The sequence below is a fragment of the Polypterus senegalus genome, chromosome 1, assembly GCF_016835505.1.
Source record: "Polypterus senegalus isolate Bchr_013 chromosome 1, ASM1683550v1, whole genome shotgun sequence".
NCBI lineage: Eukaryota > Metazoa > Chordata > Cladistia > Polypteriformes > Polypteridae > Polypterus > Polypterus senegalus.
Window position 1 is genome coordinate 129713285 of NC_053154.1, and position 72089 is coordinate 129785373.

General features: G+C 37.5%; 1 protein-coding gene across 3 annotated transcripts; it reads left to right on the plus strand.

The window, feature by feature from the left end:
* Positions 1-9905: 9905 nt before the first annotated feature.
* On the plus strand, positions 9906-45295 carry LOC120531947 (immunoglobulin superfamily member 10-like). Of its 3 annotated transcripts, none has more exons than XM_039757834.1 (7): positions 9906-10663; positions 15253-15505; positions 15996-16125; positions 21859-22249; positions 25919-30655; positions 31734-32628; positions 43164-45295. In XM_039757834.1, the coding sequence occupies exons 2-7, from the start codon at positions 15303-15305 to the stop codon at positions 45070-45072; spliced, it is 8265 nt and encodes a 2754-aa protein (XP_039613768.1). In that variant the 5' UTR covers positions 9906-10663; positions 15253-15302; the 3' UTR covers positions 45073-45295. The 3 variants fall into 3 exon arrangements, with proteins under 3 accessions (XP_039613768.1, XP_039613778.1, XP_039613788.1); XM_039757844.1 differs by having other exon boundaries at positions 9906-10516; XM_039757854.1 differs by lacking the exon at positions 9906-10663 and having other exon boundaries at positions 10836-15505.
* Positions 45296-72089: the final 26794 nt, after the last annotated feature.

Sequence of the window (72089 nt, forward strand, 5' to 3'; positions counted from 1 at the left end):
TCGTAATGCAGCTTGCAGAGAACCACTGGCAAGATGAGACTGTTCAATGAAAACTTGACATTTATTAAACAGAACATGATCTTTCCAAAGTAAAAACATTCACTGAAAAGAGATTATTGCTATCAAATTATTATACATTTGCATCAGTTCACCATTACACTTTGGAATGGAGATCTTAACAAACTCTACTTTGTCTGTACAATATTGATAAAGCACCAATGGCACCACTGGTTACTTATAAAGCATATGTTAGTCACTTACTGCTTAACAACAGCTTTCAGCTGAAAACAATACACAACTAACAAGATGTCCAGTACCAGTCCCTTAAAGCCCCATTCTATTATACTGTATATGTTACTCATTTTATAAAAAGTATAACTCAGATTGCTTGATGATTCAAGCTAATTATAATCCTCCAACATTTCCAAATAAATATCCCACCATCCATTGTCCTAATCACCTTAACCAGGGCAGGGTCGAGGAACAGCCAGAGCTGACCCCCAGCAATCACTGGGCACAAAGCAGGAACAACACCTGCACAGGGCATCCACTGCAAGGTAAACACACACACTCTAATGCAAATTTAGCATTGCCAATGAACCAAACCTGCATGTATTTGGACTGTGGAAGGAAACTAGAAAACCCCAAGGAAGCCTGCATGAACACAGAGAGCAAACTAGATGTGGGGAACATTCAGAACACAAATCCCTGGGTCCATACCATAGGGCGGCAGTACGATCACCGGGGCACCATACATCCCGAAATAAGTATAATATATAAATTTAGTTCTAAGTTGTGTTAATTTGATGGCAATGGCTTTGAACTGCCTATGGGGTTCGAAGAGATGTACACAATCTTAGTGATTTGGTGGCTTTAAAGTAGTAAAAGCATTATCTGTACTTACCATTTCCATGCATCAGTTCTTCAAGTCTGCATAGACAGAGACTGTACTGGCAATAGGAATAAGATGGCAGCTCACCTTTCCATAATAATTAACCAATGCTTTATATGTAACACCATTCATATAGATTATTGTCAAAATAACGGATGGGATAAATTCTCTAATCAGATTGGAAAATGGGATATTTTTTGACACCATCTGAATATTACCTTTGTTGTAAAGTTTGTGGTTAGGCCTTGTTTGCCAGCTAGGTCACTCATACGGTGGATTTTGCATGCTCTACCTATGTTAATGTGATAATGTGGCTTTTCTGTACTTTTTAATGTATTCCCAAAGTCCTAAAAATGTGTGATTTAGGTTGATTAGCCAAAAATGGAGAAGTACAGTATGGGAGTGTGAGTGAGTGTGTGGACTGACATCTCACCCATGCATGCATTTCAATTCCATTCTATGAGACAAGGCAGAAAAGAAGTGAGAAGACACTGTCAGCTCTGGAGTACTCTTAATCTGATGGCTGTAGGAAAAAAGATTTATTGTGTTTTTTTAGATAGATACATAGATAGATAATGATTGCAATGATCAAACTATGAAATTGTTTTCACATTGTAAAAAAAAGAATTTTAACATTACAATAAGTTTTTCAATCTATTTTCTTTATAATAGTAGTCCAAAGTGTGGTGCCTATCAGGCTTACTTCAGGCGCAAGGCAGAAATCAACCTAGACAGGAAGCCAGTCTGTCATAGGGCATACACACACAGCCATTCTAAAGCCCACTTATGCTGGGGGAAAGTACAATTCACTCTTAATTCTCGGATATTCAAGGGAAGTGCAGCACATATAGAAATTTGAACATGAATTAGCAGCATTATTAATTACTATGGCATCTTATATTTTTTTTATACCGTAAGTGGTGCTTGCATTATCTATCTATCTATCTATCTATCTATCTATCTATCTATCTATCTATCTATCTATGATTTAAATTTCTATAAAAAGCCAACTACCCTCAATTTAAACATGCACTGCCATCCAAAAGAATTTTGCTGCATTAGAAACTGGCAAAAATAAAATCTAATTTATGTGCAAAACCCTCTCCAACAGCCCATTTTAAAGCCTCTTTGATTTACAGCATGGGGCTCAAGTTTTGTTTATTTTCTTTTCCTGTCATTCTGCACAATATATTACAGACTGTCTTGAGAGGGAATTTCAGACATATTCACTAATGTCAACAGGTAAGCCAAATTGATCTGTGCTGCCACTCCTCACCAAAACGTTTTATGTACTGTAGTAAAAGCACATCACATGCTTGGGTGAGCTGTTATCTCAACAAAATAAAGAATTAGAATAAGAATTCTAGTTTATAAATGCTTATGTTAATTTTACTTGGCTAAGCAGCTCCAGACTGTATCTCCATCTTGCACAAAAGCTTTTCAAGCATAGAATAGTGCTGGGCGATATTTTCCAGAAAGTGGTGCGTTGCACATGGTTTAATTTACCTTCCAATGTGGATTTAATTAAACAAATAATACCATGGAGAGAGGCTGTTAGCCAGACAGAACCACCCTCATCTATGACTTATGCTAAGGTAAGTAGTGCAGAATGATCAAGTCATACTATGCTGTATGAAGAAAATTTAGTTTTGGAAGATTTATTAAACTTGTTAGACAGCATTGAATTGACTGACAACAAATATTAATAAAGAGGATAGCAAATGTGAAAGCCTACTGAGGCAACAGGAGCTACAATGGGTAATAATAGGGAATGACAGATGTAGAAGGTCACTCACTTTATTAGCCATGAGAAAAAGCCTAGAGAAACCTACTGACTGATTGTCCCTGGACAATGGGGCCTGTCAAAAGAGCAGAAAAGAAAAATGTTTTAGTTGTAATTAGTGGGTTTAATTTAAATTTAAATTAAAATTGGTATTAAAACAAAATGTTACCTTACATTAAAATTGAATGCACCCTGACAATACACAAACATGCACTAGAAAAAAAAAGAAAAACTTAAAAATGTGATTTATTTTTGGTAAAACTGACCTAAAATGTGGCTTTGACTCTCATATATTTGGGTTGAATAAAGTGAAATGGCTTGATTATTGCTGCGTCGACAGCAACATTTTATTACAATTAGTGACTTTCGTTTGATGCCATTTAAAATGTGTACTGTATATGGTTTAGATTAAACTTATGAGTAATTGTGCAGTAACAAGTGTTTGGTATTAATATTAAAATATTTAATTCTACCTGCATTTTGAAGATTCTTTGATCTCATGTCTAATGCTAGCCCAACAACACCCCCATAAACACTTCAAAATAATTGGCAGAGAATAGAATATGAGGGTGACTCAAAACATAAAGACAATTTAAAAATTAAGTGATAACTACACCAGATGGAAACTGAAGCAATACAAAACGTTCGTTCGTTTGGGTAGTGCTCTGTCGTTAGTTTTCTTGACGCCAACGTCAAATGAACATGGACACTCTGCTGCAAGATTAGACTATTATTGAACAACGTGCCATATTGAGATTTCTTTTGGCAGACAAGCTAAAACCATCTGGAATTCATTAAAGTACATTAGATTGTGCAGCTCAGTAATCTTTCCAAATGTGTAGCAACAGCAAACAACGGAATCCGTCGGTCTTCTTTAAATAAAGCATTCACCAAGTCGTTGTGGGCTTGTGCGATGGTCGACCAGATCGCTCTTCATTGGATACACTTGTTCTTCATGCTTTAAATCTATCTACACATTCCTACACTTTTGTTTCAGCCATGCTGTGTTCACTTTTGTACCAAGCCAAAATATGTTGGTGAATTTCAGTAGGTTTCTCTCCCTTTGCCCAAAGAAATCTCAATACAGTGTGTTGTTCAACAATGGTGCAATCCTGAGCGTCCATATTCATTTCACCTTGTCTTCAGCTAGACTAACAGCAGAGTGCTGTGCTGTGCATGTTCAAACTACACTTAAGCCATTGTGAAAATGTTGCAACAGATAAAAAGCACTTAGCTTAACTTTTAGTATTGATTGACTTTCTTTAAAGGAACAGTAGCAAAATAGCTGCATCTTTATCATCAAGTAAGAGTCTCTCACAGAGAAGGATCATGGGCAAGTTTCTTATGAGAGGCTCACCTTCTGTTTCTCCACTTGTGTCCACATCGCTTGGTTCAGAGAAAAGGTCCAAAGGCTGAATGGTTTGATGTTTTCAACAAGACAATGCAGACATCACATACAGCACATCACTGCATTTAGTAACATCCCTCTTTTATCATTTTATTCAAGTTCTAGGGGGTTCGCCCCCTGCTCGCTTTGCTTGCCAACCCATGGCCTGCACTATGTGCCACCTTCTTTGCATCTCTGCCGATGTCGTTGTGAAGAGGGAGGCTGAATGCACCCCAAGGAGATGCGGTTGTTTCTCCGAAACCCCCTCTTAAATGGTGATACATTGGGAAACAAATACAGTTTTTGTTATTTACCTCCTCTTTGCTCGATCAGCTGATGGGTTGCTGCTGCCGTGCCGCGTGATCTGCATCTCGTGCGGCGCTTCAAACATTTAAAAGCCTATACAGCAGCTGTCCTACTCTTTGACTTTTATTTCCGGCCCAGGGTGTGGTTAAATCTCTTGGCACAAAATCTCATCTTGCGGGATATGAGTGCTTGATATTTTTTTGTTTATAATTTAAAAACTGAATAAGAATCTGAAATCAGAAAGTTTAATAAATTCTGAAAAGAATGATACCAAACATATACATGTATGTTTTAAAATAAGCACGATTTAAAGTGTGACAAAAAAGGGACATAAAAACATCACATAAAATCGTTGCACAAAATCGTTGCACTTTTAGGCTTAGGATTTTATATAGAGAGATTAGATTAATTACAGCATTTGCCAATAAGTGATCCGAGTTCATATGCACTCCTCTTTCCCACAGTTTTTCTTGGTACCCAGAATAGTCTGGTAATTTGTACCATCAACTATAATATTGCTTTCTGTTTTCTCTTTGGGTGTGTAAACTTTAAAAGGAACATTGTTCTACAACCCATATAGTGTCTCATATTCTTAGTACTACTTAAAATACTTTTATTGATATGCATAAACAGCACATTTATTTACAGTATAAGGAGATAAACAGAAGTGATGTAAAATAGGGTATGTGAGATAGTCAATCACAACTAGGGGGGGTCAGAAAGCTGCATAAGATGCAGACACATTTGTAATGGGATTTAGGCTGTCATGTGTGAAATACTACATTGATGGGGACTGATTAGAACAGAATACAAGGTGAAGAATGCAAGAGGTCCACTGTGTTTAACATACCTGTCTGTTTCCTCCTCATATTGGAAACTAATAGCCCAGATTCAGAAAAGTAATTTACCTGAAACTCGGCTCTCTATTTCTCCTCTTCCTGCCTGCAATGCCTGAATTTAGAAAGATTGGATCAGAAACAACTTGACTAAAAATAAGACTGCTGATGGCGACACCGGTGTTCTCAGACACTATATTTTCCCACCTTCCACCTCCCTTGCCATTTTAAGAAATAAACGATTTACCGGCTGGTATCCCATCTCTTCCAAGCTGATGTTGCTGTATTTTCATTACAGTGCATTCATCCCTTCTGGAATTCTCTGGTTTTTAAAAACGCCTTTAACTCACAAATATGCAAACTCTAAATTGTCCACATTTTTTGTGTGCCCTTCAGCACCATGGATTCTCATTTGTTACTTTTGCTCTGCTTGCTGCTGCTAGTCAGATGTTCTCCCCACTAGAGTATCCTGTTACAAATGCTACTGTGCATTTACAGTATGCCGTCCATAATTAAAACAAATTGGCCCGAGGACAGTGTTAAGTTAGCTTAATTTGTAAAATAAATTAAGCTGTCCATAATTAGAACAAATTGACCTGAGGACACTATTACCTGAGCTTAATTTGGAAAATAAAATTTTAGAAGGTTTATAAAAAAGATGATTGTTGTTAGCTGAAGATCTCTATTTACTGTTTGATAAACTTTACAAGAGGCCAACCCCAAAATTGTTCCCACTTCATATTATTTTTTTAATCCCAGTCTCTAGGGCATTTGCTTTGAATGATTACTTTTGAGATTTTTTTTAATAAATCTGGATTAAAGAGTGTGTTTGTAACTGTACAAATCCATACTGTAATGGCCTGCCTCAGGTCTACTATTACTCAGCTTGCTGTGTCTTAATATGTTTCATAAGAGCAGATGAAAACCTCGGACCCGTGAGCCAAATACCAATGGATCTGCATTAAGTGCTTTTATTTAGTTGAGCATGGTGGGGGGCAGGAGAACGCTTAGATTGATTAGATGGTACAAAGTGGGGGGTGGGAAAGGATCAGGGGTGGGGATGGAAGCTGAAGGCAAAATCTCCAATGGAGAGAGTGAATAAGTGATGAAATCTGTATTTTAATATAAGCGCTGCATTTCTTTTCTTTTTTTCCTCTTTTTTTCTTTTAATCATATTCACATGCAGCCTAGTAAGACTTTGGGAATAACCTAAGATTTGCATGCCTCTGCCTATGTGTTTGTGGGATTTCTCCTAGGATTCCAGTATTCTTCTGCAGGATGAAGAGACAGCTGAAGAAACAGCTGAAGAAACATGTCCTAAGGTACATGTTAGCGTGCACCCGCCCTGAAGAAAGGTAGAAGAAACTGAATGGCAGCTAGACTGTCATTCTTTGACTAGAAAAAGCCAACCTCACATACTGTAGGCTGTCCTACTGAAGCTACAATGCAATACTAACACATAATAATGTGTCCCCTTTACTGTACATGCTTTTAGCAAAAACAACAATAAATTGTTTCATGTATGGGATTTCATGTATGCGCCATCGCTAGGCATGTGACTTTCTTTACTTGTTTTGTGCCAGTATTAATGGAAGCGTTTAGGTACAGTAGACAGGTAGTGGTCAATTCTTAGATCCCAAGCTCAGTGTTCTGGAAATTCTTTAATCCAACTTTGGCTTCAGCTTTTTACTTTAAATCTTATGTTTAAGTTTTTAACCACCCCTCATTTACTGTCCTCAAACAGAAAGTAGGACAAGTGAACTAGATGCAAAATATTTGAGAAATACAGAGCTACAATTATTGTTTCTTTTATTTTTTGTATTGCCTTCATTATTTTCAACTATTTTAGACATTTGGCATTCTATTTTCATTTTTGTTGTTTTCCTGAAACACCATTTTTTTTTTTTTTTTGGCACGTGGCATTGCTGTTTTACAATTTATTAACACCAGTTGCCATTCCATGATGGCCAGAAGTCGCACCAAATTACATCAGCATGCTAGCATTGTGTCACATTTGGTGTCCAAGTTTCAAGTTAAATATGAAACCAATTTTGTGACTAGCTACTGCTGGAGGATTGTGGGATTGTTACATTATTGAATTTTATTTCTTTTGGAGGCTGTCTCGTGTGGCTTGAATGCAATGCAGTTTGCTGCAGTTGTTATAGGGTCTGGCACCAAGGTTTGTCACCTGCAGGCAATTGTATTGGTGGGTTTAAATAGCCGTCCCCCATCCGAGCTGTGGATAACACCTTTGCTAAACCTATCACGATACTTTTTTGTTTTTTAATTTAATCTCTTTGGTTGTAGAGAAAAGCCAAGCAAAATGACACCTTTTATTGGCTAACTAAAAAGATTTCAATATGCAAGCTTTCGAGGCAACTCAGGCCCCTTCTTCAGGCAAGTCCTTCTGACCTCGAATTTCATCTTGCTCTTTGACTTTGTTGTTTTGACACTTCGTGATCTCCCATTTTGAACCTTTTCCATTTCATGTCTCTCTCTTGATTTGTCCTATAAGAATATTGTTGAATTACCAACACAACAGAGATTTATTAATTTTTGTTTTAATTCCAATTAAGACTTTTGATTAGCGTTTTGGACTCAGTTTCTCTTGTCTTTTCGGCTTCAGCCCCCAGCTTGTTTTTTGACTTTGAGTATTGTTTTTTAAAATACCTGTCTTCAACAATCTGGGAGTACAGAGAGTGCCTGTTCGTCACTGCAGGTGCAAAAAAAAAAGAATCCTACAAGGCAACCACAGACCCAGTTGATTTAGAGGGTGCCAGGAACACATCAGGGTACATCTCCAAAGTACATCAGAAATGATCGTCCTTTTTCTTCAGAACTACCCTCTGGTCTTGGACGTTAACACACCATCTTGATCACCCCCTTTTCCTACATTGCCCTTATTCATTCCCTCTTATCCAACACACACTTCTTCTTTGTTTCTACCCCTCTTGTACCTCACAGTTTTTTCTTTGTTTTACTTTATTTGTAGCTGTCAAATCTGTTTGTTCATTGTATTTATTTTTTAAAAAGATACAGCTGGCTACTTTGTGTTCTCACTACAGAAATGGACAGCTCCTTGGCAGATGACATTTGGGCTAACATAACCAAAACTGTTAATCAGAATTAGATCTCCAACTCGTCCAGGTTGGCAGTTTACTATTCTGTGACACATTTTAAAACAGAAATAAATAGAAAAATAAATATGATTTATATAGCTTATTTTATATCACACTTTACAGACCAGACACGACTGTAATTCAAAGCAGCATAACATAATAATATGAAACACAATTAAAACACACAGGATCATTTGCAGGGGAATACTACAATATTGAAAAGAGCCTGTAACTATAGCAGGATTAGGTGAAAGAAAGAAAGAAAGAAAGAAAGAAAGAAAGAAAGAAAGAAAGAAAGAAAGAAAGAAAGAAAGAAAGAGAAATGACCTGCATGTACACAAGAGCAGTTTAGGTGTGATGGACATCATAGTACAGTCAGCATTGGTATGACACATCCGAGATTTGGGTCTGTTGTTCCACATCACACAAACATAATTGGTGTTTCATGTAAAATAGTTCTCAATCACCTGATTAAACTCAGATTGTACCACTTTTAAAATAAATTTGGATTTTTTGTTTTAAATAACTGACTACAAAAACCTTCATCTTCATTCACTTGTGTAGTAACATTTGACTTTGCGTACTTCAAGAATCGCAGCCATAAAATCAAATGTGGTCCACAAACACAGTAAAACAGAAACACAAATCGCTGTGCCACCATGTAGCCCAGTCTCCATCCATCCATTCTCCACTTATACTGTAATTACTGTATTTTTAACAGCCACATCTTAGTTTCAGTGCTGCTACCGCTTATCTTGAGATGCCATGTGTTTCAATAATTTATGATTTTGTTTACTTTATAATTAATGACATTGTTAACTGTGAAAGATGCCAGATAAATAAAGCCTGAGCGTGAATTAAAAGACTGCTTCATTTACAATCTTTTACTGAAAACATGAAGTCATTGAGCCCTAGAATGAGACTGACAGGTTTTCTGTTATCAGAGAGAGCAAAACTTTAACCATATGTTATGTTTTCTTTTTGCATTTCTTCTGGTATTCATATTTCCTCTGCCTTAATTGTTCATAGATGCTATGCAGAAGGAGAGGACTATGTGGGTGCACGATTGCTTTTATGTAGGTAGACCATAACAAACCTCTTTATTTGGTCTCAGTAATAAGTTGTTGAGAGCACCAACATATGGCGACCTGTAAAGCATACTGTATTTGTCTCTTGATGCTATATTACAAGATCTTAACAAAGGCAATGTGAAATACAGTAATAAGTGACTCCTGGATATATTATAACAAGACCCTAAAGTTCTTAAGTTTGAAGTGTAACTCAAATGATAAAATAGTCCGTGCAAAAATTGTTTTTCTATCCCACTCAGGTAAACAGGCAGTCGGTAAGGTGCTGAGGCTAAAGCGCTTAAACCAGAATTAAATGTTTTGCCACCCTGCGCACGTCACTTAGCCGCTTGTCCTTCAATTGGTAAAAATGCGTGTAAACGAATTAAGTTTGAGCGAGTTTAGTATAAACCTTTATATTAAAGCGTTAGCCGGTTAAAAACCTGGCAGGGCGTGTTTCTCCCAGGATTTGGTGGGAAGGCATTTCTTTAAGTTCTGTTGTGCGTCCGGGAGTTGAACGCGCACTCCGTTTTGCACTCTGATGGGGGATACCGCGCATGTGTGCGTGTGAAAAAGATCGGAACAACGCAAAGCAGAACCGTGAGAACAAGTACTGTTAGCACAGTGTGCAGATGGATGTGTAATTGACAAAAGATGAACATTAGAGGAGTATATTATAGTAAATACACAGCATATTCAGGCACACACGCACGCATGCAGAATCAGTTTACTAGAATCATCACATCTCATTAAGGATCACATTGCTGATGCTGAGAGACGAGAAAAATGATCAGAGATGCTATGAAGTCGGCGGGTCAACTTGTAAGAACTTCAGGCAGATAATAATGAATTGGAGGCGACATAAAGCAGGAGTGGGTGGGAACTAAGTGCCAGTAAAGTCTGGATCACATCTTTAAGCGTTTTACTGCTGGTTGCACTTGAAATGAGAAGCCTGGACTAACGCAGAGGAGCGTTTTTATTTCGCCAAGCAGCTCCGTGAGGATCCTTTTTTGGGAACAACCGGACTGGAATGATGCTGCGATTGTTAGCCACTCATCTTCGACTGTGAATGTCGCCTCTTTAGCGATCTGTTCCCTGTCGTCTGTCCAATTGTTCTTGCTGGACGGTAGGAGATTTATATCTTTCCATTATAAGAGGGCACTTTATCGGTAAGCCTGGAGAAAAACGGTGGCTTATTTGCATGCCCAAAGAAGGTCTAAGAACAACATTGGGTCGCCTGTGTTAGGCACAACGGACTGAGTGTGAAAGTGCGGTGAGTGATATCCGAATTGGCAGTAATGCGGGCGAGCATCTGAACCTGTTGATTTGCGCTTTTAACGATTTAGATAGATAGATAGATAGATAGATAGATAGATAGATAGATAGATAGATAGATAGATAGATAGATAGATAGATAGATAGATAGATGTTTCAATTAATCGTTTTAACGTGAAAGTATTTTTTCAAGCTATTTCTTTATAATAGCAGTCTGGTGTGTGGTGACGGGGTGTAGGAGCCTATCCCGCGCACTTCAGGAGTAAGGCAGTAATCAGCATTAGACGGGATGTCAAAGCTGCCACAGGGAACTCTAAAGCCCACTCTTGTGCTGCGGGGAGTAAAATTCACTCTTAATACAGAGATATTGAAGGAAACTGAACTACAAAGGGAAAACCTACAAGGATAGGGAGCACATGTGGAAAAAAACTCGGAAACAATAGTAAAGATTCGAATGCGAAACAGAAACATTATTTAGTATTGCAGCACCTTATATTTCTTGTTCTATCTATCTATCTATCTATCTATCTATCTATCTATCTATCTATCTATCTATCTATCTATCTATCTACACATGTATTATTCTGACAAAATTAGCATTCTCCAAATTCAAATGCGGGGCTAAAATTGCCACTATCATAACTATAATTGTTTGGCTACGTGTCCAAGGATACATTTTAGAGAGTATTTGTCAATACAGAGTTTGTTAGTAAATACCATTTGTTGATCATTTCAAAAAAGAGTATTTGACACCATTCAAAATAATAAACACAGTACTGGAATGGTAGTTAGCATATCAACCAAAGGATTTCTAATTGGAAAGGTATTGTGTTTCATGTAGACTTTACCTTGAGCAGGTGTGCATCTAGAAAGAAAGAGTGTTTTACTTTATATATAACAACAGAGTTCGAAATAAAAGCTTGAGTGGACATTTTAGTATGAAAGGTAACACCACGACCATTTATTTAATTATGGATCACGGATATCTGGAGGGGACTGCAGACACCAAAGTGGAATCACGGTAATCAGCCCTGGAAAGGGAGCCAGTCGCAAACACACTCACACTTGGCCTCTTCAGTCTTACCATTTAACCTGACATCAGGTAGTTAGACACACGTTATCATTCCACAGTGGCTGTGGCTGATGATAAGGGGGGTGTATAAGAGGTGTGCCCAGAAGCGCAACACAGAGTGGGTGGAGTTACACAAGTAAAGACACGCCCATTTGTCAGGCAATGTCTAAGAAAAGCTACACAGTAAATACATATAATTTGTATATATATATATGGAATACAAGTTAAGTGACTTATTTATAGTTTCATAGTGGGCGGTGAGACTATTAGTAACATGAGAAACCCAGTAGTCTAGGGTCCTAGCCTCTACACTATCCTGCATACAAAACATAACAACTGGATGCTGTCATTTTGATTGACATATTCTTGACAAATGAGCAGACTCCACAAAGCAGTTCCAAACTGATTTCCATAAATGGACCCAAATGATATAAATCTATTAAAAACAATTGAACTATAGCCAGTTGACAGTGTTGGAGAGGAAAACAAACACTCCAGTCAGCAGCATCCCTGGAGAAAATAAACCTCCAGAGGGTTCATGGTCAGGTGTAACAGACAAAATCAAAAAGAAAATTAGGTACAACCAGAGTCCTGGAGACCTCTGGGGTATAAGTCTGTGCTAGGCTATCTAATGTGACAACAGAATCTTTTCAATATTTCCAAATAAGGGTATCATAGCAAAATGGCTATGATGCATAACAAACACAATATATAAAAACTCAAAAATCTACAGTAATAAATCCAGTAAATCACAGAAAAATTGTATCCTGTTTGGGGAGATTCCTTCATTGCGCCCAGTACGTCACAGGCTGTAGAATCTGCCTCCTGAATTATTTTAAATAGGTGTGAAAATAGATGACTGACTGTAGTGTGGTTCTGTGTGTGGTATGAAGTTAAACAGTGCACTAGTGGACAGTCACATTCTTTTAATTACTTTAGATCCATTAATTATTACTTATTTGCTACTAAAATAAATAAATTAACTTCAAATTAATCTGCGCTGCAAAAGTAAAGTGGCCCATTGGTTAGCAGTGTTTTGGGTTCATATCCTTGCCAGATATACTGACTGTATGGAATTTGCATGTTCTACTTGTTCCTGTGTGGGTTTTCTCCAGAAACACTGCTTTTCTTCCCAAATCTGAAACAAACGCAGATCAAGTGAACTGGAAACTTTAAATTGTTCAATTACATAAGTGAGCCTCTATGTGCTGTGCAATGGACAGGCATCTAGAGAGACACCGTGACTCATTTACACCGAGAGATGGATTAGAGCAATTTCCCAACTCTGAGATGAATTAAACGGGTTCAGCAATGGGTAGATGGACCACTGCTAGATAAGAAGTCCCTTTCATTTCAATTTCCAAAGGATATCTGTATTTTGTTTAATTTGTAGTGCCACTTTGCTTGTGTTGAGGCAGGCTCTAATGTTTGAAATAGAAAAAGGTGAGAATTGATGAATTACTCCATATAGAAATATACAAAACTGAACCCATTTGTTGAATGAGATCAATATAAACCTAATATAGATTAATTTGTTATTACTGTTTTGTGAAATGTAGTGAATAATAATTTGAGTTACCAAACATCAACTTATACACAATACTGTGAGTATTGCTGTTCTTGTTTTGGCAGTGACTGGATACAATTATTTTCATGAGACATATTATTTTTGCTCTGATCCTTTCTAATGAAATGTGTAATATGTAAGATTAGGTTGATTTGGTTTGAATAGTATATGCATATGTAGCATTCAGTTACATATGATGCCAGCAATCTGGCCTTGATAACTTACATTTCATTGACTAATATAAGATTCTCAAGCCCACCTTATCCAATTCAGGGTTGTGGGAGCAGGAGCATTTCTCAGTGACACTGGGTGCAGTTCAGGAACTGACCCAAGATAAGAAGTGAAGTCCAAAAAGCCAAGTTTAATGTTATAGCATGACTTCCTCACTTTTTTTGGCATATATGCTTTTAAAAATATTATTCTACTTTAAATTATTTCCTTTAATATGCACCAGTGCCTGCTTATGTCAACACAGTAAGTATGGCAGCTCTCTACTGTAAACTACTGTTGAATAGTGCTGACCATTAGTGGCAAAGACTGCTTATTTAGTAGTTCTGCAGTCATATGCTACTACTCATCCATTTTCAATCACACCTAAACCACTAAAGGGTCATAAGGGTTGTTCTTGCAGCATCCAAAACCACTAAGGCTAATAGTCCTGGACAACTTTATAGACAGTACATCACTGGGCACACATATACACCCACACACCTATTCAGACCAGGCCATCTTAGAGTTGGAAATTAGCCTAAAATGCAAATTTTTGAAGTGTAGGTGGAAGTTGAATAACCTCAGAAAAATATACATGGAACACCTCAACTCCATACAAATAACGACTAGGTTGGTAATCTAATCAGGACTGTAGGTTTCAAAGTAGAGTATGACTCTGTAAATACAGGATGGCACAGGGAATTGGGAAATTTTTTAATTGACATTCAATACACGAATAAACACATTACAAAATACATCTAATGATGAAATGTATTGGACAGGATATGTAATTAATGATAGTAATCAATATTCATTCAACATTCATTTCACGTTTTGAAGAAAACATCATGAAGGTGTTGTCCATTTCTCCGTACACATCCTGACAGCCTGTTCTGCATTGCTCAACATAACATGTCAAGAGGAATGTCAGTGATTTCCTCTTCAATCCTCCTTTTTAGTTCAGCAATGGTTGCAGGACGTGTGCAGTACACTTGGATTTTGAAATGTCCCCACAGAAAAAAATTGCAAACAGTGAAATGTGGAGATCTCGGAGGCCAGGGAATGAAATAACGTGCCTTCCAAACAATCGTCCAATAGCCGTTGGGCAGTATGAGAAGTGGCTCCACTTGGGAACTTCTTTTTTAAGGCTGAAACTTTCTACCAAGTTACATAAGCATGTTGTAATCACACGAGCAGACAGGACAGAATCACAACATCCTAACTGGTAAAGATGCCAAAATTCCCTTAGCGCCACAGTCAGGCTGTCACCATTCTTAAAAAAGGCTTTCACAGCAAACGCTTGTTGCGCACCACTTCACTACTCCTTTATAGCTAATGGCAAGGGGGTCTAAATAAGGTCACATTGGTCCCAAACAACTGCTGACGCCCCAGAGTTGCCAACACCTAGTTCCAAAATTTCCTGTTTACCTGCACCACCCTGTATTACAACGAATGCAGATTGTTATGGCTTCTTTGATCAAATGTAACTGTAATTAATCACTAGTCAAGTATTTTACACATTATACCTGGTGGTCCTTCTTAAATCTCTTTGTAGCTTCTCCCTTTTCTAAGGGTCATTTGTACTATCCTGTGTGGTCACATTTACATAGGTCACATATGGTATCCTGTGAGAAATTTCCTCCATTTCTAAGGGTCAGTTGCACTGCTGCTCTCATTTCAGTGGGTCATTTTTGCTAATGTTTGAGTTGTTTTCCATTTTTTGTCATTGTACTGTCAGAACCGCAATATGAATTCCTTGTGATGGCTATCTGAAAAGCTTACAGCAAGATGAAAGCGATTGGCCGAGCAGCTCTGTTCTTACACTGGAGGTTCCTGGCACTCCTGTGTTTGTACCTGAAGGACATCCCAATAAGCAGTGCTTGCCCCAAATCCTGTGCCTGCTATGCAGAGAAGGAAGTTCACTGTACTTTCAGGTACTTTACCTCTGTGCCTCAAGGGATTCAGCCAACTGTGGAGAGGATTAATTTAGGGTAGGTGTTCTTTTTTTTTGTAAGGCGTGAATGTTAATGTTAACCATTAATGTGCTACTTGCTGTTCACTAGTTGAAATTATCCTTTGAAGTTTTGCACTCATGCTGAGGTTCTCTGTAACAAACTGAAAAACAGTTTTACATACTTGGTGTTAGTGTCTTCTACCAACTCATCCTTTGCTCATTAAGAGATAATTAAAATAAGCCTGTCTCCTGCCTAATAAGCTCAAATACCATCTGGGAAAGAAGAAGGCTGGAACACTGGGGCTGTTTTTTTAGTCTCTCAGGTAATAGTTTCAACACACACAGTGCAAAGAATGAAAATGATTTCATTTTGGAAACAAGAGGTGAAGTAATGAGTACAAAGAGGAAATGTGATACAGATTTTATAAGACCTTCAGAAAAGTAATAAATATGAGGAATGGTTTACAGTCATTATTAACTGATGTGTTAATGTCTAGTGGCTAATCAGTATGAATGCTTTCTTCTAGGTATAACAGTTTAAGTAAAATTAAAGAAAATGAGTTTTCTGGATTACGTTACCTGGAATTGTTAATGTTGCACAGCAATGCAATTGAAACGATTGAGGACAAGGCGTTCAGCGATTTGCAGTCTTTACAGGTGGGCCATCTAAAATTACCCAATTACTGCAATTCAGATATCCCTACCTCTGAGTCTGGAGTGTTAACATGCAAAAAGTCTTATCATTTATTCTTAACTTTTTGTGTTTAAATATTATTGTTAATAACTTAATTTACACATTCAATAAAGAGAATTTTAATCTACATTAGTCATTTATGCCTCCACTCAGATCCTAACTTTGTCAGCAATGGGAACGTTTTCCCTCAGTAGGCTATTTCTGTGCAGGATGGCTACTCATTGTTAATTCAGATTGCTGGGTTGCATGACAAGGTTGCACTATGAATTCAAATAGAATAATTAAATCATTCAAATATTCTTTGTAAGAGTAAGTGTTGAGCCATTTTATGAGAATCATTCTGGCAACTTCCTAATGAATAACTTATAAGTGACAATACAAGAACTGGATAAATGTTACCAGTCTTTATGAGTAAATGGTGCAGCCCATAAGACATTAGGAATAGGGACTCTCCAGGCCATAGTTTAGTGATACCTGTTTTGTTTTGAACAAATCTGTGTCATGCTAAAATGAAATGTACTTTGTATATATACTACATCTTCAAAGAGCTATAATGATAGGTGCTAAAATGTAGCTACTTCCTGAATATGGTGCCATCAGCAGACTCTGTCCAGGGAAGTTAGGAAGTCGAATGTGACTTGGGGGTAGGAATTCTAAACAGGAAAATAACTTTCCAGATGAGTTATCTTCACCCATGATTTATGGTCCTGCAGCCTGCTTCAACTTTAAATACATGCTAGTCTTCCAAAGAAGTGTCTCCTAATGCTGGTGTGGTGCTACCAGTCCTCCCGCTTCAGGATTTCTCTTAAAATCATTACTCTAATAAGGGCTTATATTTGTTGTTCATATTAGATTAGATTAAATCAGATAAACTTTATTAATCCCAATGGGAAATTCAGATGCATACAGCAGCAGAAACACAAAAAACAAGGATGCTGACTCACAGGAAATATAATATAGCCAATCAATCAATTGTTACATAAGTAAATAAAAATAAACAAATGCATATTGAGCAGATATTTCAAAATTAGCTCCACAAGTGAATCAGGATGAACAACTGAATTGCCGGATAGCAATTGGCAAAAACGACCTCCAGAGGCACGTCTTAGTGAGTCTGTGACTAAAAGTGCTCCAAGACAGTGCTTCCTATAGGGGATGGAGGGGATTATTCATGATAGTATCCAATTTTGCCACCATCCTGTTTTCCACAACAGCTTCCAGTGTGTCCAGGGTTTGAGATGTGATGGAACATTTAAATAAGTAAATAACTAAAAATATAAATAAAAGTGTAGACAAATATTGTGAATCTTACAGACTGTTATTTTATTATTGATTTATTGACAGTAGCTCTGACATCATCAGTTTTTTGGTGCTCCAGGACAGTCATTCACTTTAACCAATCAGCTTTAAAGTGAATGTTTGACATCATAAAGAGAGAGCAGTGAACACGAAGGAGCAGGATTTCACTTGCTTTAGTAATGTTTTACAATGTTCTACTTACTTTTGGAATTTCAGTGATGTCAGATTTTATTCCACCAAGTTTGGAGGATTTAGCATATGTAACTGTGAAGAACAAAGATTGGAGCCTTTATAATGGAAGGGCAAGGCATGGCTTCTCATGCAGTTCTTACTTTATGATGTGAGAGGCTGACTGTAAAGCTGATTGGTTGAAAATAAATAACTGCCCTGGAACTATCATTTTGATGTTAAACTAGAATCATTATTTTTTTTTTTAACTTCCAGAAAGATGTTCACAGTTTTCAAGAACTGTTTACAACACCTGCCTTCTAATTTATTGGCAATATACACATTAATTCAGCTGAATGGTAACAAAGAGGTTGCTGTTAGTGTTTCTAACATACAACATTTTGTATTTTATATGTTTTGTGTACACTATTGTGTGACCCGACATTTGCGCGATAGACAGATGAGCGCCGACAAAATAGTGCCGATTAAAACGCAGCGTCAAAATCACGCCGACAAAATCGCGAAAGTTTCATTAAATATGAATTACTAGTTTAAAGCATATATAATAACAATTATTTTAGAAGTCAATATTATGAGACACGGCACGCAGATAGTCCTTAAGATCACGCCCTGCATATGTAGGAAGAATTGCTGCAAGACGTCTTGATAGTTGAGCGTATTTAGACTTGCTGGCTGCCTGACTGCTGGTAATTCCGCTTTGTATACAACGCGTTATGCCACCCCTCGACTGAGTTATTTGTTCACGGCATGCCATAAGCAGTTATAACAGTTATAACCTAGCACATAATGTGTACATAATGCGCACGTACGCGTCCCACTCTCTTGGCCTCTCTCGCGATTTTGTCATGGCAATTTTGTCAGCGCGCATTTGTCAAAAACCAGTTAGAGGGTTTGTCGGCGCTCATTTTTCCATCGCGGTTTTGTCGGGGCTCATATGTCTATCGCGCTTTTGTCGGTGAACCCACTATTGAATGTACAATTTTGAATGCTGCTTGAAATCATTTTCTTAGTGAGCATAATGCATTTAAATTAGTACAAATAATTTAAAACAAGGATTTGCTCAGCACTGCTGCCTCATGGATCCAGCATTCTCAATCTGACGCCCACTCTGTGTCATTGTCTGTTTGGACGTTTGCACTTTCTCTCCAGGTCTGTGTAGGTTTTCTTTCCACCTACCAAAAGTATATGCCTTATGTTAATGAAAATTCTAAATTAGCCTTGTGTGAATATGTATGTTGACCTTACAATGGACTGCTGCCTTATTGTATGCCAATTGCTGCCTGGAGAGGCTCCATCTGCAGGCAACCCTAAACTGGAATCCATCCATCATGCTTAAGACTATTCTGTTATATTAAAATGAAATTTGAAATACTTGTAAGGAACAAATAGAATATTTTCTATTGAAGTGCATGCACAGCAGGAGATTATATTTTAAGTGTTTACAAAAGAAAAAAAAGACATTGCATTTATATAGCACCTTTCAAGACACTCAAAGTCCTTTATATAAGGAGGGGGGAGCCACTTTCACCACCACCAATGTGCAACAAGCACCTGGTTGATACAAATGCATAAATTTAGTGCCAGTATGCTCACTACACATTAGTTATTCAGCTGTAAAGAGATGAGATGAAGGACAATGAGGGACAGAGGATGATTAGGGTGCAGGAATAACCGGGCCATAGTGGACAATTTAGCCAGGATATTGGGGTACACGCTTCTTTTTACAAAAGATGTCTAGGGATCTTTTATGACCAAACAGAGTCAGAACTTGTTAACATTTCATTCAGAGGATGCACAGTATGTTAGTAAAATAAGAAATGTAAGCACCTTGAGCATAGGGCAGGCACTATATAAACAAAATATATTATTATTATTAATCTTCTTCTTCTTCTTTCAGCTGCTCCCATTAGGGGTCACCACAGAGGATCATCTTCTTCCATATCTTTCTGTCCTCTGCATCTTGTTCTGTTACATCCATCACCTGCATGTCCTCTCTCACCACATCCATAAACCTTCGCTTAGACCTTCCTCTTTTCCTCTTCCCTGGCAGCTCTATCCTTAGCATCCTTCTCCCAATATACCCAGCATCTCTCCTCTGCACATTATCCAAACTAACACAATCTCGCCTCTCTGACTTTGTCTCTCACCCGTCCAACTTGATCTGACCCTCTAATGTACTCATTTCTAATCGTATCCATCCTTGTCACACCCAACGCAAATCTTAACATCTTTAACTCTGCCACCTCCAGCTCTGTCTCCTGCTTTCTGGTCAGTGTCACAGTCTCCAACCCATATAACATAGCCAGTCTCACTACCGTCCTGTAGACCTTCCCTTTCACTCTTGCTGATAACCGTCTGTCACAAATTACTCCTGACACTCTTCTCCACCCATTCCACCCTGCCTGCACTCTGTTTTTCACCTCTTTTCCACAATCCCCATTACTCTGTACTGTTGATCCCAAGTATTTAAACTCATCCACCTTTGCCAACTCTACTCCCTGCATCCTCACCATTCCACTGACCTCCCTCTCATTTACACACATGTATTCTGTCTTGTTCCTACTGACCTTCATTCCTTTACTCTCTAGAGCATATCTCCACCATTCCAGGGTCTCCTCAACCTGCTCCCTACTCTTGCTACAGATCACAATGTCATCAGCAAACATCATAATCAACGGGGACTCCTGCCTAATCTCGTCTGTCAACCTGTCCATCACCATTGCAAATAAGAAAGGGCTCAGAGCTGATCCTTGATGTAATCCCACCTCCATCTTGAATGCATCCATCACTCCTACCGCAGACCTCACCACTGTCACACTTCCCTCGTACATATCCTGTACAACTCTTACATACTTCTCTGCCACTCCCAACTTCCTCATACAATACCACAGCTCCTCTCGAGGCACCCTGTCAAAGACGCAATGCAACTCCTTCTGGCCTTCTCTAAACTTCTCTATCAACATCCTCAGGGCAAACATTGAATCTGTGGTGCTCTTTCATGGCATGAAACCATACTGCTGCTCACTAATCATCACCTCACTTCTTAATCTAGCTTCCACTACTCTTTCCCATAATTAATAATAATAATATTAATAATATATTTTATATTCTAATCATTAGGGAACCAGATCATTTATCAAAATACACTTTATATTGAAGTATTAATAAAGAAATGTTCATTTAATAATATTTCCAAATCCATTTATTCAAATATGGATTGATGGGGAGCTTCTTCTGGTTGTATTTTACATTCAGGCTGGCTAAAGACTGAAATATTTCCATTGCAGGAAACACTATATACACATTCTTACAAAGTTAAAGAAATAAACAGATTAACTAACATGCACATCTTTGAGAATTGGGAGTTAATCAGGAGTATCCAAAGACTGACAGTTCAAACAAAACGAGAATGGCTCAATGTGTGAGTAGTTTTATGTGTTGGTAAAGTAGCAGCACTAACCAATGCACCACCATACCATATAAAGGAACATAAAATGTGTCTATTACATTTTTTTTCCAGAAGCAGTTTAAATTTAAAGTGCAAACCCCACTGACTTAAACCAAGGACTGTGCATTACTGATGTCTGTAAAACATGATGAATTTTACATTAAAACCAGAATCACAGGAGCATTGAGCACAAGGCACATTATCGTTCTATTATAGGGCAGACGATTGTTGAAGTTATGCCAGATAAAATTAAAAGTGACAACCGCCAAAAAGTTTAAAATAGTGTAGTTCATATCATTGTGCACTCTTTGTCACTCTCCATGGCTTTATCAGAAAGGAATTATTAGTCAAACATAAACCTTACCTTGAAACCCCAGGATTGTTCGTTTTCCAATTGGCAATTTCCAAATAAAACTGACAGTAAAAAGGTATTGTGTATTTTAAATACCTTTAACATATTATAGAAACCTCAAACCACCCTCACATATGTTAGCAAAATTTAGCATCTATATCTTAGTGAGATGGGAGGTTGCCCAGAGAAAACCCGCTTAGGTACTGAGACATGGTGCATATGGCCCACTGGCAGTGACTGGAGCACTGGTTTTTCAAGAACACTGAAAACAAATATTGACACTTTTAATATTCTGAAATAATATGTGAAAAAATCCCCTGATGTAATAACCAGGTAATGAATCTTCATTTTGAAGTGTCCACAAATTGAAAATTATTCTAATGAACCTTTTTTTCTTTAATATTTTAGGTGTTGAAGATGAGCTACAACAAAGTGCGAGAACTTAATAAGAACACATTTTATGGTCTTAAAAACATAGTCCGTCTTCACATGGATCACAACAAAATTGAATTCATTAACCCTGAAACATTTTATGGATTAATGGAGCTAAAGCTTGTTCATTTAGAAGGAAACATGATTCAGCAGCTTCATCCAGATACATTCGTTACTATGCGTTACATGCAGAATTTTAAAGCATCATCCATTAAAAATATTTACCTTTCTGACAATAATTTGAGAGACTTACCTTCAGAAATCTTTGCTCCCACTTCTCAGCTGGAAAGCATCTATCTTCATGGAAATCCTTGGTCTTGTGATTGTACAATGGAATGGTTTGTGAAATGGATTGCAGAAAATGAAGGTAAGAGAATCTTGTAATAACTGAAATATTTTCATATTGTACATCTGAAGCTATCATGTTTTGGTTGAATTGAAGCATGTTAAAAGGTTGGTTGGTCCCCTGGTGTGCTTCCATACTGTATCACATAATAAAAGACACATATTCTTCATACATACTTTCCCAGCATGGATCAATAGTCATGGGGCTGAATAATATCGCAGGTCTATATTGGTCATCAGTGGTATGTTCAGCTCCCTCCCAGCTTCCAGAAAAAAATGGTTTAAAATCCCAGCCTAGTAACTGTTTGTGTTCACATGTTCTTTACTTGTATACATTTTTCCAAATATTCCAGTTTTGATTCCAGACCTAAAGATGCTCAAGCAAGGTTAACTGGAAAACCTAAACTAGCCCTGTATGAATACATGAGTGTTCTCCATGATGGAGTGGTGCCCCGCCAGAGATGGTTTCTGATGGCCATGACTATAAAGTTTAACTGTTGCTTGAGTGGTTGCTACCACTTGCAACATGCAGAGCTTCATACCCTTTGGATACACTGCAAACCTTTGATAGCTTGACTTTGGAATTTTGCAGTTTTGCTTCTGTCTTTTTGAGTTTTGTTTTTTTTTCATTGGTCCTCACTAGTTTTCTTGTAAATGAACCATCTGCTTCATTCTTGCCAATAATTTTTTTGATCTTATTCTTTCTAAAATAATTGTCACGTTCAGGTTGTCTGTCAGTCTTTTACTAACAAGTTTCATCTGGACTCATTCTGTACTATTAATTACTGTATATGTTTATTTGTGTTTTATCTGTTAAAAGGGGGTAGCATATTAGCAGGATTATAAGGAAAGTTTCAGTTCCCAATCTCATGACACCCTCTAGCAGATTAACTAAGGTTAAATTAAATTTTTAAATTAAATTGTAAGGTTAAATTTAATGTTAGTTAAATCTAAAGTAGAAAGTGAAACTGCTGGAGGGAGGGAATTCTTATCAAGAAAAGTGGAAAGTGGCATAGCTACCTGCTGCAGTTAGACAATGTGTCTGAATTTAATAAATAGCATGACAGGTAGTTAAGATAAGTCACCATCAGTGACGAGCAAAACGATTTGCAAAAATTAAATTTGCAGTGAAACGTAGAAAGGTGTTTACATAAGAAATTTGTTTAGCTAAATATCTAAGCTGTCCCAATATCTCATCCAGATTCTTCTTAAATGTTTCTACTTCAACTACATGTCTTGCTAGTTTGTGCCAAAGTCCACAGGTCTTTGTGTAAAGAAGTGCTTCCTGGTTTCAGTTTTCTTGTTGTGTTATTGAGTATGTGGTTCACACTTCAGATGAAAGAATGCTGCTGTATCTATTTTATCAATACATTTAAGGACTTGAAACACTTGGATTAGGTCCCCATGCAGTCTCCTCTGCTCGAAACTAAATAGGTTTAATTCCCTGAATCTCTCAGAAAAGGACATGTCCTTAAGTCTTACTTGGTTGCTCTCCCCTGTACAGCTTCACCTGCTGATATGTCTTTCTTGTACCTTGGTGACCAGAACTGCATATTCAATTTGACTTCAATTGACTTCAATTTAACAGTTTTTAAAAATGTAGTGAGAAGTCTAGCAAAATTGCACCTTTTATTGGCTAACTAAAAAGGTTGCAATATTCAAACTTTGGAGGCAACTCAGGCCCCTTCTTCAGGCAAATTTTTTTTCCTTTTAAATTGCTCTGTACATTACTTACAACGTTGTGTCAACATATATCACTAAATCCAATTCAGAGGTTGCTTCCTGTATGACAGTGTCTCCCATCTTGCATTTCATTCCTATTGCCCATGTGTGGCACTTTTGCACTTTTCAACGTTTAACTGGATTTTCCAGGTGTTTGCCCAGTTCTGAAGAATTGTGAATTTCACAAGTTTAGTAACTATACTAACTACATCAGAATCAATGTCATTAATATAAATCAGAAAAAGTAAAGGTCCAAGGACAGAACCTTGAACGAAAACACTGATGACCTTGTTCCATGTGGAGCATTCTCCTCTTATCTGTACTCTTTGTTTCCTGCTGGTTAACCAACTGGAGATCCAGTTCTGTAGGTTACCTCTGATGCCCACACTTTCTACTGTAGTTTCTTTGGCATGGGACTGTATCAAAGGCTTGGATCATGACAGGAAATGTTTTCTTGTATCTTTCTGAATTTTGTCTACCTGACATTTAGTATTTAAATAAAAATCTCTAGTAAATACAAAGTGTGCTAATCCTCAACCAAGATAAGATAGTTACTAGGTAATGGCAGGGGTGGTGTGCAGCAACAACCTTCTGTGTTCTGAGTTTTCCTTTAGAGAAACACACTAATGTACACATTGATGCATTTTGGTGTGTCATCGCATGGAATATATACACTTTTTAAAAAACATGCTACATTCCTCCATGGCAATGTGAACCGAGTTTAAGCATAGAATTGATTTTACTTGTGTGATATAGATAGCATGCTTTACGCAGCAGTGAGAAACAATACAGGTAAAGATGGAAGTATGAATGAATCTTTACAGAGCAGTATTCCATGTTTTCCACCCAAAAAAACCTTAAAACCCCAAAAAACTCTATAATGAGTTTCAAATTTCACAATTGTAAAATCAATTGCAATATAAAGTTTAGTGTTAGTTGTAGCAGTAGGGGGTGCTATAGCTCCCTTGAACCCTCAGGTACCACACCAAACACCAGGTAAAAGTCCATTAATTATTATTTTTATTATAATAATTATGTGCACCAAGCACCCACCAATCCACACTACTCATACAATAATTTAATTATTCTACAATCCTCCTCTCCCAGACACTTAGCCACCCTTCCTCCCAGCTCATCTCGTCGTCTGGGAGTTCCCAGAGTTCTTATATAGTTCCTGACCTGGAAGTGTTTCTCATCCTTCAGTCCATGATTCCTTATCACTTCCGGGTCAGATAAAAAGTCCTTTTCTTCACCCCGGAAGTACGTCCGAGTCACATGGACAGGAGGAATGACGTACTTCCGTAGCTTAGGGCAAATAATAGTCCCTGGCTCATCCGGGAGCAACCCCTGGTGGTCCCGATGTTATCCAACAGGGCTTTACAGGAAAATTCCATAGTCCATGATGCCCTGTTGGAATTTGAAGCATCTCCATGTCACAGGGAGGGCTCCCTCTGGCGGCCTGGGGGTATTGGCCAGGATAAATGGCTGGCCATGGACCACACAGTTTAAAAATTATGTGAATCAATACTTATTTTGCTTATCACTAGTAATCATGTATTTACTTCTGAAATTTATGTATTCTTACTTTCACATATTTTTAAGAATTCTATCATTATATATTAAGTTTTTGATTACATTAATTGTGTCTAGATAAAAAATATTTAAGTAATGTACATTGACAACATAATCTGATTTTACAAAATATTTTTTTGTTTATGATTTGAAATTAATACTATCTTAAATATTTTATTGTAAAGATATTTTGGTGCTGGGGCAGTCGGAAAGAGATCAGAAATAAATAAAGAGATGCATCTGGCTCTCTCTGTATGTTTGTTTAGGAATAGTATGTCCACATACATTAGTATTAGATTATTACAAAGCATGAGAACTGAATGTATTCAGGACATCTTGAACATGGTAGAGCACTACACAAATAAAGGAACTGAAAAATATTTTTTGTTTCTTTTAGGAATACTAAAATGCAAAAGGGACAGAAAATATGCCAATGGACAACTGTGTCCTATGTGTGAAACACCTCATACATCTAAAAACAAAGATGTCACACAACTTGCTTTACCAGAATTAGCTTGTTTCAAGCCAAGGATTTATGATCACCTTAAGCAAAAGAATATTACCGTGGATGAAGGAGACTTCAGTCCAGTCTCTTCTAAGAATTTCATTGCACCTATTGGATCGATGGTCCTAAATATGACAGATCAGTCAGAAATTGATGCAAGTGTGGCCTGCAGTGTACAAAGGCCACATGCCATAAACGGTGTCACAGTACAAGAGAACAATGGAGTTACCGTGCTAAGTGCATCATTATCAACATATTTAGTCTGTAATATTGATTATGAACATATACAGCAACTTTGGAAAATACTTGCTACTTACAGTGATGTACCCATGAAACTGGAAAGAGGTTTATTATTAACAAAAACCCCATACTTATCTTATAAATATAAACAAAAGGAAAATGATGAAGATGTCTACAGTGGTATAGAAGCTGAGGTCAGGGCTGATCCTGCTTGGTTGATGCAAGAAGAGTTCACTTTGCAGCTAGACAGAGCAACAACAACATTCACAACACTGAATATTAAATATCTATCTGACATTCGCATAAGTGTTGATGTTAGTATGCAGAAGTCTCTAAAGTATACTTGGACACTTATCCAAAGAGATAATACTACGAAAACCGAACATACGGCTCTAATTGGTGGCACGGTAGAATTGAATTGTCAAGCATTTGGAGACCCCAGTCCTGCAATTGAGTGGATTTTTCCAGATGGTAGTAAAGTTCGAGCCCCATACACCAGTGAAGACAGAAGGATTTTAATCTCTCCTTCTGGTAAATTTACATTAAGAGGAGCAGATATTCCTGATGCAGGTCTCTATCGCTGTATAGCAACCAATTACCTTGATGCAGATGTACTTGCCTTTAGGATTACAGTTTTAAACCCAGATGTTGAGGATTCAGAAATCAATGGAATTCATCTATCAAAAGTAATTGGTGATACTTTAATCCTTGCTTGTGGATCTGTAGCAAACCCTGAAGCAACTTTTAACTGGGTGCTACCAGATCAAACAGTGCTTGATAAGTCACAAGGGAATAAGATTCTTTACCAAAATGGTACACTGGGCATCCAGGGGCTGACTGAGAGAGACCGTGGATTTTACAGATGTCTTGCTGCAAATCATTATGGAGCTGACATTTTAACTTCACAGGTATTGTTGGATAGTACTGCCATAAATAACACACCTTCACAAGCAGTTGTTAAGCATCTCTTGGAAGAAGATGAAGCATCAGGAGATGAGGAGGAACCCACCCTGCAAGTTTCTAAAACAGATTTTAAGGAGCTTGTGCCAGTTGTCTCCAATAAGCACAGACAAGAGTCAAGGACAATAACTACAAATAAATCATATCCTACAAAAACTAGAGGTTTTAAAGGTTCATCTCACAGGACAAATGGCATTGCAAGTAATAGAAGGCTTGGAGGAAACAGACGAAATGAGCAATTCTCACAGAAAATAGATACTCAACGCAGGGCAGAATTCTTGCACAAGATAAGAAAGAATAATCATTCTCGGAATAAAATGTCAAAAGTTGCAAACAAAATTCAAGCACAAAATCTATCAAACCTTTCAGAAGATGATAATGAACATTCAGGGGAATTGTTGACAGAGGATGAACTTTTGATAATGACAACAACCACGGCCAGCAATGTTTTAACCTCGACCAGAAGTACTGATTTAACAACAGGGACAACCATAAGGTATGTAGAAAATAAAAATTTAATTACAACTGCCACACCATTGGAAACAGAAAGCAAAACCTTAAGAGCTCAAAGAAATGTGTCAAAGACAGATATATATGTTACAGAATCACCCTTAAGCCAACCATATACAGTGCTTCCTGAAATAGTAGCTGAGTCAAGTTCTGAGATACAGTTAACATTTTCAGGAGAAGTTGATGATAATCTTAAGGATGTCACCACTATTCCTTCATTACCTTCCACTGCAAGACCTGACAGCACTTTACCAAAGACTGACTCTCTGCCAGAAATTGTAAATCAGGAAAAGACAGACTCCACTCAGCAGCCATTAGTCTCAACAATCTCAACTACTGAGGGAGACAAAGACGAGATAACTTTTCATACAACACAGAAGATTACCTCACCTCGACTTCCTTCAGGGTCTACTATTATTTCTCATCAACAAATTCAGATAATTAGAGGTGATACGTCACAGCAAACTGCAAATAAGTCTCGTCAAGGCAAAAAAAGAAAATTGACAGGCAGGAGAAGAATTATTAGACCCAACAGAATTCCAGATATACAAGAATTTTTATATAAAATTGTCAAACCTAACAAAAGTCCAACAACTCAGGAAAATGAGAATGTGACAAAGTCAGCATCCATAGAAATTACTACAAAATGTGAGTGTCATTTGACTGATGTGCCCTTGGAGGCTTCTGAACCAGAGACCAGGTATAATGCTACTAAAACAAAGGGAAAAGAGAAGGACAGCATTATTACAGGTTCAATAAATGAAACGAATGAACACTCCAGTAATTTAGCAAGCCAGTCCTCTGTGCAAGACCAGATTCCACCGAAGACCACCACTTCATTAAAGGTGGGTAATGATATTACTTTTACAGAAGAACTGCAAACATCTTTAATTAAAACTACAACATCAAGTTCTCCTGTAACAACAAGATCTAAAATCAGTATTCAAAGTTCCCTTACTACACCTACTCTTGTAAAACCAACTCAAACTAAAGAAAGCCTAGGGGGAGTGACCAGTAAAGCCAAAGCTGAGACATCAACAACAAGTACCACTAAAACGACTACAACCTCCAAGGTTATCCATGGTAAAATTCCGTGGCACAAACTTTTTGGAAATAAGCATACTCAAAAGGAACTGCTGAAAAGGCTCAAAAAGCCAATCATTCCACTCCTTCCTCCTAAACCTACACCATCTAAAACTACCACTACATTGATGATGACACCGAGGCCTACTACTGCTATTGCAACTATTGCTGCTACAACTATTCTTCCATCTAATAAAGAATTTGCATCCCCTTTGGTAACACCCATTGAAATTACAACTCAGACAGGCATTGTTCATTTTTCAAGTGCCTCAATAGATTTTTCCTCAGGGTCATCATTCACCACTGAAGTTCCATCACTAGTAAATGTTTTATCATCTCCCTCAAGTACTTTGGCAACAGTAATTGACAGGAGTCCTGAAGTGCTTTCTTCAGCAAAGGTTCTTGAATCATTTACAACTGAGGGTCCATCAGTTACCAAAGTGCTAGCATTGCCCTTCACAAGTAAACCAACATTGACAGAAGGAACAGCAGATATGGAAACTTCAGCTTTGCCAGATGAACTTGCTTCTGGCTCTTGGTCAACCACTTTGCAGTCTTCAGTCAAAGATATTTTTACCTCTGCAATCTCTGTTCCTTCAAATAGTGTTGTGACTACATCTCAGATAGCCAGCACTATGCCAGAAACTACAATGACAACATCTACCACCACCACCACAACCGTAAAGCCGCTAGTATCTTTTAGAAGAAATGGGTTCAGGCGCAGACGTCCAAGTAAAAAAATCACAACCACACAAAGTACAATGTCTGCACCTGCAGAGAAAACTGTTCACAATACCACAGACAATGGAATAACAAGTCAGCCTGCATTTCTGACAACCAGACCTCACATTTTAGCAGCACCCATTCGTACAGTCTCCACAATAATATTTCAACAAGGGACACCAGGCGTTAAAATAAATACAGGAGCTCCAGTTGTGAAGATTCCAGCAAAAGAAATAAGTACTAAAACACCTTCTGAAACAAGCAAGGAGGATAATAGGAGAAAAGACATCATTACTACTACTGCGAGAACAAACCTATGGACATCCAGATCTCCAGCTACAACTCTCAGACCTCCCAAAGTGCAGTTAGAGCCCATCATGCCAATAAAGAAATCTCCAGTTACTTTTACACCTAAAATTACTCTCAAGGATAAAATGACTTTGAAACTGACGTCAACCACAAGCAGTTACATTTCCTCCAGCACTGATGTTCTCAAAAAATCAAACATCAGCTCCAGAAATAATTCTAGAAGTACAATAAATCTTGTCCAGACAGTTTTACCAATTCCACCTACAAAATCAACAAGGTCTGTAGTTCCACGTGTTAATGTTTATAATAGCAAACAAAATGAATATTTTACTACTACTGAAACTGACAGAAAACTTCTTGATGGGAGTGGAAGTTATTTGACAAAGCCAGATATAGATGATCCTACAGTTTCACCATCAAGAACCACATCAAAAGCAAAGGAAAACTCTCTTTGGCAAAGTCAGTCCTGGCAGGAACTCTACCCTGAAGCTACAGATCAAGTAAACACTTTAACAATGAATGCCTTAACAGTATTACAAGAGCCAGAAAAGGGTCACACAAAGCCTCCAGCTATCTATAACAATGACATGGAAAATGCTATAAGTAATGGGTACGGAAGATCGACATTCACAACTTCTAAAATCGTTAATTTTGAACCTTGGACAGAAGAATTACCTTCAAAACCTAAAATAGTTGGAGGAAATGCAGCCAGCTATACAGTTCTTTCTAACTCTGATGCATTTTTACCCTGTGAAGCTTCTGGAAATCCTCTACCAGTAATAAGCTGGACCAAAGTGTCGACAGGTAAGGAGTAACATTTCTAATTTTGCTAATTTTAGTTTCCTAATGTTAATGAAAGTAAATACAGTAATCCCTCGCTATATCGCGCTTCGACTTTCGCGGTTTCACTCTATCGCGGATTTTAAATGTAAGCACATCTAAACATATATCACAGATTTTTCGCTGGTTCGCGGATTTCTGCAGACAGTGGGTCTTTTAATTTATGCTACACGCTTCCTCAGTTTGTTTGCCCTGTTGATTTCATACAAGGGACGCTATTGGCGGATGGCTTAGAAGCTACCCAATCAGAACATGTATTACATATTAACTAAAACTCCTCAATGCTATAAGATATGCATCCCACGCGGAGCTTGATTGTTTGCTTGTCTCTGCCTCTCTCTCACCCTCTCTGACATTCTCTGCGCCTGACGGAGGGGCTGTTTGCACAGAGGCTGTTTGCTTAAAAGATACTGACGCTCCTCTAAAAAAATGCCGCTTTATTGCGGTGCTCGGCATATTTAAAAGCACAAAAGCACACGTATTGATTTTTTGATTGTTGCTTTAATCTCACTCTCTCCCTCTGACGTTCTCTGCGCCTGACGGAGGAGATGTGAGCAGAGGGGCTGTTTGCACAGAGGCTGTTTGCTTAGAAGATACTGACGCTCCTCTAAAAAATGCCGGCAAACTTAAAAGCACACGTATTGATTTTTTGATTGTTTGCTTTTCTTTGCGAGCGCGAGCTCTCTCTCCCTCTGAAATTCTCTGCTCCTGAAGATAAGAAGATCTATTTGCATTCTTTTAATTGTGAGAAAGAACTGTCATCTCTGTCTTGTCATGGAGGACAGTTTAAACTTTTGACTAAAGGGTGTTATTTCATGTTTAGAGGGCTCTAATAATGTTAACAGTGTGGGAGAGTTTATAAGGGCTTAAAATATATCAAAATAACCATACAAACATATGGTTTCTACTTCGCGGATTTTCATCTATCGCGGGGGGGTCTGGAACGCAACCCCCGTGATCGAGGAGGGATTACTGTAATTGATAATGAGACTAAGATTTTTTTTTAATCTAGAAAATCTTCACTCTCCATGTTCATTTTCAGGAACTACAGTAACAATGAAGGCCAAGAGAGGTAACAAATTTGAACTTTTCAAAAATGGCACACTGTCCATCCAAAATGTGCACATGCAGGACCGTGGACAGTACCTTTGCATCGCAGAAAACCAGCATGGGTTAGACAAGCTTGTTGTCACGTTGTCTGTAGTGGCTTATCCTTCCAGAATCCTCGAGCCAAAACTAAGGGATATCAAATCACATTCAGGAAACACCATAGAAATGAGTTGCAAAGCAGAAGGAAGGCCAACTCCTATTATTTCTTGGATCCTTGCTAACAGGACTCTTGTTCGAGTGTCCAGTGGCAGAGTATCAATGGGTTCAGATGGAGCTCTAACAATTAAAGATGTGACACTATATGACCGAGGCCATTATAAATGCATAGCTAGCAATCCAGCCGGAGCAGATACAGTGACTGTCAGACTGCAAGTGGTAGCCGCTCCACCGGTTATCTTAGAAGAAAAGAGGCAGTATGTGAAGGCTGAAATAGGACAAAATTTGAAACTGCCTTGTACGGCCAAAGGGGACCCCCAACCAACTGTACACTGGGTTTTGTTTGATGCAACTGAAGCCAGACCTTTACAGTACATCAACGAAAAGTTGTTTGTATTTTCAAATGGAACACTTTATATCAAAAATACAGCTATTTCTGATAGTGGAAACTATGAATGTATTGCTACAAGCACAACAGGATCAGAAAGGCGCGTAGTAAATATGATTGTGGAAGCCAAAGATGCAGTGCCGAGAATTGTAACAATGTCAGACAGAAGAACCAGCTTAAACTATGGAGACAGGTTATTGCTAAACTGCTCTGCTGTTGGAGAGCCCAAACCTCGGATCATTTGGAGACTGCCGTCAAAGGCTGTCGTAGACCAGTGGCACAGGTAAAGTAATATTTCAAACAAAACATGTAAAACTAGGAATCTTTCCAGTCATCTTATACCTGGTACTGATTATGTTGGTTTGTGGATTTTCATTATGCTCAATAGCATTAGGCATGGGCCTAATCTTGATATCAGACCCCTCCATCCACAGTGAACTTGCCCCTGATCACACCTATCTACTTGTTTTATTCAGCAACACTAAACATGCAGCAGGTAAATCACAGGAATGACACGATATAAATAAAGAAGCACACCTCAGAGGAGTTCCTATCAGCTCATTTAAGGTTCTGTGAAGAAACATATTTTCTTTTAAGTTCATTGTTTCCAGAGTTTTGGATTGTTGTTTATATTTTTTTAGATTGTGTGCATTTGTGACTAGACGTTTGTCATTGACTAGTTTTCAGGCATTTTCACCTATTTTTAACAATCTGTCATCTGTTTTAATTGTTAGCCCCCTTGCTTTGACCACTCCACTGCACTCCAGTCAAATAAACAATTATTGACATTTTGTTAGTTTTTACTCTTGTTATGCATCCTTTGCATGGTTAACTCATAGGTGCCTACTTAAATCCACCTCCTCAAAAGGTTAAAAGGTCATTTAACATTAAAGTTATACTTGTTACAATAGGAAATGTGATAAATAATCATCAAATAATAGGCTTTTAATTGTAGCTCAAAGCACATTTAAAAGTCTCAGAATGGGACACCTGACAAGCATACCACAAAATAAATAGTGAAACAAATACAAAGAGACAAACTGCAAGTGTCTTGCAAAAATTTGGTGTTACATTGAGATGTGTATTTAAATGAAACAATGACATAAATCAAAAGAAGTGTCCCCATTAATCAACCATACAAAACATACAAAACATATTGGCAAAAAAATACACCGTACATTAGGGTGATCCAATAAAATAAAGTAACAGATTCAAGTTCTCCACAGGGTTACCTTTATGCCTTATCATATTTATAACAAGGCCAAAATTTTAAAGAAATAAACAAAATTTACCAGTTTTATGTCATTTCAACTAAATAGCAGACAACTACAATCAAACTTGTAGGTCCACAATATTAGCAATTTCCTTGATGAAGCTGGAATATATTTGTAATGGCTTGCAACAAGTTAAAGAATAAACCATTTCTGTTAATCCTCCTTTGTCAGTACGTCATGTGACAGATCAGACGCCAGACACCAGATTAAAGTCCAATTATTATTTATTTTATAATAATAATGTGCACCAAGCACCCTCCACTCCACAATATTCATAAATATACACAATAATCAATAATCCATAAACAATCCTCCACTCCCAGATGCATTGCCATCTTTCCTCCCGACTCAGCTCACTCATCTGGGATTTCCTTTATAGATCATGACACGGAAGTGCTTCTGAACCCTCAGTCCACGTGATTATCCAGCACTTCCGGGTCGGGTGAAAACTCTTCTTCTTCATCCTGAAAGTACGTCATTTCCTCTGTCGCTGTGCCTATGACATACTTCCGAGTTATAGGGAAAATAACGCTCCCTGCTCCTCCCTGCAGCACCCCCTGGAGGTCCCCATGGTGTCCAGCAGGGCTGTGATGAAAAACTCCACTGTCCATGATGCCCTGCTGGAATTCGGGGCACCTCTATGTTTCAAGAAGGGCTCCACCTGGCAGCCTGGGGGTATTGGCCAGGATGAATGGCCGGCCATATTCCACAGTACTCCCACCCCAGTGAAGAACTATGGTTCGAAGCAGCCAGCCCCGCGAGGGACGTCTTCCACCAGGAGGGTCCATTGGTCGGGCCTTGGCAACTTCCTGAATACTCCTGGGAGAACCTAGGGGGAACATTAAATAAATAAGATTCTTATCCTCTGTCCTCCGAGGACAACTTCGCCATACGTGGCCCGGCCGGTGGTGTTCAAAGCATAGCCGCCGCCCTCCTGTTTGTATCCCTCTGCGAGACTAGAAGCACTTGGGAAACTCTGGCTCTGCCCCTTTTTCCTCTGAGGAGGGTCCTACCGCTGCCTCTGAGCTCTCAGCTCTCTTTTCTAGCTTGTTAGGACACCCTCGTTTCTCTTTTGGTATCTCCTGTTTAATCTGGGGTTTATTTACAGTCTGAGTCTCTCTATTAGCCAGAGAGAGACCCTTCACTGTTTGAACCCCTTTTGATTTAAATACAACCAGCGTCGGTGTCTTCAGGATCGGATCGTTCCGGAAAGCAGCACCATCCAGCTGCTCTGGCTCAATCGACCCTTCCACCAGGCAAATGGTTATCGTTTCCGCCTCTCTTGTAGGGCTCGGAGCTACTTGGCACCTGCTATGGATTAATCGCGGGCCCGTGTCATTCTGCGTCCCTATTTCATTATATACGGTACGGGTCTCGCTTACCTGTACCACTGCATTATTTAATACAGGTGGCTCCCGAGAAAATCGCCAGAGGTACTCCTCAAGCCTCTTGATAGGCAATTCAGCTGCTGCTCCCAAGTCCGCGACGATCTTCTGGATTGTCTGCACAACCTGTAAGAAACTGTGCACAGGCTGAAGCAATTTCTCCAGCTCGCGCACATCTATTTTATTTAATTCGTCCGGAGGCAGGCTCAAGCCATCATTCAGCTTACCTTCCGGCCGGGAGCCAATGAGCATGCCCGTTTCAGGCAAGTGCTTGGTAGAGTTATGCAAAGGCTTCTGGGAACTGAAGTTCTCTTTGGCTGAGGACTGGGTCACTATCTTTGGCGGACTGCGATCTGCCTTTATTAATTTGTCGGCAGGCCGACCAGCCATTTCCCGGCCTTCCTTACCTTCTCGCAGGGTGAGCGGTGCTTCGCTCACCTCCCCTTCCCCTTTGGAAAATCCAAGTCCGCTTTTTCCTGGGCGAAGCCATAAGCAGCTGGACACGGACCTCCTCCTTCCCACAATCCTTTGGGGTGGGTCATGTGTCCGTCGCTGGCACCCAACATGCGGAAGTCCTTTGTGTTTCTCACCGGCTCAAATGAGAGGGCACCACTGTCTTCAGGAGCATTTCCTGCCTCCCGCAGAGCCTCCGGATGCTTCTCCACGAGGTATGAGTATGAGACAAAATGCGTTATTTTAAAAAGCTTTTCAAATTCGCTCCTGGCACATACCTTGTAGCAGTCATCTTCTTCCGGACGTTTCTCCCGAAACACGTAGCTGCTCCATGGCTCGTCTTGAGCACAGGCAAGGTTGAGCCCTAGACCTCCGCTGGTGCTGGCACTCTGTTTTGTCTTCTTTTTACCCATTATGGACTGGGTAAAGGTGGGTTTTGGCGATTTTTCTCTGTGTGTCGTGACGCTGTCTTCTTGGGGTTTCTGTCCACATAAATTTTTTACCAGGTACTCTGCCAAACCGACGGCCAGAGGATCCTGCCGGCTACGCCACTGTGACAGATAGGGGGTGCTGTTTTTTTTTTGAACCCTCAGAGCAGACGCCAAACACCAGATAAAAGTCCAATTATTATTTATTTTATAATAATAATATGCACCAAGCACCCTCCACTCCACAATACTCATAAATATACACAACTAGCAAAATACCTGCGCTTCCCAGCGGAGAAGTAGTGTATTAAAGAAGTAAAGAAAAAGAAAAGGAAACATTTTGAAAATAACGTAACATGATTGTCAATGTAATTGTTTTGTCACTGTTAGAAGTGTTGCTGTCATATATATATATATATATATATATACTGTATATAGCAAAATACCCGCGCTTCGCAGCGAAGTCGTGTGTTAAAGAATTTATGAAAAAGAAAAGGAAACATTTTAAAAATAACGTAACATGATTGTCAAAGTAATTGTTTTGTGTATTTGGCCGCAGCGTCACAAAGTTTTTTTCGTCTAGCTGCATCAGAAAATGTACCACGACGTCTGACACACCTCCTTTTTACTGTTTTCTCACATCTTGGATTGCTGCTGTTATAATCGGTTTGAGTCTACATATATATATATATATATATATATATATATATATATATATATATATATATATATACACATATATACACATACATATCTTCATATATATACATATATACATATCTATATACATATCTACATATACACACATATATATATATACATACCTATCTACATCATATATACACACATACATACATACACACACACAAATTATATATATGTGTGTGTGTGTGTGTGTGTGTGTGTATGTATGTATGTATGTATGTGTGTGTATATATAATGTAGATAGGTGTGTGTTTGTGTGTGTATATATATATATATATATATATATACATACATACATACACACACACAGGTATATACATGTACAGTGGGTACGGAAAGTATTCAGACCCCCTTCAATTTTTCACTCTTTATTATATTGCAGCCATTTGCTAAAATCATTTAAATTAATTTTTTTCCTCATTAATGTACACACAGCACCCCATATTGACAGACAATAAAAAAAGGATTTTTTGAAATTGTTGCAGATTTATTAAAAAAGAAAAACTGAAATATCACATGGTCCTAAATATTCAGACCCTTTGCTCAGTATTTAGTAGAAGCACCTTTTTGAACTAATACAGCCATGAGTCTTCTTGGGAAAGATGCAACAAGTTTTTCACACCTGGATTTGGGGATCTTTTTCCATTCCTCCTTGCAGATCCTCTCCAGTTCTGTCAGGTTGGATGGTAAACGTTGGTGGACAGCCATTTTTAGGTCCCTCCAGAGATGCTCAATTGGGTTTAGGTCAGGGCTCTGGCTGGGCCATTCAAGAACAGTCACAGAGTTGTTGTGAAGCCACTCCTTCATTATTTTAGCTGTGTGCTTAGGGTCATTGTCTTGTTGGAAGGTAAACCTTCGGCCCGGTCTGAGGTCTTTAGCACTCTGGAGAAGGCTTTTGTCCAGGATATCCCTGTACTTGGCCGCATTCATCTTTCCCTCGATTGCAACCAGTCGTCCTGTCCCTGCAGCTGAAAAACACCCCCACAGCATAATGCTGCCACCGCCATGCTTCACTGTGGGGACTGTATTGGACAAGTGATGAGCAGTGCCTGGTTGTCTCCACACATGCCGCTTAGAATTAAGGCCAAAAAGTTGTATCTTGGAGTTTGCTAAAAGACACCTGAAGGACTCTGAGATGGTGAGAAATAAGATTCTCTGGTCTGATGAGACCAAGTGCTTCTGAGTCCTCAGTCCGCGTGATTATCCCGGAAGTACGTCATTTCCTCTGTTGCTGTGCCGAAGACGTACTTCCGGGTTATAGGGAAAATAGCAGTCCCTGCTCCTCCCTGCATGGTATCCAGCAGGGCTGTGATGAAAAACTCCACTGTCCATGATGCCCTGCTGGAATTCGGGGCACCTCAGTGTTGCAGGAAGGGCTCCACCTGGTGGCCTGAGGGTATTGGCCGGGATGAACGGCCGGCCATATCCCACAGTCACTATAGTTTTCAATGAGACTTACTCCTCTTTCAGCTGCGTTGTTCTCTACTTTCATGCAAAATTCATTGATGATTGGATCATCCATCAGTTGTTCTGGAGATTTCTATGCCTTTTTCCATAAAGACATCCAGCTGTTCAGATTCATTTGTCAGCTTAAAATGTTGAGGAATGTCTGTTAATGGTGGCCGTTGCAGGTTTTGCACCATCTAATCCTTGGCTTCTACCGAGACTCTGTTATCAAAAAAAGCTAAAATAGAAAATCCTACTTTCTCAAAAAAACCTAAAATAGAAACTCCTACTTTCTACTAGAATGTTCTTGAAAATCCTACTTACTAATAGAATGTTCTGGAAACTTCCACTTACTCCTTTAATGTTCTGGAAACTTCACGTTATTAATAGATTTTTCTCTGGTTCATTTTATTTATTATTAACTAATCACTTAGCCAGTTAAGAATCTCTCACAAGAACAGGTACGTAGTAACAATATAAAAAAAATGTTCAGAGTGGAGCGACCTCTAATTGTTTCACAATCAGGAGAAAATTTTACAGGTAAGCAAGCAGTGGACAAAAATAAGCCATGTGGAGAAATGATTCTACAAACATCAACTGTTAGCATTGGTTTGCGGACCACCCTACTGTACCTGCATATTTTTTTCTTTTTGCGGCAGCCTGCATCAGAATTTAGTTATAGTCTAATTAAATTAGGAGCTAATTGAATGAATAAATGAATGAACTCATTTTTTTTATGAAACTGAAGGTTTAAAGTTTAGTTATGCAGTAAAACTAACCATAGTTATAAAATATACACTTTATTTTAATATTAGATGTACTAAATAACCAGTGTAGCATATGTTTAACTAAAGACTAAATGTCACTCATGTCATGATCTCCTGCTGAGCAAATATTTTTATATATAATAATATTCTTCAAAAATAGGAGACTCCAAATTGGCCCTGAAGCAAAGTGAAAGTTGGTGTGTGCATTCATGTGCCCTGGTGCCCTGTCCAGTGCTGGCTTTGCTTTAATTTGAGTGCCAGGTTAGGTTTTGGCTTCACTTTTCCTTATAAATAACTTAAGCAGATTTCAGATTGGATTGAAGGATATCTACTAGTTTCTTTGTGTTCCTTTGTCTGTACAGCCTTATTTTTACAAAGTATATTTTTATGGTGAATTTACATAACACATTAGTCCTTCTTCCTTTCTCACTCTTATTTTAGCCCTTTGTGAAGAGGCTAATTTAAATGAGGCTCTGGAAAGACTGAGTGTCTGGCACGTCTACATAATATCACCAGCTTCACTCACTGAATTAAATAACTGTAACAGTTAAAAACATTATGAAAAGAGAGCCATAGTATTAATATGCTCTTAAACCTATGTATGTATTAATGCAACACTGAACCTGTATAACAAAAATGCATGTTCCTTACTTCCAACTTAACAGACAAGCTTTGGCTCTCCTCAGGTCTGACATGGTAAGTGGGAATGAAAATGGAAGAATGAATTGAATTAACAAAGTAAAGCTTCAGTAAGAGTAAGAATGGAAGTTATTATTTGACGAATTAGAACACTAAAAACATTGTAAGAAGAACAGGCCATTTAGCCCAACAAGCTCATCCATCCTATTCACCTAGATTGTCCAAAATAACATCAAGTTGTGATTTGAAGATCCCTATAGCCCTACACTCCACCACATTACTTGATTAATTATTCCATGTGTCAGTGGTTCTTTCCACAAAGAAAAACTTTGTAATATTTATGGTAACCAACTTTTCAACTGTGTCCTTGTGTTCATGTTGCACAATTTATTTCACATTAACAACTGTACTAATTCATTTCATAATTTCAAACACTTCAGTCATATCGATAGACCCTCTTAATCTCCATTTGCTTAAAATGAAAAGGCTCATCTCCTTCAATCCCTCCCCATAGCTCATACCTCTTAGCTCCTGAATTAGCCTAGTTGTTCATCTATGGACTTTCTATACTGCTGGGTCCTTTTTTGTAACATGGAGATGAAAACTGAAAACAGTACTCCAGGTGAGGCCACACTAGTGTGTTATATAACTTAAGTGTAACTTCCCTTGAATTGTAATTCACACATTGTAGTATATAACTTAACACCCTATTAGTTTTTTTGATCACTTCTGCGCAGTATGGATGTCAGGAACAGATTTACCATTAGGGAGTTCTAAAATTACCAGGGGGTTTTGAGTCTGGTGCCAAAATCAAGAGTTAGAAATGCTGTGATGCTTTAATCGACCCAGTATCTGTGTGCTGCATTGTAAGAGTATGATCAGCTCTCTGTTGAAGAGTTAAATCACCCAGAGGCTTGTGGGGTTCTTCATCTGGTCTTGCTGAATGAATGTATATAGTGAGGAGTCCAGTATGACTCTAAGGTCATACTAAGTTTCATTGTGTAATTAAATCTAAAATTTTTACTTTTTACATGTAATACTTTATATTTACTCGTATTAAATTTCATCTGCCACTCATCTGCCTAAACCTGTATGCTATCAAAATCATTCTGTAACAATTTGGCTCAAACTACATTATCTGTCCTTCCATTTAGTTAGATATCATCTGTAAATTTAACCAGATTATTAATTATTTTCTTTTCCAGGATATTTATGTATATTCAAAAGAGCAGTGGCCCAAGCACTGACTGATCCCTGAGGGACATAACTTTTATCATTAGCTAGCCTCTAGTCTTTAGGACTTTTAAGACTGAGCAGAGATTATTGGAAAATGTTGGCCAAGGGTTATAAAATACACCTCACTGACCTCCTTAAGAACTACAGGATGAATATTATCTGGTCCTGGTGATTTGTTTGATTTAAGCCTATTAAATCTAAGCAGTACTTCACCCGCTACAAATTTCCAGATTACTAAGCACCCCTTTAGTATTCATTAATTACTCTTGGGAGGTTAGTAACTTCTTCACTTGTATAAACTTCAATAAAGTGTAAGTTCAAAGTACTTTCCATGTCACTGTCTATATGTTTTCACTCACCTTTAATATTTAATACTCTTCATCTACTCCTTTGACCGCACTTTTGCTACTAAATTATTGAAAGTATGTCTTTGGGTCTTTCTTTCACCTGTTCTGTAATATTTCTCCTCAACTGCCTTTTTGCTTTCCTAATATCCTTTTCACTATTGCTGTCAGGTTCTCATATGTCTTCAGTTAGCACTGCTTTTACTAGTGTTAAATGCCTTATACAGCTGTTTTTATCTTTTATAATTTCCATATTAGCTACTTGTTTATCCACCAAAAAATTTGATTTCATTTATTACTACTTCTAAACATTGGGATAAATATGTCCTGGATTATACATAAACACTCCTCAGCTGTCTGCAAACTTTTACATATATGGTCTTTGCTGCATCTGCTCAAAGTTTGATATATACATATATAGCAAAATACCCGCGCTTCACAGCAGCAAAGTACTGCCTTAAAATTTTTATTAAGAAGAAAATTAAACCTTTTTAAACTGAGGGAAAATATACCAATAATTATTTGTTAAGGATCTCTTTGTATACCACATTGTGAGTTTGGCCCTCTGGTTGTAATATGACCAAGCTGTGCGCTGAGCTTATTCTTGAGCATGCAACTTACAGTTGGCCATGTGAACAGTAATCTTGTTTCAAATCTCACAGCTTGGATTGCTGTTGTCATAATTGGTTTGAGTTTCATGGTTTGTTTGAATTACGACAGTATTTGTAGGACTTGTGTTGAAGAGACATTCTGCATCTGTCAAGCGTTGAAGTATACAACCAGTTTCATCGATAACTTCACATCCAGCTTTTGAGAGTTTAAACATTCATAAACATTAAAGTGTCCACTACTGAAATCGCCACCTGTCAATCTAAGATGTTTAAGAGGCATTGGCGATTGTCGAAAGGTGTAAAATATTTGGCCATTTCGGTACACCAGAAAGCAACAACCGAACAATTCAGCGGCAGCCATCAACTCACATGCAGATGCATAGGTGAAGGGCTTAAGCATTTCACTCTTCTAGTGCTCCTGTGTAGAATAATTATCTCCTGTACCGTCATCAGTCCACACCTTGAACCTGTCCTAGTCATTCAATACATAAGACACAATGTTCCTCTGGATATCAAGAGTGAGCCTGATATGGCCATGCAATATGTAACAAAGAGAATAGAAAAGGCAGGTGCCATCTCTGGGCATGGAAACAACTCGGTAAGTGACAGTTCTTTGATCGATGGTGATCACCTCGATAGACATGTTAATGGGGGTACGGTTGGAATAATAAAGGAAATGGGTAACTGAACAATGTAAAGTAAGTCTAAAATACCTAAACAATAACTATAATCATAATAAATGAACAATAAAACAGAGGAGAAGCCGTGGATCAAATAAAAAGGCTGTAGTTATCAGCAGGGAGACGTGAATCCCGTGGCGAAGCAAGGAAGGGAATGTAGAGACTGGAGCGATAGACGGCCTTATATAGGCAGGCAGCCAACAACATGGGAGGCGTTGGGATGGGGGACCCAACGCCGCATCACACGGTGACCGAGCTGCAAGTTATGAACGTATATATGTACGTAAGTAGGATTCAGTTAACGTTGGGAACCCACGTACCAAATTTCTTGAAGATGCGCCCATAAGTAACAAAGACAGTTGAAAAGTTCAATATGGCGGCTGACAGTGGCATCATAGCACCGAAATAAGTACCAAATTTCAGCCTTCTACCTACACAGGAAGTTGGAGAATTAGTGACGTTGGAAAGTTCAACATGACGGCTGACAGTGGCGTTATACCAAAGAAATAAGTACGTACATTGGTTTCGGTTAGCGCAGGGAAGCTGCCTACCAAATTTGTGAAGATGGGGCCATGAATAAGAAAGTTCAACATGGTGGACGTTGTTGACCGTTATGACCATTATGCGTAGAATTTCGAAATGAAACCTGCTTAACTTTTGTAAGTAAGCTGTAAGGAATGAGCCTGCCAAATTTCAGCCTTCTACCTACATGGGAAGTTGGAGAATTAGTGATGAGTCAGTGAGTGAGTGAGTCAGTGAGGGCTTTGCTTTTTATTAGTATATATATATACATTTGCTATAATTAATATTCTGTGTATAATCATGATTACTCTGATCATTGTTGTTTCAGGATGGGGAACAGAATTCTTGTGCTGCCTAATGGAACTTTAATTATTGATGTTGTCAGTGAGAAAGATGCTGGAGACTACCTTTGTGTTGCCAGAAACAAAATTGGAGATGACCTGTTGCTAATGAAAGTCATTGTTACTATGAAACCAGCAAAAATAGAATATAAACAGTATGTCCAAAAACAGGTGCCTTTTGGCAAAGACCTTAAAGTTGACTGCAGAGCTTCAGGAGCACCTGAGCCAGAAATCACCTGGGGGTTACCTGATGGTACAGTGGTCAACAGTGTGCTGCAGGCTGATGACAGTGGTAGAAGAAGTCGTAGATATGTCCTCTTTGACAACGGAACACTTTACTTGAACAAGGTAGGGATGACAGAAGAGGGAGACTACACTTGTTATGCTGAAAATACACTTGGAAAAGATGAAATGACAGTTCACATCACAGTTGTGACTGCAGCTCCTCGCATCCGAAGGCCTTCTGCCATGTTTCTGAAACTCAAAGCTGGTGGCAATGTGACGGTTGAGTGTGAAGCAATTGGGGAACCAAAGCCTAAAATCATGTGGCTCCTCCCTTCTAATGATATGATTGCAGCTTCAAGTGACAGATATTTGGTGCACGTGAATGGATCACTAACCATCAAGAATGTGAAACTGTCAGATTCTGGTGAATATGTGTGCATTGCACGCAACAGTGCTGGAGATGACACCAAGGTATTCAAGCTAGTCGTCGATGGCAATCCTCCCATTATAAATGGAAAATATAGAAACAAAACTATTGTTCAAGATAATGCTGTAAAACATTCAAGGAAGCTTATTGACTGCAAAGCTGAAGGTTCACCTCCTCCCCAAATTATGTGGATTATGCCAGACAATGTTTATTTAACTGCCCCATACTATGGTAGTCGAGTTGTAGTACACAAGAATGGAACATTTGAAATTCGCAATGTGAGAGCCACAGATTCAGGAGAATTCGTCTGTGTGGCACGGAATGATGGTGGCGAGACTGTCATGGTGGTTCAGCTAGAAGTAATTAATGTGTTGAGAAGACCAATGTTCAAGAACCCATTTAATGAAAAAATTTTAACTAGTATTGGAAAGACCACCATCTTGAATTGCTCCGTGACTGGTTACCCACCACCTGAGATTATCTGGCTCTTACCCAATGGGACAAGGTTTACCAACACTCAAAGGATGTCCCGATATCACATGGGGAGTGATGGCACACTAATCATATACAGTTCCAACAAGGATGATGCTGGCAAGTACCGATGTGCAGCCCGAAACAAAGTGGGTTATATTGAAAAACTGATCATTCTAGAGGTGGGCCAGAAACCTTACATTCTTACTCAACCAAAAGGACTAATTAGAAGTATTAGTGGGGAGACACTTTTCCTTCACTGTCTTTCTGACGGCATCCCTAAACCCATTGTTACCTGGTCAGTCCCTGGTGGTTATGTATTGTCAAGACCCCAGGTAAATGGGAAATATATCCTTTATGACAATGGAACTCTTATTGTTCGAGAAACTAGCATTCATGACAGAGGGAATTATCTTTGCAGAGCACAGAATGAAGGTGGAGAAGCTTCAATAACAGTGCCTGTGATAATCATTGCATATCCTCCACGTATCACTCATGGTCCGCCTCAAAGTGTCCGCACAAGGGTGGGGTCATCTGTTCATCTTAACTGCATAGCCATTGGCATACCAAAACCTGAAATCTCTTGGGAATTGCCTGATCATTCTGTGCTGTCAACAGCTGGCAAGGGCCGACCCATTGGTAGTGAACTTCTTCACCCACAGGGAACATTGGTAATACAGAAATTGTCCATTTTGGACTCTGGCACATATAAGTGCTTTGCCAAGAATCACCTTGGCAGTGACTCAAGAATAACACATATACAAGTTGGTTAATGACTATGTCATCTGAAATTGGAATTCATTAAAAACAAGTGCATGTTTTCAAAAATGAATATGAATGTGGCATTTACTCACCATTTTTTACAATTACTGTACATTTGGACTGTATATATTCAATAATGTCTTCCTTCATAAGCAGTAGTAGACATAACAGGGATCCCTTCTTGGAAAATTACACAGCAGCCGGGAAACGAACACTGCTTTCTTAGTGGGTGAGGAATGCTTGAAAACCCGCAGTACAAATGTTTCTCATTTAATTCAACTTGGAACAGAAATAAGAGAAAGTGAGGCAACACATACATGAACAGTGATGGAGAGGCAGTTTCAAAGCTAAAGGAAACTTCTGGAAACATACTTAACAAGCTCACTTGAGTAACAGCTCCCCAAGGTGGATTATTAAAAATGTTTGAATTTATACATAAGAAGCAGAGATTAACTGTTGAACAATTTTACCAACATATGAAGGCCATCAATTGTTTTATTTGTAAACCTTTTGCAGTATTCAAATACTCGAATATAGACATCAAAAATTGTGCTTTGGAATATTTTTGTACAATGAATTTTTTTTTTTTACAAATACTACACTGGATTGTTTATTTTATCATTAAATGTCATGCCAGAAGTGTTACCTTAATAACATCTACGATTACGGATTTGCAAAAAAAATCAGTTATATAAAACTGCAATTTTTAGGTTTATGAGTATGCCTAAATAATACAAGAAACATAAGTGTTTATATAAATTGTATACTACAGGTGTAATATAATTCTATTTGTTGATGTATTTTTCAAACTTGTTAATAAATACAATTTTATAATTAAGTAATCTTGTTTTGGATTTAACAACACTGTGATGATCAACTTACAGAGCACAGCAATATTTTGTTGTTCCATGTAGCAAGAAAAATTAAAATTATGCTTACATTGTGTTAAAGTGAGCACATGCAATTCAGGATACTGTACTATGCTACAAAAAAAAAAAAAAACAACCAATGCTTTAGCAGTTCTCCAGAGAAGACCCCCCAAACATACATCAGAACTAAAGAGCATTTCCTTCTCTGAAAGGCTATGTAATAAGCAGAGAAGGCTATATGACGTTATAATTATAATAATACATTTTATTTATATACCGCTTTTCTAATATTCAAGATGCTTATGAATATATGAATGTGGAATCTGAGTTTTCTCTTGTTTTTAATACCTTTTGTATATTATATATTTTTTTTGTATTCTTGGAGTCATGGAATCCTTAGCTTGATTTTTGATTGACATAATTTTATATACAAGTTATTTCTAATTATTATTTTTCAGCATTTTTGTCCTATGCTGCCATTTTGTTTTTATCATTGTTGTCACCGATTTTATGCTGCTACTGAAATGACGCCACAGATGGCAGCAAATAGGTAGTTACCAAAAGTCATTCTGAGTGACGTCATCAATACAGTGGTATTTAATCTGGTGTTGCACTGAAGGTAAGCACCCAGGGTTGTGGATAAAAGACTTGAAGACTTGCTCAATGGTTATGATTGAAGTAAATCTTTTTCAGAACATTGACTTTCACATATTTTTTCTGACGTGTGGCTTAAAAAAAATTATCCAGCAGAATTATTTTAGATAGATAGATAGATAGATAGATAGATAGATAGATAGATAGATAGATAGATAGATAGATAGATAGATACTTTATTAATCCCAAGGGGAAATTCACATAATCCAGCAGCAGTATACTGATACAAAAAAAACCAATATTAAATTAAAAAGTAATAAAAAAGCATGTAAAAGCAGACAATAACTTTGAGTAATGTTAGCATTCACTCCCCCGGGTGGAACTGAAGAGTCGCATAGTGTGGGGGAGGAACGATCTCCTCAGTCTGTCAGTGGAGCAGGACAGTGACAAAAGTCTGTCACTAAAGCTACTCCTCTGCCTGGAGATGACACTGTTCAGTGGATGCAGTGGATTCTTCATGATTGACAGGAGTTTGCTTAATGCCCGTCGCTCTGCCACAGATGTTAAACTGTCCAACTTTACTCCTACAATAGAGCCTGCCTTCTTAACAAGTTTGTCCAGGCGTGAGGCGTCTTTCTTCTTTATGCTGCCTCCCCAGCACACCACCATGTAGAAGAGGGCACTCGCCACAACCGTCTGGTAGAACATCTGTAGCATCTTATTGCAGATGTTGAAGGACGCCAACCTTCTAAGAAAGTATAGTCGGCTCTGACCTTTCTTACATAGAGCATCAGTATTGGCAGTCCAGTCCAATTTGTCATCCAGCTGCACTCCCAGATATTTATAGGTCTGCACCCTCTGCACACAGTCACCTCTGATGATCACAGGGTCCATGAGGGGCCTGGGCCTCCTAAAATCCACCACCAGCTCCTTGGTTTTGCTGGTGTTAAGGTGTAAGTGGTTTGAGTCGCACCATTTAACAAAGTCTTTGATTAGCTTCCTGTACTCCTCATTTTCCTGTACTCCTCCACTTATTTTAGTCAAATAATGTAGTGCTCATGTAGTCTAGAATAGTGGCAAAAAATAATGGGAAGTGCATTTAAGACAAAAGCCCGGAAGCATCCTTAACATAAAAGGTTATGGGAATCAAGCAACTGGGTCACATGCTAAAAGTCAAAACCTTGTCAATGTTTAAGAAAATCTGAATGAGATTCTGTTATAACTAATTTATTACCTAATTACTGGACTGAATGACCTGGGTTCGCTTCCTGGGTCCTCCCTGCAAAGAGTCTGCATGTTCTCCCCGTGTCTGCGAGGGTTTCCTCCGGGTACAGGTTAGGTGCATTGGCGATTCTAAATTGTCCCATAGTGTGTGCTTGGTGTGTGTGTGTGCCTTGAGCCCTGTGTTGGCTGGGATTGACTCCAGCGGACACCCATGACCCTGTGTTAGGATACAGTGGGTTGGATAATGGATGGATGGACTGAATGGTGTGATACTGTAACTCCTGCCCACCCTGGGATGCCAAAAGGTATGTGGGAATACGGAATCAATTAAATTATTATCAGCTTTGCCTTTGGCAATGGCAAAAATCAGTTTAACATTTTGCCAAGGCTTCCACTTTTTTTTTTAACCTTTCTCTGTAGATGGGGGCTCCCAGCCATTAGACTTATACTAAGATAGGTAAAGCAGATTTGTGTTTCTTTTAGAAACAGAATAATAACATTTATTGAATGTGGACACTGGCCCGGACACAGACAGACGGACATCTTATGTTCACCCAACACACGTTTATTTATAATATTTAGTGCCTCCAGCAACGATTTCCCCAATGTCCAGGCCACACAGTTCCAGTGCCTTTCTCCTGGCCGCCTCTAGTCCTCCCTCCAGCTCCGTCCTCTTCCACCCAACTTCTGCCGATGACTGGAGGGAGGCGGCCCCTTAAATAGGAACCCGGATGGGCTCCAGCTGCTTCCCAGCATTCCCCTGTAGCCACGCCCCTGTGTGGTGGAAGTGCCGGCTGCGCACCCGGAAGCCGTCCGGGTGTCCCCTGTCATCTTCCCCCCAGCACTTCCTGGTGTGGCGGAAGTGCTGGGCTCCAGGGATATTCAGGCACTGGGGCGCCCTGTCTGTGGTGTGGTGTTGTCCTCCTTGGCTTGCTTTGAGTGTTAGGCTGTTTGTTGCGTCCTCTGTAGCTTCATAGGTGAAAGTATGATTCTTTCTAGCATAAGAGTAAGGGACCTGAAGTAAGGCATCTTCCTCCAGACTTGGCCCAGTTGTTAAAATAAAGCTTGGCTTTGGAAAAGATAATCTTAGAGTTAGTGGCTTTACCAGGACATTCAGAGATAGAATTTCAGAATGTCCCTCTCCAAGAGCTCTAAAGGGAGAAAAACTTGGTCCCAAATTGAAGGAAGAGATTTGTGTATCTAATTTGTATGGGATGGTGTTCCCTTCATTTTCAGTTAAAGTTCCATGCCTGCTTATAAGTGAATGCCTTTGTCTGTCAGAATAAGCAAGTGTTCAGCTTTTGGTTCCAAATGTAAAATGCGTGCACTTCTGGGTACCTTTCTATCTACCAAAAAATTGCAGACATATCAGTTCATTTTGTTGTTTAACTGCTCCAGTTATCAGATCAGATTGAGAAAGAAGGTGATCAAATGTTAGCTAACAGTAGTGCTGCAGAAGAGCTCAGCCATTCAAAATAAGGAATTCTGCTATCCTGTTAATGTATTATGTGCAGAGGTGCTCTTTGTCCTACAGGGGTCTTGTCTTGTTTTTTTATAACGTTTTGTAACATGTGATTGAAGAAATGAATCATGTCAGTTTTAAAGATCTGTAGGATGGTTGACAACTCAGACTTTGTCTAGTATGAATGTGTGTGCCGTTCAATGGAGTAGTATTTCATTAACATGATGTGATGAATCCTTATTTTGGCAATCATTGAAACTCTGGACCATTCACATGCATTCATTTTACTGTTTATTTTATTGTTATTAGAATGATGTCCCATGGAGTTATTTTGTGTTTTTTTTTTTTTAAATAAAGTGGCTGCCATTTTGCAAGTTTTGTTCTTGACAGTCACATGACATGGAGGTCACATGACAAACTGAGTCATGATTCCCCATCTATTTAAAATGGCAGTACTCTGTAGTTGGTATCAAACTACAAAACACAAAGTTTGGATGTTTGTAATAGACGGGAAATTATAAATTAGCCTGAAGAATCATTTGTACAAATGTGTTGGCTAGGATTTTAGTTTAGTATGCTGGTTTTTGTTGCTTGGTTACTTTTTTTTCTGTATTTTGATTGCAGCCTGTTTTCTAAAAAAATTAAAGTGCAAACCTAACCCTCCTTGATTTCTCCTTTTCCTGGTTATATTTGTAGCCTTTATTAATCAACGCTCAGTCCTTAGTGATGATGACAATGGGATCCTGTGGAGTTAGGCTCATGTGCACACGACTCTTAATAGAATAACAAGAACAGAAAATGGCAGTCTTTAGTTGAATAACATGTACAGAAAATGCCAGCCTTCAGTTGACAGAAACTAATGAACATCACCTTAGAAGACTATAAAAATATGTTAGAAAATGATGATTTCATGATCTCTAAAAGCACCACTATTTTACCACCCTCACAGCACGGCCTTGATTTCACTGGAGGTAGGAAGGTCTTTATTTTAAACTTGATTTCATTTCAGTTTCACTTTCCCTGTAAATAGCTTATTTAACAAAATTTCAGATAAATTACATGATTGGATGTTGAGTACATTTGACTGATTACATGACATTTGAAGTATGAAACACAAATAATTTGCATTTTTTTTTTTCATGGATGTTTTCATAATGTTTATTGTGGGTCTCCACTCAAGGTAAACTGTATCAGGAATTCTGTTATCTTTGCCCTCCATTCATTTTTTTTTGATCATCTCTGCCAAATACAGTCTGTAGCAGATAAAAAAAATGACCATTCTTTTATTAATATGACCAAAAATATGCAATCTATGCAAAATCCTATTGGCTCTTTAACCTACATGCCTATAGCTTACATTGTATCTCCACATTTTATCACTTAATAAAAACCATTTACTTTTTCATATAATAAAAATAGTTTACATTGACATTTTATACCTTCCCTAATTTAATGGAATTTTTGACAGATTTTTATATATTGTAAGAATATTTGTAAAGTATTTTTATATAGCTGCTTTATGATCATATCAGTGTCTTTTGTAAATGTATTAAGTAAATCACATATTATGTCAACAAAACTAATTAAGAAAACCTTCCTAAAAGCTATTATGCAGTATATAATAGCCCCATAGTAAGACTAAGATGAAAATCTCACCTTCAGTTGGATACTTTTGTGATAATAGGCACCAGGAAAAGACAGGCTTTTTTTTCTAATCCAAATATTACAAATAATATGCATCTGCACATATGCAAAAACTAGACTATTTTAAAAAATACTCATTAAGCATTACAATGAAATAATTCCCTTGGGATATTCTGACGCCACTGCTCATTATGTTCACAGTAGGGCAAAATGTTGTGTATTATAGTGTCCAAAAATAATGCAATAAAATATTAGCTACAATCATTACACTATTGCTTATACTTTTTATTATGCCAGGTAATGGGCATTGCCTGCATACATATTTTTAACAAACCATTTATCACTGACTATACTAAATTCTTCTACCTTTCTGACCCCAGTGGATGATAAAAACACTATATTAAAATTGGAAATTACTGGAATGTTCATGATTTATTATGTGTGTTTTTAATAATACATCCATCCATCCATTATCCAACCAGTTATATCCTAACTACAGGGTCACGGGGGTCTGCTGGAGCCAATCCCAGCCAACACAGGATGCAAGGCAGGAAACAAACCCCAGGCAGGGCGCCAGCCCACCGCAGTTTAATAATACAATCATATTTTAAACATTATACACACTAATATATCTATTACATGCATACAAGCATTTCAGACATCCAAAAACAAGCTAGCAATGTTTGAAGCATGTTCTTTATTTTCCTATTCCGTTTTGTAAAAACACTTTTGATTTAACTACTTCCTTTTTTAAAAACCTCATACTACTCAAGGAAATTAATTAGACATAACAAATTAGGTTGGACATAATTTTTACCCAAGTGGTCTGCATGTTCTCATCCCTATAGAGAAATAATTTTATCTTATTAAAAGCTCAGATACCAGACACTTCCAGCATGAGGCCATTAGGCCTCTTTGAATATGCAGTAACTAGTGCAGCCTGAAGCTGAGTCTTTGCCCTTGTCATGGTTCTGTACTTTACATCAACTTCTTTACTATTCACTCTGGAGACATCACAGCATGTGCTCTGCATTTTTCCCTATAGTCACTATTTGTTATGGCCATAGGTCATGGCACTACTCTAACTTGTCTGGAGTATGGTTCTGCTGTCCATGATGCTCACAGTGTTATTTAAACTGATAGCTGGACCTTAGTCAAAGAATTCCACACTGTAGAAGTAAATAATGGGACTCCCTTCTACATATGTGTCAAACCATCATGCACTGTTCGGAAAAATTAAAGGTGAAGCAGGTTGCAATTGGGCTCTGATACAAATACTCTCAATGAAGTGAGCATGATGCTTAGAAGTGGTGCAAGGGAGAAACAATAAGAGAGTTGCAGGACAAAGCCTTTCCTGTCGACTCTGAATTTTCAGGCTAACAGATATATATTATCTAAAGGAGATTAATGGCTATGGTGCTTCAGCATATGCAGGCTCAGTGGTTGTGAGGTTTTCCAAGTACTAGGGTGTTTTTAACACTTTTATAACTTTAAAATGATATTGTTTTAACACAATAAACCAAGAAAGATTATGAAAGTAAGAACATAACTATATATATATATATATATATATATATATATATATATATATATATACAGTATATATATATATATATATATATATATATATATATATATAATTTTCATTAGTGCCTACATAGACTTTCATTTGTGAATTTCATTAGTGCCTACATGTTAAACTAGTATGTGTTACTATCAAGAAAAGATGTAGGTTCGATTAGCCATCTGAACTAATCTGAACCCACTGAGTAATTAATTAATTAATTTATTTATTACATTTATATAGCGCTTTTCAAGGCACTCAAAGCGCTTTTACATACAAGGGGGGGGATCTCCTCAACCACCACCAGTGTGCAGCATCCACCTGGATGATGCGATGGCAGCCATAGTGCGCCAGAACGCCCACCACACACCAGCTTACTGGTGGAGAGGAGACAGAGTGATGAAGCCAATCAGTGTATGGGGATGATTAGGAGGCCATGACGGTCAGAGGCCAATGGGCAAATCTGGCCAGGATGCCGGGTAACACCCCTACTCTTTCCGAAAGACATCCTGGGATTTTTAATGACCACAGAGAGTCAGGACCTCGGTTTAACGTCTCATCCGAAAGACGGTGCTTTTTTTACAGTATAGCGTCCCCATCACTATACTGGGGCATTAGGACCCACACAGACCACAGGGTGAGCACCCCCTGCTGGCCTCACTAACACCTCTTCCAGCAGCAACCTAGTTTTTCCCAGAAGGTCTCCCATTCAGGTACTGACCAGGCTCAACCCTGCTTAGCTTCCGTGGGCAACCAGTCTAGGGCTACAGGGTGATATGGCTGCTGGCAAAGTAGGCGTCACTACCTCAGGAGGTCTTAACCCAGACTCAAAGGAAAGGCTTATGGCCTGCACAGGCCCAAAATAGAGCATAAACATTTATATGAAAAATGGCCAAAAATGGAGGAGAAAAAAACAAAAAAATGTGGTCTAAATACAAAACAAAATAGAGTTCAACTACATTTAAAGATTTATTCAATAAAAATCTGAACAAGAAACGCAAAGCAGAGACAAGGAAACAAACACATCAAAGCAATTACACTCTAGAAACAAAGCCCGGAAATGCAAACATCAAGAAGAAGCACAATTCAAAAGACAGGAATCAAAATCAATGGCCACGACATCTACTTTTTATATAATAATAATAGTAATAACAATAATAATATTTATAATAATGCATTTTATTTATATAGAACCTTTACAATGTACTTTCTGGGGGCAGCTTCCCAGATGTATTATTAGATGCCCCCTCCTACTTAGACTCCACATACAAGAGACATTGCAGAGACCAAAAACATACCTTAATAATATAGGAATAGAAATGTTTAAAACAGAATACAATATTCAATAAATAAACGCTTAAAGACTGTAATCAATAACACCAAATACAAAATAATACAACTTATACTTAAAGGACAACCAAAAGATTAAATAATCAAAAATCACATTTTAGTTAGGGATAGAAACCCTAGCTGAAATATCACAACCTGCAGCTTTTACCAGGACCTGTGCAGGAAGTGAGATCTTCCCACTGAATGCATACTGATAGAAAAGAAACTATTTGTGTGTCTGATTTCTTCAAGGCAATACCACTCAAGCTAACACTTTTAATTAAATGAGCTCCAATTCAAAAAGACTAAATACTCTCATTCTAGTGAACACTTTTAATTCTGCCTCTGAGTCACTTTTGGAAGAAGAAGCTGATGCATACATTGTGGTGTCCCCAGAAGCCAACATTGTCTAGTAGCTCTTAGATTCCTTACAGCATTGTTTGCTGGTTTCAAACTGAAATTTAAAAATGTAGAGCTGTTTTTGAGGTATCATTCTTTAAATGATTATTCCATATGATTATTGTAGAGGAATCAGAATGTAATGTCCTGATCTCTCTGATGTTCAATATAAATACAGACAAAATCTTGAATTTTTTAGTTTTGTTCAACGTGTTGTACATAATATGCTAAAAGTTACTGCTCAATGATTGTGCAAAATGGGACCACAACCTTAAGCTGAATATTGTGAAAAAAACCTTTCCAGATCTAACTCACTCCCCCAGACATCACAGTTTGACTCATTCACTCTATCAGTATTGTGTGGGCTTTTTTTGCCCACCCCTTTTTCTTTTGGATGAGGTATATGCAAAAGTTTTAGGCAAATGTTTAAAAAGTTCTGAAAAGTGCAGAGGCTTTCAAAAATGATTAAATGTTTGTATCAGAAAAATTGCAAATAAAGAATAGTAAACAGAAAAAAAAATAAATTAGATCAATATTTGGTGGTTCCACCCTTTGCTCTTTAATCTGCATCAATTCTCTTGTCATGTAGTTTTATAGGAAAATTGGTTGGCAATTTGTTCCAAGCACCTTGAGGATGTGGATAGAAGGGCTCTGTGACTTCCACACCAGCTGCCACTGAACTTCATGTTCCTATTTTTGCTGAAAATAATTCTTTATTACTTTGAACACATGTTTGATCCATTTCATTAGCCTGTTTTCAAGTGAAGCTGGAACCAGTCAGATGTCTTCCTGATGTTACTGTACAGTCCATGAGAATCAGCCTGAATGCCGCAGATTATTTCTGATCAGCTCCCTGATTCTGTAAAAATGCAATATGCATTCATCTTCCATTGTGATTCACTGTTGGCTGCATCACGTATCCTTGTGGCACACTCCAGATTTTCTACAGACAAACTGACTTGTATTTCAGCCAACAATTTCCAATTTTCACTTGTCAGTGTAGAGCACTTGCTGTTATTCCCACTGCTTGTACTTTTATGCAAAGGTGAGTCTTTAAATTTTGTTTCAACATCAGAAGAACGGCTTTTTGTTAGCAACTCTTTCATGAGGGCCACTTCTAACAAAACATTTCTGGACTGTAGTGGGGTGTAATTGGGTTCCACTGGTTTTTATAAGTTCAGAGCTGATAGCAGTGCCTGACTTCTTTCTGATTTTGAAGTGATGTCAATTTGACATATTTCTTGTTAACAGACCAGAAAGTGCAACAGACAGAAGCTGTTGCACTCAACTTCTATGTATGACCACAGCATTTCCTCAGCCTAGCTTGTTTCCTTTTATGTATTCATTAGAGCTTGACTGACTGACTGACTAGAGCTTGGGTACTACTTCTTCAAACTGCTTTTGCCGTGAAAATTCTACTTGGGAGAGAACTTGCTGTTGCAGGATGGCCACGTTGTGCCCTATTCCCATGCTACTGTATCTCTTACTGAGGTCATAAGAATTGAAAGGTTAAATGATCACATCTGCCGTATCCTCATCTTTTAGTTTGATTGACCTTAATTCAATTCCTTCCACAAAAGTTTACTGTTTCACATTATCAGTTTGGTTCAATCGACTCAAAATGCTGTTGATCATCAGCACTTGTTTCTATGTTAGTTTAATCATGCACTCGGCTATCTGCATAAAAAGAAATCAAGTCTTTCATATGAAAAGCAGGCAGTTACTTAATATGTTATGTTATTTAATGAAATACAAAAATATTCTCTATGTCATTTAATTTTTTTTTTTTGAAAATTGAATGCTTTGAAATCTGGATTTTCCTCTTTTCTACTTATACACTATTGTGTAAAACCAAAAAATGCATTAGACAAAGGTTATATTAAAAATTGAGGGACTTTTCCACAGTATATAAGAGGCGCATACTATCCTTTTTGTAAATTTATTTAGTTTATGGCAGTAATATTTAATTATACAATAATAAAACATATTGGTTTGATTTTATATACATACTGAACTCTTGACTTGTTAACAGTGATATTGTATATGTGCCAGAAATTCCCTTAAGGGCCCAGAATTATAGAATTTAGATCAAGTGCTAAAACCAAGTTCTGCCAAGTTACAGTCTGTTTTCTTTGGCCAAAGTGTTTAACTGTTGCCTACTGTCAGCCACAAGTGAGTAATTTACAATATTTACACCCTGTTGATTTTCTAAATATTCCTATATCATAAAACTAAAATGACTATAGTAGTTCCAGTCAACCCCCTTTTTTAACTTGGCTGTATATTTTGCATAAATATCAACTACAGTGACATCATCCCTCAATAAACTGGAATGCTTATTTTTCACACAGCATTAAAATAGGACAAGCGACTAGTATCAGCAAAAACTAGGGATGCAAGAAAAAAGCATTTTCAATGACTTGGCTTACAAATAGTCATCCTGGTTTATACCATTATACCTGATATTGTATTTAATTGGTTAAAAAAGGATTGGTTCTGTAATTGATTGGACTTGGCACAAAACAACCGTTTACATCGTCTGAGAGGGATGTCTAGAAGCATCTGGAGTCAATCAGAAAGATTGGTCAAAAGCAGCTATACATCTCAGTAAAAGTCAACGCATTTGCATGGTGGTTCTGTTGTCGGAATAATCAATTACAACAATAACAAATAACAAGGGGGAAATCCAACCAAATCTCTTAATTATTGGCATATGATACAACGTCTTATTCAAGAAGCAGAACAAATTGGTAAATCCAAAGACCTATAAACTTAAATGAGCCGGATATGGGAAATTAACACAAACAAAGTGCCATGCATTACTGCAGTAATGAGGTCAACAATAATCCAGCTAATTGCTGGCTCTTCCTGATTTAACATTCAGTTATGAAACAACCAACTCTACAGAAACTCAAAGACATAAACATTAACACTGAAAATTTATATAATCTGGGCTTTAAATAAATAGATACCAGGAAATGAAAAGCAAAGAGTAATTTGTCATGACATTTACGAGTTCTGGAAAAGGAAAATTTAGACCATAAAATCAATAAGAGACAAGACAATAAAAAATAGAAGGAATTAGAGCGAAGAGTAACATTAACTTTTAGAAGGACAGCATTTAAACGACACTAAACCACAAACTACAAGCCACAACTAAGGATGTCATTCAAGGAAACACATAAAAATGGCTTAAAAATGATGAGAAATAGGAAACAAAATGATCAAGGATATCCATTTGCATGGCTCTGAAAATGAGTGAAAGTGTCATTTGTTGTTGATACTCAGACTCAGGCACCAGCAACTAATTACTGAAAAGACTTTAAGAAAACCTTAAAACACTAAATTTCCAGTTGATTGATATTTGTAAGACAAGAATATGCTGAAAGATACAATTCTATTTGCAAGCACCTGCTCTTTACTATGTGCAAATTTATGGCATTCACATTACCAACAAATATTGTTAATGTCAATTTATTTATAGAGCTTATTTAAAACAAAATCAGTAATGCTGTATTCAAAGTGCTTTTCAATAAAATATACAATAAACATACATAAAATAAGATACAATAAAAACCAGCAGTAAATTGAAACAAAACAGAGGACTAAGAGGAAGGAACCATCAGTGTAACTGAAGCTCACTGAAAGCTGGAGAATAGAAATGCATCTTCAGTCTCCTTTTAATTAGTTCAATTGAAGGGGACTCTTTAATGTAATTGGGCAGAGAATTTCACAGATGAGGTGCAGCAGCTGCATAACACTAAAAGTATTAGGAATATTGAGGATTTAATATGGAATTCAAGAATATACACAAGTCAGACATAGTGATAAAGACAAAAGCAGCAACATGTTGAAATATCTGTGGGTGAAAGCATGGAAAAGAAAGAATGCAAAGAATTGCTCAAAAATAAAGATTTTAAAAGTGAATCATACAGGATGTGGCATTTTTAAACTAAAGTTGTGGCAACTTTAGCTAGAACCATTGGAAAGATTCATAAGCCACTTTTAGAAACTATTCAACATAACAAAGCTGAGGCCAGTATACAACAGCTACAGCAATCTGTGACTTTTGGCCCGGCTGACATTCACAGAAAATTGCAGTCAGCCTTCAGTAAGTCCTAGTAGTTAGTATACTCTGCTACAGTGACTTTATTTGCTTCATGACATATCAAGACAACCATAAAAAGTAATGGTGACAGCAGTTGAAGTCAATTTATGTTTTAAAATATAATTCCAAATTTAAGCTCAACATTCGGTACACAAACTACAAATACATACCACAAAATGCAGTACATAATGTTAAAACATACCACCACACAGGAAGTACACACAAATATATATGTATATCAGTATAAAAGCTTTTATACACAAATAAGATGTAAGCGAACACATGTTTTAATTTATATGTCAAAACAATGTAATAAAATCTTCTCAAAATGGTACTGTAAGTCAGCTTAGTGATGTAAAACAAGTCCTTGCTACCATGGGATGAATTAGCTGCACTAGCACAAATATAAATATTAAAAAAATGCCAGCATCAAATGCAAAATTATATCTAACTGCATACAATCTATCTATCTACAAGAACACTGCCAACAAACTTTTGTTAAAACAGTTTGAAAAGTCTAACAATGAAAACAGTGCCTGACGGGTCAATCTGACTTGTCAAGATTGGGTAGTAGAAATATCTGATTACCACAATCAAAAACTGCATAAAAATAAAATCAAAATGAGGGCACTATTTCCTTCATCGCAGGAAATTAAACTACTTGCGATATGATTTATTTTTGTATCTGTGGTGTGACTAAGGTGAACACCGAACTGAAATTTATCACAAATGTTATGCCTGTTAAAGAAGAATCATGTTGAAAAAAATGATCATTACTTAAAATTTTGTTTTAAACTTTACAGGGAATACACACATTTAAATTGATCTATAATTCCCATGAATATTGATATATAACTTTTGTTCATAAAGTATAAACACAGGCCACTTTGCAAAAATGAGGATACAATTGTGTGTCAGTGATTTTTGAAAGGTGCCAGCATGTTTAAAGTCAATTTCAGTACCAGGTAGAAGTTTAAACAGCAACATTTTATGATGCTGTAAAAGGCAGAGGGGAAACTGTGACGCAGTGCTGCGATTAAAGGATTACAAATAGGCAAACTACGTATGACGACTCCCAAGATTTGCTTAATGGAACTCTTCACCTGTTTTCATGTTTTTAAATTTTTCATTTTCGTTGTAATACGTATGTGGTTCCTTTTGTATGTGACATGAAACGTATCATTACTGTTTTTGCACAAAGTATACCATAATGCCAGATTTCCTATTTACTGTTGAGTATCATTTAGTATCCAAATCCAAAACATTGGTTCAATTTATCCTCTACTGTAAATGTGAATTTTTTATAAAATAATTATTTTATATACAATATCTTGTGGTATATTGCAAACAAATTATTTAATCAATTTTATGTTATGGATATCTTTGAAAGACAAATACATATTAAATCACAAGAAAACAAATAGAAAATCTTATAATAATTTCAACCTGTTTTTTAAGCAGAATGCCACACTCACTTAACATTCATTTTGTAAATTCAACGAAATGGTAAGAAATAGTAGGTCTCATTCTCTGGGATATTCCTTCACTGTGTGTTTTAACAGAACAAAGACATAAGACAATTTTTTGTGGAGGGCGATGTCTTGCTAGTGTATTAAAAATGAGGTAAATATAAAGCAGTAAGTAACAGCAGTGTAAGCCAGTGTGGGTCTTGTAATCTCTTCCTGCCTGTGGTCTTGCTGTGAGTTTTCTTTGGATTGCTTAACTTTGTTGGCATGTTTGTTCTTCAGAAGCCTGGTGTCTCTACTGTGAGTGGAAACATATCAGGTGCTATGTGGATGAGCTTTAGTTCAAGTCACTGCTATAGAAAATGTCACGAAAATACATGTAGATTAATAATATTTTAACAATATGCTTCAGATTATTTTCCTCACCAATGAAGTAACAGTAAACTGATATTCTGGATTTTACATGTTGTAACTTGGAATAAATTCAGTTAGAATCAGCAAGTTTAAGCAGAATGACCCAAAAAAGCTAAAAGATAGAAATCATTCAGAATTATACATAATATTTTTTTTATCTTCAAGCAATGCTGTAGAGAGGAGAGAAATATGCCAAAGTAAATCACATTGAAATACTTCTTTTTCATGAATTTCTCTAATTCACTTGTGTTTGGATAGCATTTTTGCTGAATATTTTCAGTCAGTCAAATACTTGGTATGGTTGTGAGTTATGAATTATGGTCCTGCTTAAAAAAATAAATCCTTCCCTGAGGAGTATCCACAGAGGTCACTCACACAATTGCTTCAAGCCTGCTGTGTTTTTTGGCTCTCCATGTAAATGAAGCTGTCCATTAGCCTACCTTACTGTTATGTGCTAAGCACTTTTTGGAGGCAGTTTGTAGACTACACCTGATAAGAGGTAGCCTACTAATGAAATGATTAATGGTTCCTAAGTAACTTTGTCATTCTCAGGGGAATTTAACTACAATGAAAAGCAGATGACAGAGAAGACTCTTGAGGAAATCATTTTGGCACCGACAAGAAGTGAAAGTTTCAGTGGCATTACAAACTGTCCATTCATGAATCGTATCTTTCTAAATATACTATGCGTGCACTGCATAAAAGAAAAATGTTTACTTTAATGCATGAATATTGTTGATTTTTTTTTGTTATAGTGCATCATGATGTAATACAGTGGTTCCCAAACTCGGTCCTGGGGACCCACTATGGCTGCAGGTTTTTGTTCCAACCAGATTCACAATCGGTGATAATAATCAATAACAACTGATCTCATTTAATTAGCTGGTCTTTTTTACTCTTCTCTTAGTTTTGCATTCAGAAAAAAACACAACATTATGGATTTTACATTTAGAAGACATTTAGAAGTATTTCTATTTTTTTTCTAAAGCTGTAACTGTTTAACTCTCTTTTGTTGTTTTCCTATTATTTTCCCATTTTCCTGTGTAGTTTGCCCCCTTCATTTAACCTTAATAGTGACAATTAACAACCAGCATAGCAGACAACCAGGGTGGTGAAAGCAGCAACGACTTCAGTGTCAGACTCACTAATTAGTAAATAATCAATTAAATAACCAGAACACTTGGAAAAGCAGAATGAAAATGAGGTTCAAAATACTGTTAACGACTTAAAAAAACCTACATATTCCCATATAACTGCTTATCACATTTTAATAAAAACTACCAAACTTAGTTTGTAATTTCTTTTTTTTTTATTGATTTTATTGTAATCATTCCATACAAATATATCAATTTTTACAAAAAATAGGATTGAAAACAAATCAACCCCCACCCCCATTAGTTTGTAATTTCTACATTGACTCCAAAACACAGAAACTGGGAAGTAACGACTCACTTAATTAGGCTAAGACTCCAATAAAAAATGGAAGTTGATTGGAACAAAAACCTGCAGCCACAGTGGGTCCCCAGGACTGAGTTTGGGAACCCCTGATGTAATATCTTACAGATATCCAGTTCCTTGCCTTCAATGCAGATTATTTTTGGTATACTAATAATGGGCACCTGATTTTTACTCTGTTGTTGGAAATTATAAAGATTTTTTTGGTTAAAATTCAGACTAAACTTATGTATCCTTTCTATCCAGATTACAAAGACCACTTTTATTGAAATGTTTCATTAGCACAGTGTGTATTCATTTTTCAAAATGAGCTATATGATAGTGTCTTCTTGTGGCAAAGTAGCTCTTGCCTACTGACTGCCAGGCTCAGTGCTTTATTTTGTCATAGCAAATTGAGCTAATAAAATAGGATTTGGGAATAAACAATAAGCTCCATGGCAGCATTGGAATCTCTTAGGGATTTTTATAAAGCACCTATTTCAACAAACAGACGGTCATTAGAAATAAATGTATACACTCCTGACCTTTGTGCAACTCCATCAACCACACCAGATACCTTAAATGACAATTTCATTTAAAGTTAACTCGCAAACAAAAGTACTGCAAAGCTTTGTATAAATACTTCTGTTTCCAGTTTCAAATTTCTGTATTCCCAAATTACTACTTATTAAAAACTGTGAAGAGGAAACACATGTCACTAAAAATAACCTGGAGGATGTCAATAGCAGCTTGTCATAGCACAGTCATATTTTAAAATTTTCCATAACATTTATAGTTGTTAAAAGTATTATAATTAAAGTTAGAATGTACACGACACACATTTCAGCAATGCAGTCAGATTTATGTATTACTTCAGATCTTTATATAAAACTGAGCCTCTTTGCTTTATTTTTCCGTGGGAACCAAATGTGTTTTGCAATAATAACACATTAATTGCCACTTTAAACTGTAATCATAATCTTCATCTTGTTACATTAATGGTCTATTTGTTCATTTTTATTTGTTTGCCAAGATGTCTTATTGTAGTTGTCTTTGAACTCTACATGCAAGGATACAAAGTTTTATTACATGCAAATGCAGACCAGAGCAGAGTTTGTACACAATAAAATGAAAACATTTTAAATCTGCCCATAGAAGCAAAGCTGCAGGGAGAGCTGGAGTGATTTTTTCCAACTCTTTATTTTCTTAAAATATAAATAAACCCCAGTTTTCTGCTAAACTTTTTTGGTACACTGTTCTAAAGGAATAAAGAATTTCCTCTTATTAATAGAGGAATGTGGGCAAATTTTCAGAGCTTCTTTAAATGTAACTTTTCTTTCTACGTGGAGCACAAAAAACAGCAAAAAAAACATTCTATTACAAGTTTTCTCTTGGGAAAAGTTAATGAAAATAGTAAAAGCTATAATTTGCACCAGTTTTTGTTAATTTCATGCTCTGACATTTTATTGTTAATTTCATGCTCTCAATTTTTGTTAATTTCACGCTCTCACTGTTTATTTTCAAATTTCAACTTCTAAGTGAATTGTTCAGGTTAAGTAAGTATAGCAGAGTTCCTTATGTTCCAGGATCACAAAACAACAAAAGTATAATAAAAAACCAAAACAAATGAAAAGTGCAATTTATGCATTTGTTACACACCAAGGTTTGTAACATTTTGCAAAAGCGACCCCACTGAACACTGAGAAACACTGATGATGAATGGCAGGTTAATCATGAGTCCTTTAATTCAGTATCACAAGTTAATTATCTTGATGATCAAATCGAGAACAGGAACAAACTTTTGAAATATTGACATATACACTCACTGAGCAGATTATTAGGATGATCTTCTTATCCATGCAATTATTTGATCCGCCAATCATGAGGCAGCAGTGCAGTATATAAAACATGCAGACACAGGTCAGGAGGCTGCAGCTAATATTCACATCAAACACCACAATGGAGAAAAATCTGATCCCAGTGATTTTGACTGTGGGATGATTGTTGGTGCCAGACTGGCTGGTTTGAGTATTTATGCAACTGCCGTTCTTCTGTGATTTTCATTTAGAGTTTACTCAAAATGGTGCAAAAACAAAAGATGTTCAGTGAGTGTTAGTTCTGCAGAAGGAAATGCCTTCTTGTTTAGAAATATCAGAGGAGTATGGCCAGAATGGTTTTAGCTGACAGAAAGGCTACAGTAACCCAGACAACCATTCTGTATAACTGTGGTGAGCAGAATGTACATCACATCAATCCCTGAGGTGGAAGAGCTACAACAGCAGAAGACCATGTCAGGTTTCACTCCTGTCAGCCAAGAACAGGAAGCCAAGATTGCAGTGGGCACTGGCTCACAAAAACTGGGCAGAGAAGACTGGAAAAACTTTGCCTGGTCTGATGAATCTCAATTTCTACTGAGGCACACAGAACATAGGGAGTTTGGTGCCAACAGCATGAACCCATACACCCAGCCTGCCTTGTGTCAACAGTCCAGGTTGGCAGTGGTGGTATAATGGTGTGTGGAATGCTATCTTGTCATACTTTAGGTCATTATTGTTGCTGACCATGTGCACCCCTTCAAAGCTGCAATTTGCCATCTTCTAATGGCTACTTCCAGCATGATAATGCACCATTTCTCAATGCAAAAGTTGTCTCATACTGGTTTCATGAACATGACAAAAAGTTCAGAGTTCTTCATGGGCCATCCCAGTTCATTGGATCTGAATCCAAAAGAACACCTTTGGGATATGGTAAAGTGGGTGATTCACAGCATGAATGTGCAGCTAACAAATGTGCAGAAACTCTCAAAATGCAACAGAATCTCAAAGGAATGTTGCCAATATCTTGTAGAATCCATGCCACGAAGACTGTTTGGAGAGCAAATAGAGGCCCTACCCAGTATTAGTAAAGTGCTCAGAATAATTTGCTCAGAGAGTGTATGTCCCTTTTCCAGGTGCCCTGTAGGGTTATGTCAACGACTTTTCATCAACTTGCCATTGTAGTTAGGAAATCCGTCAGCAGCAGCACTCACCACTAACTGATACATGATCTATGATGTTTGGTGCCACCTCAGAAACCAGCCAGACTTGTGTACACAGGGGAGTTGGAACTGCAGGTTTCTTATTTAGCCGGAAATGAGATTGAAGACTGATGGTAATAAAATCAACTGCTTGTATTTATTTTTCTTCTCAATTTTCTGAATGATGTTAAAAGAATTTTTTTTCTATACAGTATGGACTGACTTTTTCTATTGACTAACTGAAGTAATTTCTTTCAAATCAATTTAACTTTTACCGTAATAAACCCCATGAGTTAACATATGCTGTAGGGTGAGACTAACATATGGGAATGTAATGTCCATAAGGAAACATCTGGCTTCTATAGTCAATGTGGTAATTTAATATTAATGCAGAGTGCATCTCTACACATTTTCTGCAAAACATGCATTTATTATTATTACAGTATATGAGAAATAGCAAAAATATAAAGCACAGACTTAGAAAAATGTTAAAAATAATCAACCTCTTTCACCCATTGAAACTATTATCTGTATTATTTAGGATACAAGACACCAGCAGTATGTCAGATGAAGAACTTCACAACTTTATAGCAACATTTCTCACCAGAAATGATGCAAAGAAGACAATTTTGGTTTCTGTCTGCTAGTAACGTATCCCTATTAGTTCTGTGAAATCTTGAAGACTGCTTAGCATTGTAGAGAGACCACTTTGTTAAGCACCTTCAGATAATGTGAAGCTAAGCTGGACTGACTTTGTTCAAAATAACTTCATGTTGTAGAATGCTGTCACACTGTTCTTTAAATCAAACTTTAAAGGGATATCAATTTTGAAGGCTATGCCACCATACCATAGAGAAAATGTGGTTCTCAACATGTATTATTTTTCAAAGCTACATCTTTATTTTTTTAAATACAGAATATAATACTCCATTAATCCATTTGCTAACATGATTAATCCAAACTCAGCCAACAATACAATTTATACTGTAAATAGTTCTTTGGTACAGGAGGAAAATTTCAGTTGCATGTTCCACTAGGGGTTTCATTTTGCTGAACATTATTGAGAAGATTTGTAGGAACTGATGCCAAGGTAGGAGGACACTTTTTGATGATTAAGAAGTAAGAGGGCTATTTGTCTGATTTGCCATTGGAACATATTTAAATAGTTTAGACCCATGCAAGTAAGAAGCCCATTCTTTGCTCCCTTCTTCTTTAACACTCCTATTTTTCTCTCCCACTATTCCTTGCTCTCAGATCTGGTCTAGTATGTGCATGGTCAGAATCTCTCTTAAAGTAACAAACAAAGGCTACAACATTTGTTCTTCTGCTAAATAGTTTTCAGCCAAAGAAGAGTACAGTTGGTGTCCACTACTATCAGCAGCCTCCTCCCATCAAGCATGGAGTGCAGCACCCTCAGCACCCCCTCTTCACATCTAAGATTTTTGTGGCCATTTGCAAAGCAGGTGTGGCTGGTCAAAATTGCTCACTTTTTCCTGGATGAAGACTAAAGGGATACCTTTTCTAAATGATCTAAAGCACTTTAGTTTCCCTTAAGTAGCTGTGTCCATAAATGCCTTATTCTATTTGTCTGCTCTTTCAAGAATGAGGTGCCTCAAAAAAACTGAATTTTGACATAGTTACCTAAACCAAATCCATTTTCCATAATATGGAAAAGCCCCAGGTTGATGTATTTTCGATTGCATTTCTTAGAGGAAAATTTTTAACATATCCATGAAATAAATAAAATCTAGTAGTCAGGGGCTCTTAAATTAAATGTGACATTAACTGGGCAAAAACCAAAGGGGATGAAGTCCAAGGGCCTGCCATTTTTCGTCAAACGAGTTACTTAATATTTAGTCATCAGTCATTTTCCAACTTTCTTTGTCCTGAAAAGGGTCGAGAGGTTCTGCTTTAGCCTATCTGAGACAGCATAAGGTGCAAGGAAGGAACAAACCCTGGAGAGGGCACCAGTCCACACACACACAAACACACCAAGCACATGCTAGGGCCACTTTAGAATCGCCAGTTCACCTAACCTGCCTGACTTTGGACTGTGGGATGAAACCAGAGCACCCACAGGAAACACACACTGACATGGGGAGAGCATGCAAACTCAATGCAGAGAGGACCTGGGGTGCAAGTCCTGGTTTCCTCACTGTGAGGCAGCAGCCCCACCACTGACCACCATGCCGCCCTTAATATTTAGTCTTACCTTTACAATGGACTTCAGGATCAAGCCTTTTAATCATCATGGAAACTTTCATTTTCTAGGAAACTGATCCATTTAAAATGATTACAAAATGTGCAAAATTAATACATTTTTAACTTTTGCTTGCCCAGAGGTATTGCAAAGTGCTTATCTCTAGATGGAAGGCTTATACAAGCACAATATTTTGATTGTGTGTCCTCCACATCTGTGGACAAACAGTGGATGATTAACCTAATTTCTAAGCATATATTTCTTAAAGAAATCTCTGTTCTGTCATAAGGAGAAAAACTAAAAGCCTCCTGATTACAGAAAAAATAAAAGGAACGATATATTCATGTCATCTGAATATTTAACAATAATAATCCTTTAACAACCACTAACATTCTTGTTTTACCAATCACACCCTAGGGATCATAGTAAAATATAAGGCAAACACAACACCCTATTATAGGGAGTACAGAAGATCAAGTAAATATTTATCAAACTCACTCACCTCTTTTGCAAGAAGACATATTTCTGAATAACAAGGATGTCGGACGCATGAAATGGTTAATTTTTTTTCCCTTCACCTTCCTGACTACCTTCTACATTTCACATTGAGTTATTAGATACCACATGTCTGCGAAGCAAGCACAAGGAAAATATTCATCTTTCATTCCATATGTGAAACTTCTGTTGCTTGGAATGGAAGCCAAGTGCATGGTGTTATATGTCGTACATCTGAAACATTCCAGCAATTGCCACATATCTAGAAAGATATCTTCCTTAAACAACAAAAAAAGACATTTTTAGGAATAAACGTAAATTGAGACAACAGAGTGCTTTGCAAACAAATTTATACTTTGGTTCTTAACTGTAATGAGTGTTCCCCAAGCTCATTACAAAGCTCTGCCAAACTCCACATTTGCAGGAGAAAATAAAAATTCTGTCAGTACAATGAAATGAGTCGTACGGCAAATATAGTGCGTGATGGTATAGCTAAGAAAGAAACTAAGCATAATATAGTAACTCGTTTTGCAGGTAAGTTAATAAAAAAATCTTACAATATACTAATAATGTAATGTGAGGTATATCTACATTGCTGACCTTAAACCCTCTACAGAGTCAGGTGTGGCAAATATTTTGTTTTCAAATGGAATAAGCAGTAACAGATCCAGATGTTATTTCCGTTACTTAAGTCAAACCAGGTGAAAATGCCATTTATTCAGCCAAAATAAACCAGAATTTATTAGAAGCTTCTAAGAATGTTTCCAAAAGGCCTACCATGAGCAAAACACTGCAACACATAATAAGAGTGAGCTTTCACAGGATCCAAAGCATTGTTGTGGATAATGTTTATAGCTTTAGTAATGAACAGTGCTTAAACAAGACAGTCTTCGGTGTTGACATTATTTTGCCTGAAAGATTAATCTTAAAGAGCATGATGCCAGCAGCACAGAACACAGTAGCAATTTTATAATAAATGAGTCAGTAAAGTATAATTGTTACATTTTATTTTCTAGACTAACTTATTACAGTACATTGTGGGTGGCACAGTGATTTGGTCCTTAGGGCTGTTACCTCATGGCTGCAGGAGAATGGATTCAGTTCCTGGTATGATTGCTGTCTGCATAGAGTTTGCATGTCTGAGTGGGCTTTTCTGCAGGTACTTTCATTTCCTTCTTCATCCTAAATACATACATGTTCAGTTTATTGACAGTTCATACATTATAAAGACTCCAGTACTGAATTGAGATTGTTATCCATGCTAAAGTAAATTTTAAATGGCTTGAATGACTGTGTGTGCACATTAAAGTGGCCGGCCAAGAGCTGCCTGCCTTATTCTTGGTGCTGTTGGTATCTGCTACAACTCCCCACAAGTCTAAACTGATGTAAGGAGGCTATGCACTTAATGCAAACATTGTTATTGGTTTCCTGTGAACACAATATATGTTTTCTCATGTGCAAGTCAGACAGTGGGGTGTAGCCTTTAACACTAGAATTACCAGAGCCTACGAAAAAACTCTGTCCCACCTTAAATCGTTTCTCACCTCTCCGTCAGCATCTTTTGTCCTTTAAATGTGTTGATAAGCAGCAAGCAATCTGCTATCACATCCCCCACCGGCGCACAGTTTTCTCAGCTCAAGTCTGTTTACCTTCATGTCAGTTGCTTGGAGTTGTATAGAGTGAGAAGTCAGGCAAAATCACACCTTTTATAAATACTATATCGTTATTTGGAACATATGCATTTCATGTGTGTTCCATGTCTACAACGATCTATGTAAACACATTGTTAAAAAAGAAACGTTTTCATGTTTTAGTAATAATTGACAAAATGTAGACATGAAGTTTATAATGTTTGAAGCCTGAAGTCCAAATATCAAAGAAACACTTTCACAAAAGGTACAAATACAACAGAACAAGTGCGCCTTTATTCAAAAATATAACTGCAGAAAAACAACACGCATTGACACACATTTACTGTGACTGATTCGGTGGCGCAGCGGTATCAACTGTTGACTGGTAATCAAAACTTCACGGGTTTGATCCCTTACAAGTCCGTTTTGAGAAGTGAGCTGCTTTTATTCTTACTATTTTAGAATAAAAACATACATTTGATTTCAGTCTGTGACAGCCGGTGTAAATGTATGATACTTGTAAAGGTTAGCTTTGTTTTTTTTTTTTATTTAGTTTCATTCTCTTAGTCGCATTCACAATCCTACCCTAATCCACCATCTGACACTGCTGTTTTCACATAAAGACGCTATAGCTCTGCACTCAACTTGTGACTTTACGCTGTAGGAAGTAAGTAAATAAACCAAGGTAAATAAGTAAATAACATTCGATCTGGCTCTTATCTACAAAGTACAGCAATGGAAGCTTCCACCTACAGCTATAGACTCTTCAGTTCGGAAGCGACTATCCATGCTAGTGTTTACATTTGGACAGTGTATGTGCCCTAAAAAGAAGTCTGACTGCATTCCTGTACCAATTCTTGTGAACTGAAGTGTCTGCATGCACTTTTCATGGCACTACACGTGTATTTTTTGAGCATGCCCATGTCGCTCAAACACAGGAAGCTCTGCAGTGTACTTGTGACTTTAGGCCGTAGGAAGTAAGTAACTAAAATTAACTATTTATTACCCTTTTTCCACTCAATACGACTCCCACAACTGTGAGACCATGAGCAAGTCCTGCCTGTGCTCCAACTGGAAAAACAAAAGAAATGCAACTAATTGAATCTCAGTTGTTGTAAGTCACCTGGATAAAGGCATCAGCCAGGTAATAAAACTAATACACAAAATGTACAGTTTATTTTAAATATAGGATTAATTGTGTGGGTGCTTACAAACCACAGTCTGCAGTTAGCAGGTACACCTGATTTTCCATGATGCCACAACAGTAACTGTCACTGATGAAAGTTATGAGGGAGGCCTTTAGAAGATTCTGAAGTTACGTTACTGGGTCTTGGTGGTGGATGACACAATGTTTCCATGTTAACTTGGTGATTTCTCCCATTTCATGATTCTGCTACCCCTAAGGTGTCAAGTGTCCTTCCTAATATCCTCCCTATCACTATGTATGCTTCATCCTAACATGCTGATTGGTATTAGTTTGTTTTAAAAGCTCTTTGAAGCATTTTTTAATAGTTTGATCACTATGATATGGAGTTCTGATGACTTTCATCATAGATGATGCCTTGTAGTTTTACAAGTTATGTTTCATCCTTTGTCTTCATTTATTATATTCAATTATGAGCAGTGATGTGTTAAAATACTACAAAGCCTGTTTGTGTAGACAAATTGAATCTATTCAGTCTTTATTGGCCTGGAAGTCATCTATTTTAAAACTGAGTCTCGTTATGTATTGCAATACTGCAAGTCCCACCTAAAGACATCTGCCTTAGAAATTCATTAGTACCCACTTTTGATGCACTCCATGTACCAGTCATGACCTACTTTAAGAAGACCCTTGGTAAATCCAAGAGCACACTAATAGGAATATATCTTTTTTGCTGTCATGTCAGTACTTAGGATCTCCACAGAAGAGTCTGGAGAGCATTGCTATTTATATGGTGGCCTAGTGTGTCCAATTCTATCAGAGGTAACATTTTAGTTACATTCTAGTTTAGTAGAATAGTAAAGTATGTATGCATACAGTGAAGAGTGCTATACAAAAAGTAAAAATAAACTGAATTGAATTAAACTGAAACACAGCGTTCTCTGAGCATTAAAATCACTCCATGCACTCCACTTCCATGTTTTCAGATGCACTCTGTGGGTTTTAACTGTGGGTTCAAGTGTTGATGTGTCAGCTAACTGCCAGTCATTTACTCTGGCAGAGGTTTCACAACAGATTGAAATTTGATTTCTTTGTACAAGCAAAGCAAAAAAAAAAATGCTCCATGGAAAAAGAACACTTTGGATTTTAAGTAAGATTACCTAGGGGATTGTCAGTCACAAAATTATCGCACTTCTTGCAAAAAGTATGTCTTTAATTAAATGACGACTGAAAATATGCCAAGCTAAACATATTATAATGCAGAAAACAGTGTTTTTATACTTATTGTTTCATGTACAACAGCTTCAGTACTTTGAATGAATTTTGATCTCTATAAAGTAACATGTTTGGCATTACTGAATATGAAAGTTGTGGCTGCAGTAGACTTTGAAAAAAGTGTTTTGTGTATAGGAAAACAGGACGGAAAGTCAGCCAGTCTAGAAATCTCATTCAAACTATAGACCGTTATGCTACTGGGAATAATTGAAGCCACTAGTCAGCAATTTCCAGCAGCAGCGATTTGTACAAAGAAGGTCTTTATATACTTGATATAATGTTGCAATCGCACGGGTCTGTCGACATAACTTTCAAAAGTTTGTTATTCTAGACAGAACAGAATACTGAACTTGTGAGTTTAGAGAGTTGTTACTCAAACACTAATAGATGGAACACGAGCAAAAGGAAATGTAGGATTTATTAATTTCCTGCAAATGTACTCTGACAGAATAGAAAAAGAGTCTCAAAAGTAGTATCTAATATGAAAACATAGACAAATTAGGCAAATGACTGAATCTGTACCAGTTCTGCAAGTGACTCCATGTATCCCTACAATCCCAATTCACAGTTCTTTTGTTTTAAATGTCACTTCTGGCTTATTATGTTGCTCCAGTGATTAGCACTTCTTCCTCGAAGCTACTGGGTTTGAACCCCAGCCTAATCACAGTCTGTGTGCAGTGTACACAAACTCACCATGTCTGTATAGCTTGTTCCCTTAGTACATCACCATGTGGAAGTTAGATTGATGAGTGAAAATATA

What these genes read in the sequence shown, in the direction of transcription:
- LOC120531947 (XM_039757834.1), top strand. Translation starts at nt 15,303, where the DNA reads ATGAAAGCGATTGGCCGAGCAGCTCTGTTCTTACACTGGAGGTTCCTG. An exon ending in GCGATTTGCAGTCTTTACAG is followed by an intron (nt 16,126 to 21,858) that starts GTGGGCCATCTA and finishes TTAATATTTTAG; the next exon opens with GTGTTGAAGATGAGCTACAA. An exon ending in GTCGTAGACCAGTGGCACAG is followed by an intron (nt 32,629 to 43,163) that starts GTAAAGTAATAT and finishes TTGTTGTTTCAG; the next exon opens with GATGGGGAACAGAATTCTTG.